This window comes from Dama dama, chromosome 4 (genome assembly GCF_033118175.1).
Source record: "Dama dama isolate Ldn47 chromosome 4, ASM3311817v1, whole genome shotgun sequence".
Taxonomy (NCBI): Eukaryota; Metazoa; Chordata; class Mammalia; order Artiodactyla; family Cervidae; genus Dama; species Dama dama.
In genome coordinates this window covers 59,094,754-59,156,874 of record NC_083684.1, presented here as the reverse complement: position 1 = coordinate 59,156,874, position 62,121 = coordinate 59,094,754, and the positions used below count along the sequence as shown (strand labels likewise).

The 62,121-nt window shown below is 49.5% G+C and overlaps 3 protein-coding genes across 5 annotated transcripts; 2 read left to right on the top strand and 1 right to left on the bottom strand.

Annotated features, from left to right (window-relative positions):
- Positions 1-9,397: 9,397 nt before the first annotated feature.
- On the top strand, positions 9,398-11,037 carry LOC133055122 (insulin growth factor-like family member 1). The gene is made up of 4 exons (XM_061140576.1): positions 9,398-9,431; positions 10,310-10,363; positions 10,489-10,741; positions 11,028-11,037. The coding sequence occupies exons 1-4, from the start codon at positions 9,398-9,400 to the stop codon at positions 11,035-11,037; spliced, it is 351 nt and encodes a 116-aa protein (XP_060996559.1).
- A 12,803-nt stretch (positions 11,038-23,840) lies between these two features.
- Positions 23,841-28,065, top strand: PGLYRP1 (peptidoglycan recognition protein 1). The gene is made up of 3 exons (XM_061139648.1): positions 23,841-24,217; positions 26,984-27,105; positions 27,796-28,065. Exons 1-3 carry the CDS (start codon positions 23,946-23,948, stop codon positions 27,975-27,977), a joined length of 576 nt encoding a protein of 191 aa, XP_060995631.1. The 5' UTR covers positions 23,841-23,945; the 3' UTR covers positions 27,978-28,065.
- A 580-nt stretch (positions 28,066-28,645) lies between these two features.
- CCDC61 (coiled-coil domain containing 61) lies at positions 28,646-46,941 on the bottom strand. 3 transcript variants are annotated; one of them, XM_061139646.1, is made up of 14 exons: positions 46,833-46,941; positions 38,943-39,101; positions 38,609-38,691; positions 35,623-35,780; positions 34,885-35,046; positions 31,915-32,125; positions 31,754-31,836; positions 30,874-31,043; positions 30,680-30,755; positions 30,236-30,375; positions 30,083-30,161; positions 29,853-29,907; positions 29,052-29,127; positions 28,648-28,937 (listed from the first exon to the last, which is right to left on the bottom strand). In XM_061139646.1, exons 2-14 carry the CDS (start codon positions 39,088-39,090, stop codon positions 28,840-28,842), a joined length of 1,539 nt encoding a protein of 512 aa, XP_060995629.1. In that variant the 5' UTR covers positions 39,091-39,101; positions 46,833-46,941; the 3' UTR covers positions 28,648-28,839. The 3 variants fall into 3 exon arrangements, with proteins under 3 accessions (XP_060995630.1, XP_060995629.1, XP_060995628.1); XM_061139645.1 differs by having other exon boundaries at positions 28,649-28,937; positions 29,052-29,130; XM_061139647.1 differs by lacking the exons at positions 38,609-38,691; positions 46,833-46,941 and having other exon boundaries at positions 28,646-28,937; positions 29,052-29,130; positions 38,943-39,061.
- Between the last annotated feature and the right edge of the window lie 15,180 nt (positions 46,942-62,121).

Sequence of the window (62,121 nt, the reverse complement as noted above, 5' to 3'; positions counted from 1 at the left end):
GCCTGAGTGCTGAAACTAGAGAGTAACCCCCGCTCGCCACAGCTAGAGAGGAGCCCATGCAGCAACGAAGAACCCAGCCCACCCAATAAATAAACAAAATTGTTATTTTTTTTAAAAACTGTCAGAGTCCAACAGGAGAAACTGAGTCCTCTCATGCAAGGTGTTGCCTATAAATGGTCTATTTGTAGTTCAAACCCAGGGCTCTCTGACTCCAAAGCCTCATCACTTTGGGGGCTGGTATCCTCCGTGTCTATGGAGCCCTGGTCGGGTCCCCCACAGCCTCCCTGAGGACAGCCTCTCAGACCCACCCCCACTGCCCTAATCTCCTCCCACTTGTCCACCCAGGAACTGACTCAGCCACCCGGAGAGGCCAGGCTCTGAACTCCGGATGGGGGCAGGACTGGCTCCTCACTTCCGAGAGATGCCAACTCCAAGCCCGCCCTGGGCAATTGGCTTCTCTTGGGAACTGGCCCATGTCCACACCAACCTCAACCCTCTTTCTGGTAGAAACTTGGCACCACACTGGGTGGCAAGCCTACCGGACTGGGTGCCAAACACCTGGGCTGAACGACGTGAGAGCTGAGCCCATTTTTTTTGAAAGACACAGTGGGACAGCAAGTCACCGGATCTTTGGAAAGCAGCAGGCAAGCCTGTGCCTGGAGTCTTCCCAATCTCTTGTGTATTTATTAATCTATGTGACTCACTGGGAAAAATAGATATTGCATCGTTATGTGAGTTACACACAGTCCAAAAATACGTGATTACCAAGTATTTGTGAAGATTCTCTGCCATGCACACTCTCCTGTCTTCCATGATTTTGTCTTCACTTTAAAAACTTTGAAAAGCTTTCCTGGTGGCCCAGTGAATAAGAATCTGCCTGCCAATGCAGAGGACACAAGTTCGATCCCTGGTCTGGGAAGATCCCACATATCATGGGACAATTAAGCCTGTTCGCCACAGTTACTGAACCTGAGCTCTAGAGCCCATGAGCCAAAACTACTGAGCCCAGGAATCAAAACTACTGAAGCTCAAACACCCTAGAGCCCGCACACTGCATCTACCGAAGCCCGTGGACCTACAGCCTGTGCTCCACAAGAGAAACCACTGCAATGAGATACCCACACGCTGCAAAGAAGAGTAGCCCCCACTCGCCACAACCAGAGAAAAAGCCCCCGCAGCAATGAAGCCCAGCACAAGCAAAATAATAAAATTTAAATCATCTTTTAAAAAGCCCTAAATGGAAGAGTTAAAACTAGAAAAGTTTTAGAAGAAACAACGGAGTAAATGTTCATGGCCTTGGATTTGAAAATTGCTTCTTAGACATGACACCAAAAGCAAGCAGGCAAAGGAAAAAAAAAGATACAGGCTATATTGGGCTTTTTAAAAAGTTTAAAGTTCTGTGTATCAAAGGATACTGTCGAGAAAGTGAAAATGCAATTCACAGAATAGGAGAAAATATTTGCAAATAGCAAATCTAATAAAGATCTGAAAGGTAGTCTCCAGAATATATACAGAATTGTAACTGAAAATCAAGGGCTTCTCTGGTGGCTCAGCGGTAAAGAATCCACCTGCCAATGCAGGAGACACAGGTTTGATCCCTAGTCTGGGAAGATCCCACCTGCCTTGGAGCAACTAAATCCGTGCACCACAACTATTGGACTTGTGCTCTAGAGCCCAGGAGCCACAACCGCTGAAGCCCAAGTGGCCTAAAGCCTGTGCTCTGCAACAAGAGAATCCACCGTGATGAGTGGCCCCTGCACTGCAACTAGAGAGTTAGTTCACCACAACTAGAGAAAAGCCCAAGCAGCAGTGAAGATCCAGCATGGCCAAAGATAAATACACTTAATTATCTAAAAAACGAAAAGTAAAAACATTTGAATGCCGATGTTGTCAGTCCAGGGAACACAAGGAACTGTCCACAACACCAGTGCTGACCAATCTCACAGTTCTGTTGCTGGAACGATACTTCCCCTGAGTAGCTTCACTTTACAGTGTGATTTAGATTCCCACCTGCTCATGCAGGGTGAAGTCTGGTGTGGTTTACCTCAATCTGAAACCCTTGATCTGTTTGGTTTCAGACGAAACTCATTCCCTTCTCACTGAGGCACAACAAGGCCTGATTCTCAAGTGTCTTTCTTGACAGCAAAGCCACAAAAAACTGAAAAGTGCTCAGGAGATGATGTCCAAGGTGTTATCAGGATGTCATGATGTTACAGACCTCATCCTCTGAATTGAGGGAAATCTCAGGAGGGTGGCATTTAAACTGAAATCTGGGGGGTAAATGGAAGGCACGTGAAGAGAGTGGGGAGAGGGTCTGGCCGAAACCATCATGTATGAACCACGGAACTTGGGGGTGTAGGGGACACACAAAAGGCGGGAAGAGAGTGGTGAGGCATACAACTGAGGACATAGCTGTTGAGCCATGGGAGACATCTGGGTTGTAATAACGCTGCCCTGGTGGCTCTGACGGTAAAGAATCTGCCTGTAATGCAGGAGACTGGGGCTTGATCCCTGGGTTGGGAAGATCCCCTGGAGGAGGAAATGGCAGCCCACTCCAGTATTCTTGCCTGGAGAATCCCATGGACAGAGAAGCCTGGAGGGTTACAGTCCATGGGGTCTCAAAGAGTCAAACATGACTGAGCACACACACACACACACACACACACACACACACACACACACGCAGAAGACAGAGCCATCCCAGACAGTGAGTTCTCACGGTGGGCACAGTAGGATGGGGTTCTCTGAGGAGGCTGGTGGTAGGATGGGACAGAAGTTTTTGCAAGGGCTTTTTCAGTACCTCAAGAAGGGGCCGAGGCAAGATGTGAACCCAGGGTTACCTTATCCCAAAGTCTCAGTGCTGTTGAGTTAATGGCTGTGGATTCCCAGAGTTGGGGAGATCCCCTGGAGGAGGGCATGGCAACCCACTCCAGTATTCTTGCCTGGAGAACCCCATGGACAGAGGAGCCTGGCGGGCTACAGTCCATGGGGTCACAAAGAATCGGACCCAACTAAGCAACTCACACACACACACACACACACACACACACACACACACACACACACACGGAGTTACAATAAGCCGAGGGCAATGGGGAACCATGAGGAATGTGTACGAAGGACACTTGGCACCATCGCCCTTCACTGAGGGCCTCCTTGTCTGCAGAGGCTGGAAAGCACCAGTCTGCCTTTCCCACAAGCCCTGGGGTTCCGGATGTATTTGAAGCCCTGTGCATCACAGTCATGGAGTCACCAGGTGTTTCCCCAGCAGCAACCGTGAGTTTAGGCAACAGCTCTGAGGTGCCAACAAGCCACTGAGCAGAAACGAGAGTATCTGGATCCTGGATCAATGCAAGGAGACACAGCCTAGAGCCTCTTGCTCCAGCCACTCTTAAGACACATAAGCTCTTAATCGACTATATCATTTGGAGGATCCAACCAGGGCTGGGTCAAGCCAGGTCATCCATTCTTTGGTCACCTGAAGTCACGTTGCAGGGAGCAGGGATCTGTTTGTGTGATCCCAGGGATAGGGTTGTGCAAAGGAGGGCACAGCCTCCCCATCAGTCAGCAGAGGAGGAACCTCGTGGTTCTGGGGAGCCCCAGCCCCTCCTCCTGCATACCTGACATTCCTTCCATACACTTGAAAGTCCACCTCATTCCTGCCTGTTTCCTGGGAGAGGCTCCCTAAGGCCAGATGGAAATAACACCCAGATACTGCCAGGAGGAAGACCTAGTCTATTTATTCCTGGGGCAGTGGGGAAGCCAGTAGGGAATTGGTGAGAGCAGGAACTGACAGCAAACCCCTGGCATCACACCCAAGGAGCCAGCTCTGCCAGCCCCAGCCAGGACACGTGGGAACGTTAACCTGGGTCTTCCCCAGGGTGGTGGTCTATGAGCAGAGGCTGCTTGTCCTTCCTAGATGGGCTGGGCCAGGGATGTCCAGAGGCCCCTGCACTGGGGTACAGGAGACCTGGGATCTAGTCCAGCCTGAGTCACTGACCAGCAGTGGGACCTTGGGTCAGCGTCTTGCTTGGATTCAAGAAACAGAATGAGAGAATGAAACAAATAGTTGTTTGAAGTCAGGATCTTACACTTGTTGCCAAGACAGCTAGAACTTTCTCTAGCCATAAGTAGAGGCAGGTCCCAACACCTAGCGATAGCTTCGGTCAACCCAAGCCAGATCCCCTCTCACAGATCTAGGCTCTGATGTGGAAGGTGACTTCCCATGTGTCTCAGTGGTAAAGAATTTTCTTGCTAATGTAGGAGATGTGGGTTTGATCCCTGGGTTGGGAAGATCCCCTGGAGGAGGAAATGGCAGCCCACTCCAGTATTCTTGCCTGGAGAATCCCATGGACAGAGAAGCCTGGAGGGTTACAGTCCATGGGGTCTCAAAGAGTCAAACATGACTGAGCACACACACACACACACACACACACACACACACACACACATGCAGAAGACAGAGCCATCCCAGACAGTGAGTTCTCACGGTGGGCACAGTAGGATGGGGTTCTCTGAGGAGGCTGGTGGTAGGATGGGACAGAAGTTTTTGCAAGGGCTTTTTCAGTACCTCAAGAAGGGGCCGAGGCAAGATGTGAACCCAGGGTTATCTTATCCCAAAGTCTCAGTGCTGTTGAGTTAATGGCTGTGGATTCCCAGAGTTGGGGAGATCCCCTGGAGGAGGGCATGGCAACCCACTCCAGTATTCTTGCCTGGAGAACCCCATGGACAGAGGAGCCTGGCGGGCTACAGTCCATGGGGTCACAAAGAATCGGACCCAACTAAGCAACTCACACACACACACACACACACACACACACACACACACACACACACACACGGAGTTACAATAAGCCGAGGGCAATGGGGAACCATGAGGAATGTGTACGAAGGACACTTGGCACCATCGCCCTTCACTGAGGGCCTCCTTGTCTGCAGAGGCTGGAAAGCACCAGTCTGCCTTTCCCACAAGCCCTGGGGTTCCGGATGTATTTGAAGCCCTGTGCATCACAGTCATGGAGTCACCAGGTGTTTCCCCAGCAGCAACCGTGAGTTTAGGCAACAGCTCTGAGGTGCCAACAAGCCACTGAGCAGAAACGAGAGTATCTGGATCCTGGATCAATGCAAGGAGACACAGCCTAGAGCCTCTTGCTCCAGCCACTCTTAAGACACATAAGCTCTTAATCGACTATATCATTTGGAGGATCCAACCAGGGCTGGGTCAAGCCAGGTCATCCATTCTTTGGTCACCTGAAGTCACGTTGCAGGGAGCAGGGATCTGTTTGTGTGATCCCAGGGATAGGGTTGTGCAAAGGAGGGCACAGCCTCCCCATCAGTCAGCAGAGGAGGAACCTCGTGGTTCTGGGGAGCCCCAGCCCCTCCTCCTGCATACCTGACATTCCTTCCATACACTTGAAAGTCCACCTCATTCCTGCCTGTTTCCTGGGAGAGGCTCCCTAAGGCCAGATGGAAATAACACCCAGATACTGCCAGGAGGAAGACCTAGTCTATTTATTCCTGGGGCAATGGGGAAGCCAGTAGGGAATTGGTGAGAGCAGGAACTGACAGCAAACCCCTGGCATCACACCCAAGGAGCCAGCTCTGCCAGCCCCAGCCAGGACACGTGGGAACGTTAACCTGGGTCTTCCCCAGGGTGGTGGTCTATGAGCAGAGGCTGCTTGTCCTTCCTAGATGGGCTGGGCCAGGGATGTCCAGAGGCCCCTGCACTGGGGTACAGGAGACCTGGGACCTAGTCCAGCCTGAGTCACTGACCAGCAGTGGGACCTTGGGTCAGCGTCTTGCTTGGATTCAAGAAACAGAATGAGAGAATGAAACAAATAGTTGTTTGAAGTCAGGATCTTACACTTGTTGCCAAGACAGCTAGAACTTTCTCTAGCCATAAGTAGAAGCAGGTCCCAACACCTAGCGATAGCTTCGGTCAACCCAAGCCAGATCCCCTCTCACAGATCTAGGCTCTGATGTGGAAGGTGACTTCCCATGTGTCTCAGTGGTAAAGAATTTTCTTGCTAATGTAGGAGATGTGGGTTTGATCCCTGGGTTGGGAAGATCCCCTGGAGGAGGAAATGGCAGCCCACTCCAGTATTCTTGCCTGGAGAATCCCATGGACAGAGAAGCCTGGAGGGTTACAGTCCATGGGGTCTCAAAGAGTCAAACATGACTGAGCACACACACACACACACACACACACACACACACACACACATGCAGAAGACAGAGCCATCCCAGACAGTGAGTTCTCACGGTGGGCACAGTAGAATGGGGTTCTCTGAGGAGGCTGGTGGTAGGATGGGACAGAAGTTTTTGCAAAGGCTTTTTCGGTACCTCAAGAAGGGGCTGAGACAAGATGTGAACCCAGGGTTATCTTATCCCAAAGTCTCCATGCTGCTGAGTTAATGGCTGTGGATTCCCAGGGTTGGGAAGATCCCCTGGAGGAGGGCATGGCAACCCACTCCAGTATTCTTGCCTGGAGAACCCCATGGACAGAGGAGCCTGGTGGGCTACAGTCCTTGTGACCGAGAAGAGTGGGACACGGCTGCAATGACTGAGCACGCATGCAAGTGTCTACAGATCTCAGAGCTGGCGCTGCTCCCCAGGCAGCACCCAGGCTCCCCACCTCTGTGCTGATCTCTTTTCACTCTCCTGCTCTTCAGTGACTCAGCTCCAGGCCCAGGAGTGAGGTCTGGGCTCGTCTCTCTTCAGAAACAGAACCCTAACCCTGCCCTAGAAAACATGTCTTCTGCTGCATCCTGGCTGCTATCCAGGCATCTACAGCACCCCAGAAACTCACAGAGGCAACTGTCCTCCTGGAGCGATTCCAGGAAGCGAATGGAATCAAGGTCATGAGCAATGTGCTGCTCCAAACTGTAGAACATGACTTGACAGCTAGCATTCGTCAAAGGAGGATCCACCCTTGCTTCAAGCCTCCTCCATTCATGACTTCGTTAACCAACACCCGCAACTCGGCCAGAAAACAACAAAACATTACATCATTACATGGGTTCCAACATTCCTGAAGGCGAGCTGCAGTACACAACATTTAATTGTGACATAATTAATAAGATTCTGTGCAATTAGCAGAGACGTGGATTGGTCTCAAGATCGTCATACAGATTGAAGTCAAAAGACAGAAACAAATATCGTGTATGGGTGGAATCTAGAAAAATGGTACAAGTGATCTTATTTGCAAAGGAGAAACAGAGACACAGACAGAGAACAATGCATGGATGCCCAAGGGGGAAGCAGGGGCGCGGGATGAATTGGGAGGTTGGGACTGACATATATACACTATTGATACTGTGTGTAAAATAGACAACTAATCAGAACCTACTGTATAGCACAGGAAACTCTGTGGTGACCTAAATGGGAAAGAAATAAAAAAAAGAGGGGATGTATGGAAACATACAGCTGATTCACTTTTCTGTACAGCAGAAACTAACATGATATTGTAAAGCAGCTATAGTATATACCTTTATATTATATAAAAGTCAATAATTTTTAAAAAAAGAACCTGGAAAAAAAATTCTTTGCAGCACACACTAATTCATTCCTTAATCTATATTTTCTTCAATTAAAAAGTGATATAGCTGATGACCAACTTGAGTGGTTGTCTAAGCTACTAAAATGTTGCAGTCCACAGTTGGGAACTACTCAGCGACTGCAGAAACCCCCCAAACTCCAAGGGGCGACGTGGGACGGGAGGGGAGCATGCTGCACCCTGCCCCCTTTTTTGTTGTTGTTCGGTCGCTCAGTTGTGTCCAAATCTTTAAGACCCCAAGGACTGCAGCGCCCCAGGCTTCCCTGTCCTTCACCATTTCCTGGAGCTTGCTCAAACTGATGTCCATCGAGTCGGTGATGCCATCCAACCATCTCATCCTCTGTTACCCACTTCTCCTCCCGCCTTCAATCTTTCCCAGCATCAGGGTCTTTTCCAATGAGTTGGCTCTTTGCATCAGGTAGCCTAAGTATTGGAGCTTCAGCCTCAGCATCAGTCCCTCCAATAAATATTCAGGGTTGATTTCCTTTAGGATGGACTGGTGTGATCTTGCTCTCCAAGGGACCCCCAAGAGTCTTCTCCAGCACCGCAGTTGGAGGGCATCAATGGGAAAAAGAAAACATTTAGGACTCTGGCCACTGCACATGTATTTCTGCTATAGCAGGATCTTCCCTGGGCTCCTAACTTAAGTCTCAACCTTCCTGTCCAACCTCCTCAGAGCAGACCTGCTGGGATATTCGTAGACACAGATCTGAATACTCTCCTTCCAAGCTCAGGGCATGGACACGGTGCCCAGTGCACTAAGGATAAAGTCCCGAGTCCTCGACGCTCACGAGGGTCTGACCCTGCCCCCCTCCCACTCGCTCCAGCTCCCTGGTCCACCTTCCACTCTCTCTGGGGCTCCGCCTTCCTAAAATACAGTTCAGCCTCATCCTTGAAATATTAGCTCACATGTCCCCTCTTCCAGGAATCCCTCCCTGAACACTCAAGGCATCTCACGACCTCCCACCCTAATCTGGGCTCCCAGAGCCACTGAGGTTTTACCCAAAGCTGACCTCTCTGAGTCATCATGGTCTTAAGACGGTCTGTAGCCCTCTACGATGCTACTGAGTAATCACTGCACCCGCAGCAACCTGTCTAACACAGGCCTTGCCACTCAGCTCATTCTCAGTGAATCCTTATTGCCAGGCTCTTAAATGTGTCTGTCATCTATTCTAGACTTAAAAAAAAAAGGGTTGGGCTTCCTTGATGGCTCAGTGACAAAGAGTCCTCCTGCCAATGCAGAAGTCATGGGTTCAATCCCTGATCCAAGAAGTTCCCACCTGCTGCAGAGCAACAAAGCCCGTTCATCACGGCTATTGAGACTGTGCTCTAGAGCCCGGCAGCCATAGCTACTGAGTCCACCTGCAGCAACTCCTGAAGCCTGAGTACCTGTGCTTGGCAAGAAGGGAAGCCACTGCAATGAGAAGCCTGCGCCCCGCAACTAGAGAGCAGCCCCTGCTCCCCTCAACTAGAGAAAAACCCACATGCAGCAACGAAGACCCAGCATCGCCAAAAATAAATAAATAAAATTATTAAAAAAAAAAAGTCCAGAAAGTAGACTTAGAGGATCTGATGGAAAAGCTGGCGGGTGGATTCATCCTGGGAGAGTGGGAAGGACCCCAAGGATCCCTGTTTACAAAAGAGGCTGCAGTGTGGGGGAGTGAGAGGGAGGCTCTGGTGGGGGGCGAGGAGGGGGTCCCATCGGTCTCCTCCTGGCTCTCAAAGGATTGACAAAATGTTCGACAGTGACGTGACCAAGCTCACATCTGAAACCTCTTGCTGCCCCAGGGACCCAGCGTGCCTCTGCAGGCCTGGCAGGAAGACAGGAGAGCTGATGACAGCATGCGCTTCTTTTTGGGGAAGGTGGAGGGGAGAGGTGCGGTATAAAACCACCTGCTGGGATCTGCCACACTTCCTTCCACTCCACCGCAGCCAACCCAGAGCCATGACTCCACGACGCTGCATCCTGGGTAAGAAGGACCAAATCCTGACTCTCTTCGAGCCCAAATCCAAAATCAGCCTCGATCCCATCCTCGCCTCAGTCCATTACTCCTCCTCCCTAGCCCCCGGCCAGACAAGTGACTCCATTATAGCGGTACCCCTTCCACATCCCCAAGGGCGTGCATGCCTGCTCAGTTGCTCAGTCATGTCCAGCTCTTTGGGACCCCATGGACTGTAGCCCTCCAGGCTCCTCTGTTCTTGGGATTCTCCAGGCAAGAATACAGGATTGGGCTGCCATTCCCTTCTTCAGGGGATCTTCCTGACCCAGGGATTGAGCCCGTGCTTCCTGCATTGGCAGGAGTGTTTATTAGCCCTGAACCACTTGAGAAGATCAAGAGCAGCCCCATCCATGTCCCTGATCAATTTCCAAACTCATGCCCAATGCCATACATTATGACAGGCTCCCACCCCAAATCCCAGCGTCTAAATTTTAATATTGGTCATGGATGCAACACGACACCAGTGTCAGCTCAGCTGCCTTTAGCGCCTGACCCCAGCTGAGCCTCCTGCTCTGAACTCTTCCCTCCCAGGGGAACACCACATCCCTCAGAACCCCAAACCCATTTCTCTGAGTCCTGCCTGCCTCCTCTCAACTTCCACAGACCCATAATCCCCAGACACCTAACACAGGTCTGCCTCTAACCTTTCCCCGAGCCTCAGTCAGGACAGACACCCCCTGGGACCTTCCCTCCTCCAGGCTGAGCTCCAGTGGCTGCCCCATCTGCCACACGTCATCCCTTTTTCCTCCCACAGCTGTCTTGGCTGCTGTCTGCATCCTTTTGCTCCCCTGCTCACACAGTGCCCCAGGTGAGCCCAGGAGGGACGTGGACGCTGGGGAGGTGGGGTGCCACTCCCAGAAGACCCCAGCCCAGGACTTGCCCATCCTGCTGCCGGGGCAACATCATCTCTGCTTTCTCCAGTGTCCCCCACAGGCCCTCAGCTGTTGCTGTGCCAGTCACACGAGCGATGTGGGAACCAGTTCTACGACCCCCGGCAGGACTGTTGCTATGACGATGCCGTGGTACCCTTGGGCAGGACCCAGAAGTGCGGAAACTGTACCTTTAGGGTCTGCTTCGAGCAGTGCTGCCCGTGGTTGGTCAACAGGCCCCAGGAGTCCTTCGTGGTGAAGGTGAAAGGTCACAGTTGTTACTCAGCCCCATCCTCGGATGATCGGGTTTGTAGCAGGTGAGGTTCTATGCCTTCCAAGGGAGGAGGGGGCGTGGAGGAGAGGGGCGGTCTGGAGACCCGTTCTATGATCCAACTCCCCCCCGCCCAGAAGGGGTCCTTCTGTCCCCGTCCCCCTGCTCTATTCCATCCACCTCTCCCTTCTCTGTTGCTTCTTTCTCCTTTTGTGTTTATATCTATTTCTTCCTCTTCGTTCGTTGGCTCGTGTCTCTTTTCCACTCCTTTGCCAGTAATCTGTCCATCCCTCCCCTTGTCCATCTCTCCCTTGCTGCCTCTCTCTCTCCAGTGTTGGCTGACAGACGATCACAGGTCGGTTGGATGCTGCGCCCTGAATGAGCCTGAAGAGGTGTGTTGTCCCCTTAGATCTGGGACACGGAGTGGGTTTTGGGGGGATAGGAGATACTCAGATTCAATCCCTCCCTCCTTATTCTGTCTCCTTTGTAACAGTCATCCTAAATCTGTCCTGCGTAGGGGGACTGGTCCCCTTTCTATGACCCTGGACATTCGTGAGAGGTTACTTCGTTGTTGGATGTCCCCAGGACCCTGACCTCTCACAATGACCCCTAAGACCAATACCGTGAGGGATGATCAATCCCCAGGCTGGCCCTGGGGACCCTTAATGAGATCCGTCATTCCCTTTGGCATTTTCTCCACCAGGAGCGCAATATAAATTCTGCAACCTTACATATTCTATCATGGCGGGACCTCGATGCAGACGGAGTCCTTTCTCCACTTCCAAAGGAGGCAAGATACACCCACTTTTCCACTTAAGAACAAACTTCAAGTTACCATGACCTGCTGGTTGCACTGAATAAAAATTCCATTTCAATCACAAGGCTCCGCTTTCTTGCACTGATCTCGACAGGGTGGGGGACGCGACTCACAGCGAGGGAGGGACGGGGTCTTCCGCGCGGAGCCCGAGTCTGGGCTGGTCTCTCCCTCCCAAACCCCCAACCAAGGAGGGAGGGTGGGTCGGCGCGCCCCCTGGCGGGCACTGGGCTCAGCGCGGGGGCGGGGCGCTTCTGAGGGGGGACCAGGAGGAAGGAAAAAAAGTCTCCCCTCTCTTGGAAATCCAAGCCTGGGGCTGGACTTTGCACCGGCCCGAAAATTGTAGTGTTGGGACTCTCACAAAGGAAGAATTTGCTGGTCTCCAAAAACGATTTCCTAGAAAGAAATCAAAATACGCGGCTTTACAAGATTCTGGAAACGGACATATCTGAACTTAGTAAGGCAGAGCAGAGGGAAAGGTCAGAGTGGTCAATTAGTAAGCCTTTCCTCCTCTGGAGTCAGCTCTGCTCAGAGAAGGGCCTGGAAGCTTCTGGAATGTTTGAACCTTTAACCAAAGGTCAGTTCAGCCCAGGCCCCTCTAAAGGCCACACCAGTGACACCGGCATTCCATGAGGGCTTAGAACAGAAAGTGGGGGAGAGGGCTATGATTGTCGGAGGCCCGTCTGGGGACACACCCAATTCAGGGACAAAAGGTATCACTCTATTCTGTGTAATTCTGATATAAAATTGTTTTATATCAATATAAACTTAACACATATGAAAAATAATTTCCATTTCTTTCACAACTCAAAAAGGGTCCAGGAAGGGATGGGACTGGCCCATGAAGTAAGTGCAAGGAGAGAGGAAGGAGTTTGGTTCCAGGGTGGGGAGGTGGGTCTGGACACCCTTTCAAGTCATTCTTCGCCAGAACATTCCAGAAGGGCGCTGGGTGCAGATGTGGCTGGGGCCTTCCCTGGTGGTCCAGTGGTGAAGACTCCACCATGTGTAAAGTCAATAGCTAGTGGGAACCTGGTGTAGAGCCCAGGGGGCTCAGCTCTGTGCTCTGTGATGACCCAGAGGGGTGGGACGGGGGGATGGAAGGGAGGTCCAAGAGAGAGGGGATGTGTGTACGCATAGAGCTGATCCACTTCGTTGTACAGCAGAAGCTAAATATTATATTTTACAATATTATATTGTAATATTGTAAAATAATATATCTACAATATTATAAAGCAGTTATACTCCAATATAAATAAATAAAATGAAGGGCGAAAAAAGAAAAACACTCCTCCATGCTTCCACTGCAGGGGGCACCGGTGCCATCCCTTGTCGGGGAATTAAGATACTGCACGCCACAAAAATTAATTAAGAAAATAAAAATAAAGAGAAGATAAGCTATGACCAAACTAGACAGCATATTAAAAAGTAGAGATATTACTTTGCCGACAAAGGTTCGTCTAGTCAAAGCTATGGTTTTTCCAATAGTCGTGTATGGATGTGAGAGTTGGACTATAAAGAAAGCTGAGTGCCGAGGAACTGATGCTTTTGAATTGTGGTGTTGGAGAAGACTCTTCAGAGTCTCTTGGACTGCAAGGAGACCCAACCAGCTCATCCTAAAGGGTATCAGACCTGGGTGTTCATCGGAAGGACTGATGCTGAAGCTGAAACTCCAATACTTTGGCCACCTGATGCAAAGAGCCGACTCATTGGAAAAGACCGTGATGATGGGAAAGATTGAAGGCAGGAAGAGAAGGGGATGACAGAGGAAGAGATGGTTGGATGGCATCACTGACTCAATGATGCCATGAGCTTGAGCAGACTCTGGGAGTTGGTGATGAACAGGGAAGCCTGGCATGCTGCAGTCCACGGGTCGCCAAGAGTTGGACACGACTGAGCAACTGAACTGAAAGAGAAGATCAGGAGGTGAGGCTGCAGATGAGGGAGAAGGAATGTGGGACAGGGCGTGGGGGTGGGGCACTCAGGATCTAGCCCTATGGGTGGGTCCCAGTCTTCATTCAAATCAAGGGCCAGGCAGCACAGGTTTGTAGGTGAGAGCCTATGAGAACTTCAGGTTGAAATCTACTGATTCTTATCTTGCCTCTAAGTGTCCCTCAACCTTTTCTCTTTCTTCTACCCTTTCCCTGTCCTTCCCAGTTGCCTCTTTTCTTAGTCTCTACCCTCAGGGTTCAGATCCACCCATCTTTCTCCTCACCATCAGACTTTGCTTGCTGTGATGTTGACACAGGGCTTCCCAGGTGGCTCAGGGGTGAAGAATCCTGCCGCCAATGCTGAGATGCAAGTGCAATCCCTGCATTTTGAAGGAATCAGGAAAATCCCCTGGAGAAGGAAGTGGCAACCCATGCCAGTATTCTTGCCTGGGCGATCCCAGGGACAGAGGAGCCTGGAGGGCCACAGTCCCTGGGGCTGCAAAGAATCGGACATGACTTAGTGACTGAACAAGGTTGGCACAGTCCCTTCTGGGTGAGATTCTAGAAGAGGGAGCTGGGTGGGGGGCACTGGCAGTAGATTCTCTTGCTTCTTTACTGGACGGGGGCGCTTTGAAAATTGCCTCAGGTTGGGATCGGAGGACTGTCCGCATCATTTCTGAGGTGCTGTGGGACCCTCTCCACAGACACCACCAGCTCAGCACAGTGACACGTGGCCCAGAATGAGAAAAGTTCTAGTGTCTATGTGACCTCCAGTCCTGGTATGGGACTTGAAGCAGCCTTGGGTGGCGCACTTCTGGGCCCACTGGGGCCTTGACTGAGATTGTGGCAAAGTCACCCCCTTGGAGAGCTTATGGAATGATGAACTCATTGTGTTTGAGAGAAGATTCCCATTTCTAGGAGATGGAGGTGACCATGGGAGAGATGGTGCAGGGCAAAAACTGACTATTCTCATCCTCCATTCTCTACCCAGTCACCATGATTGGGTCCTTCATGGGCTCCTCTCTCTAAACCTCTTAATGAAAAATGTCCATTGGTGTGGAAAGTGCTTTCCGATATACTAAGTATTTTATTAAAAATTCCACCTGTAGGGGCTTCCCTGGTGATCCGGTTGTTGAGTTCCTATGCAGGAGCCCCAGGTTGGATCCCTGATCAGGGAACTAGACCCCACATGCCGGAAGTAAAGATCCCAAGGGCTGCAACCAAGACCTGGTGCACCAAATACATAGATTTTTTTTAATTAAAGGAAAAAACAACAATAGCAAAAAAACCAAAAGCCTTTCCCTGCTCAAAGGAACAGAGCTCCTTGAAGAAATGACTGGTCTGGGAGCGGAGGCAGGGAAAGCACAGATAGGCCTGAAACATTTGGGGCCAGAAAGTGTGGACGGGAGTAGACAGAGAGTGACAGGGACCTGTCAAAAGGACCTTGTCCCACAGCTTCTCATCGCACATGACCCAAAGCTGCCCGCCAGTTGCTTACTCTTCACCTCCGCACCCCATCAGGAGATGCGCATGCGGCGGCATTGGCGGGCTGGGGCGGTCCTCGGTACCCATCTCAGCAGGCCAGCACCTCCATTGCGCGAAGGTGGCTCTCATGCCAACCCCTGACTCACACACTTAGACTGCTTGTTCCGCATTTCCAGAGGGGTCATTGTGTGGCCAGCCTCACCACTGACCTCACGCGTTCGCTTCATATACTTTGGTCCTGGTCCAGCGCTTGGAATCCCCCAACCCAGGTCCACTAGTACAACTCAGGCGGGGTGCACGGCGGGACGCTCTACCCCAGTCCCGATCGCATACCTGGTCGCTGTGGGGGCAGAGCAGGGAGAGAAAGCAGTTATATCACGGGAGAGACAGGCCCCCAGGAAAATCACAGAACAGGACTCCTTCGAGGCTAAGTGACCCACCTGATCCTAAGGGAGAAAACTCGCAGAGACGTGTGTGGACAAACAGAGTCGGCGCGCCCTCTGGCGGCGAAAGTGCGGATCTGCGGAGATCCGCGGGGATCCGCGGGGAAGGATGCTCCATCTACAAGGCCAAGAATAATCCCTAGGTCAGAGCTGACGGTGCTACACACCCAGGGCACCTGTTACCTGCCAGGCGCCACGCTAGCTGCATCATCCAAGTGAAATACAGTGTACCAGGCTTTTCAGAAGTAGTTATTCGTTTCCTTATTTACTGTATGTCTTTCCCACTAGAACGTGAGTGCTGGAAGTCCTGTTTTGCTCACAGCTGAATTCCTAGCACCTACAACAGGTAGGTGGGACACACAACACGTACTTAGTAAGCTATATGGACTGGAATTAACATCAATTTTGCCCTCAGATTTAGGCTTGAGTCTGTCTCCGCAGGGCAAGGCATCCCCAGGAGCTAAAATGTGCCCGAGTCCCCACTTCTGGACATGGTCTGGGACCTCGAGGCCCCCAGATTTGCTGAACAAGTAGCTCTTAGGCTTTTTCTGAAACTTGCACATGGGCCTGTTCCCTGAGTCGGTGATGTGAGGGGATCGGGAGTGTACCTCTAAACCTGAGGAAACTGCCCTATCTCTGGGGCTGTGGACAGAGCAGGGGCAAGCTGGTGGGGTGCACAGGTGGCCCCCAGGATGGGATGGGGAAAGGGCATTTGGAAAAGAAGAGGGGTGGTCTTCCAGTTAGGAGTGGAGGGGCCTCCACTGGAAGTCTCCATGTTCCTGGGTAGAATTCCAAGGTGTCAGGGAATTCTAAATTCAAATGGGATATTCCAGCCTCCAGTTCCTCTCCATTCCTGCAGGATGGGGAGCTGGGAGCACGTGTGAATGGAGGTTGCTTGAGTTAGCCCAGGTGAGGGGAGAAGACACCTACAGGGAGTCCTGGATGGGGAGGAGGGCGGTGTGAAAGGAGAGCAGTCCCCTCCCCAATAAAAAGGGACTAAAAAATGAGTGTTTATCACATGAGCATTGCAAATTACTAGAAGACTGACAGAGGGTACCCTCACGATCCAATAAATGTGGGAGAAAGCTGCCCCCCTTCCCCCACCCTATCTCCCCAGAGTGAACCAAGGACTTTGGCAGAAAAAGAAGTCCACTTTGAAATTACACCACCCAGAGTCGTTTGATAGGGACTGTCACTTTGCACGTATCTTTCTGTTTTCTTTTTTAGAGGTGTCTTTGTGAAGAGGGTAGATTATATTTTGTTTAGCAGCTGTTTGCTTGGTGTAAAACTTTTAAAAACTATTGGGACTTCCCTGGTGGTCCAGTGGTTAAGAATCTGCCTTCTAATGTAAGAGACGTGGATTCAATCTCTGGTCGGGGGACTAAGATCCCACATGCTGTGGGGCAACTAAACCCTGTACCACAGTGAAGATCCCATGGAAGACCCAACACAGCCAAATAAATCAACATATTTTTAAATATTTATTTATTTTGGCTGCACCAGGTCTTAGCTGTGGCACCTAAGATCTTCATTGCAGTACCCATGTGGGATCTAGTTCCCTGACCAAGGACGGAACCCGGACCCCCTGCATTGGGATCGTAGCGTCTTACCCACTGGACCACCAGGGAAGTTCTGGGTGTATAACCTTTAAATCTTTAGCAATAGGGTATGTAGGCCTCCATCTGTACTCTTGTTTATCAACCATCGTGTGAGAGGCAGCCCCAATGTTTACAACAGCCCTGTGAGGGAGGCACTGTTATGAAGTCCATTTCACAGATGGAGAAAGTGAGGGTGATATTCATGTGATATTCACATGCATTTATTACCAACTATGTGCTTAGAACTTAGGATATAATGGTGTGTGGGAGGGGGAGATGATAGCCCATTTTTTATCTTTAAATGGGGCAATTATACATCCTGTAATTTTGGGAACAATCTCGTGGTTGCCCATTGATGCAACATAAATATTAAGGGCTCCCTCATTCACTCTTAGGTGTCATGGTTTGGACAATAAATTATATGATGGCCCTTCTTAGAAACCTCACTGTATAGGAGAAACAAAGATTAAAGAATTAAACAGGGAGGTTTATAACTACAGTTGTGACAAATACAGAGATGGAAATAGCATGCGGAAAGTAAAATAGCAGGGTTTGTCTTAGTCCAAGATATCAGAAAGGTAGTGTCAGTCTGAGAAGGTGACTCTGAAGGACTAGTAAGTGACAATTAGGATGGAGCAGGTGAGCAGGGATATTCCACGCTTGGCAACGTCGAGGGAAATATAAAGATTCTGCTTTGTGTTTTAAACTTGTTCTTGCTAGAATCACCATTTAATTGGACTCCGATCATTGTTGCTATAACAAAAAAACAAGTAATTTTTTACTAACTGCAAGAAAATCTAGAGGGGGTTTATACCGGCTGAATTGAGTATTTTAAAAATCAAACAACAGCTAATGAGTTAAATATTTTAAAAATTCAGCTTCCTAAAACATAGCAAATAGATCTAATTTCATCCTATCAAAAAAGTATTCAAGTAGTACTATATATAAAATAGATAACCAACAAAGACCTAATGTGTTGCACAGGGAACTATAGTCAATATTTTGTAATAATTTATAAGGGAAAAGAATCTGAAAAAGAATATAAACACATATATATTTAAATATGTGTGTGACTGAACCACTTTGCCGTACACCTGAAACTAACACAATATTGTAAATCAACTATACTTCAATTGAAAACTTACATGGGACTTCCTGGTGATCCAGTGGCTAAGACTCTGAGCTCCCAATGCAGGGGATGGGGGTTCGATCCATGGTCAGGGAACTAGATCTCACATACTGCAACTAAGAGTTCACACCTGACGCAGCCAGATATTTAAATAAATAAATATTTTAAATTACATTAAAAATATTTAAAAGATTCAAGTAATACAGCCTCAAGGTTCAAGGAAATATAACAATTACCCATTGTTATGAATTGCTCTAAATGTTCACAGGGGCATGTCTTAATTTTAGGCTGACAAGATACAGAATAAATAAAATTCTAACAAGGGAAGTCTTCACCCCACCTAGCTAATGATTGCACCCTTAGTTTCGTTAAGGAATATGATGTGTAAACATTTCCGTCTTTTTACAAAAGGTTAGTTGAGTGTTTTGTAATATGAAAGTTAAAGTACAAGGTTGCCGGATTTCTTCAAGTTCCTCTTTGTACAGAGTCCCCCCGGGGGCAAGGTAGTCAAAGTTTCTTCACGGACAGCAAGAGGGCAGGGTGGCTGGGTGGCTCCGGAAGAAGGTCTTGGCCACGATCGAGGTGAGGCTGGGGTGGAAGCAACCCATTCTGTTGGCCATGGTGAGGAGCATGGGTCTCATCCTGAGTCATGAGAAACCACAGAAAAAAATATGACTGGCTTTTTGATTTGAGCCTGGGCCTCACAGGGGCCAGGGTGCAAGATGCAAGGTCATTGAGGAGGTAGGAGCAAAATCCAGGTGCGAGAAGATGGTAACTGAATCCAAGTGGAGAAGGCAGAAATAGACAGGAGTATCCTGATTTAGACGGTATTTAGGAGACGGACCTCCCTGGTGGTCCAGTTATTAAGAATCCGCCTGCCAATGCAGGGGACATGGATTTGATCCCTGGTCCTGGAAGACCCCATATACTGTGGAGCAACTAAGCCTGTGTGCCACAACTCCTGAGCCCGCACACTCTAGAGCTCACACTCTGCAACAGGAGAAGCCCCTGCTCACAGCAACTAGCAGAAGTCCCTGCCGAGCAATGAAGACCCAGCACAACCAAAAGAAAAAAAAGGGGGGGGTAGTATTTAGGAGATAGCAGCATCATGACTTGGGGATGGATCAAACAGGTATCCAGTCATTCAGTAACTATCTATTGAGCACCTGCTTGGTGCTGGGCATCATTTGGGGTGCTGATTTTTGGGGAGAGAGTAGGAGATGGTCAAGGATGGTACTCAGATTTATGGCTTTTGTAACTGGAAGATGATCGTATCATTCCCTCAGACAGGGAGTCCTGGAAGAGGGCCAATTCTGGAGGAGGAAATCATGACCCATTTTGGAAATCTGGCGTTTGAGGTGCCTCTGGAACACCCCAGTGGAGATGTCAAGTAGGCAGGTGGATACGCAGATCCAGAATTCAGCTGAGAGCTCAGACATAAAAATAGGAAAGTCATCTGCATTTTGGTGTGACTGAAGCTATTGTCTGGATAAGGTCACCTGGCAGAAAGAGTATAATGATCAAGAAGGGAAGAATGAAATAAATAAATAAAAATTAAAAAAAAAAAAAAAGAAGGGAAGAATGAGTCTGAAAGTGAGAACAAAAGGCCAGCCAGAGAAGTAGAAGGAAAATGAAGAAAGTCTTACGACACAAAAGCTAAAGGAAGTGAGCATTTTGAGGAGAAGGAAGTGTTCAGCTATGTCAAATGCTGTCCAGTTGCCCAAGGTTATTCAGCTAATATGTGGCAGGGCTGAAATGCAAAACTAGGCTCACACCATACGCAATTATAAATTCCAACCCAGGTAAAGATCTAAAAGCAAGACACACAGTAACGTTTTATTAAAAGAAGATGTTTTATAATCTTATTTGTGGAAAGATCTTCTTAAGGTTAAGACAGAAAACAAACTATTTTTTAAAAACTTTAATAGACTGGAGGAAAAGATTTGCAGTACATTTGAGAGACATAGGGTTAAATCCTCATATGCAAAAACCCAACAGGAAATGATTAAAGAAATAAACAAACAGTTCCCAGAAGATGGACACAAACATCTGTTAATATGTAAAAAGATAGTCACCTGTCTAAGGTTGAGGAAATGCAAGTAAGACAATAATGAGATACCATTCCTTGGACTGACCACATTGCTGGGGAAACTAAACACTAAAACTTTTTTTGGAATGCCATTAAGCAATATCTAATAAAATCTAAAATGTAGCTTTTTCCTGACCAGAATATTTGTGCATGGTGTCCTCATGGTATGAAAGTAACAGAGCTCTCCACTGTTCACACTATTAACTATCAATTCTATTCTATTCTATTAATTGTATTAACTCTATAAAGTGCATTTGTACCTTTTTCTATATGTACCTGATTCTTTAATGCTCTTAAAAAGAACTGAGACAAAATATACATACTCAACAACTCAACAATCTCAGTAATGGGGTTGTTTTCTTCACTTTGCAAATTGATAAGAAACAGGCAAACAATCCATTTTTTTTTTAAACTGGCAATGGAAAATTAAAGACAACTGACCAAAGACACATCCAAATGGGCAGCAAACAGAGAAATACAAAGTCCCTCGAGTGGTCATAAAATCACCAATTAATGTTCCAAAGAGATTTCACTTTATACCCATAAATTTAAGAAGTGATAACACCCACTTCTGGGGTGAGTGGGGGCTCTAATACATTAGTAGTAGAAATATGAACGGTTAACGGTCTTCTGGGGAAAACAATCTGGTAATATCTATTAAATATGTATACCCTTCGACCTAGCAAGTCTATATGTACAATTTATAAGCACGCCAATGTGTAAGGCTGCTATATCTTACAATGATGTTTTGTGCAGCACTGGGCAGGATGGTAAAGAGGGACTGAAAATCTTCAAAGAAGAAACGTCAGACTTCCCTGGTGGCCCAGTTGTTTAAGAATCTGCCTACCAGTGCAGGGGACATGGGTTGGATCCCTGATCCAGGAAGATCTCACGTGTCGAAGAGCAGCTAAGCCCGAGCACCACAACTACTGAGCCTGTGCTCTAGAGCCCATGAGCTGCAACTACTGAGCCTGCCTGCCTACAGCCCGCGCTCCGCAATAGGAGAAGCCGCTGCAGTGAGAAGCCCGTGTACTGCAACTAGAGAGCGGCCCCCGCTCACTAGAGAAAGTCTGAGCGCAGCAAGGAAGACCCAGCACAGACAAAAATAAAATTTAAAAAAGAAATATTATGTAGCTATCATGAAAGACAGATTAGAACTACGTAGATGTATTGCCCTGGAGAGATGCCTATGAAATATTAGGTGACAAAAGGCAAATCGATGCTATGCCAGCAAATTTGGAAAACTCAGCAGTGGCCACAGGACTGGAAAAGGTCCGTTTTCATTCCAATCCCAAAGAAAGGCAATGCCAAAGAATGCTCAAACTACCACACAATTGCACTCATCTCGCACGCTAGTAAAGTAATGCTTAAAATTCTCCAAGCCAGGCTTCAGCAATACATGAACCGTGAACTTCCAGATGTTCAAGCTGGTTTTAGAAAAGGCAGAGGAACCAGAGATCAAATTGCCAACATCCACTGGATCATCGAAAAAGCAAGAGAGTTCCAGAAGAACATCTATTTCTGCTTTGTTGACTATGCCAAAGCCTTTGACTGTGTGGATCACAAAAAACTGTGGAAAATTCTGAAAGAGATGGGCATACCAGACCACCTGACCTGCCTCTTGAGAAACCTGTATGCAGGTCACGAAGCAACAGTTAGAACTGGACATGGAACAACAGACTGGTTCCAAATAGGAAAAGGAGTACGTCAAGGCTGTATATTGTCACCCGACTTATTTAACTTATATGCAGAGTACAACATGAGAAACGCTGGGCTAGAAGAAGCACAAGCTGGAATCAAGATTGCCGGGAGAAATATCAATAACCTCAGATATGCAGATGATACCACCCTTATGGTTTTGATTTAATTTTATTTTAAAAAATGTGTCCATATATGTATGTTTGTAGGAAGCAGAATGTGGTTTAGAGCTTAATCTCTGGAGTCTGAAACTTGTGGCAACATCCAGTCATCACCATCTTCTCCCTGAATGTAATAACCCTTTTGTGTCTCAGCTTCCTTGATTATAGAAAAGGCAGGTTAATAATATCTGCCTCACACACCTTGCTGGGAGCACGAACTGAGATAATTCATGAACTTGCTTGAGGATGCCTGGTGAGTCATTCAGCAATATCACAGGTATAAACATGATCTACATGAGCATGGAGAACATGGTGGAAGAAAATATACCACACTGTTCTCACTGGTGACCTCGGGTGGGCGGGGCTGGACAGAGGGGGGCACAGCTGATTAACATTTGTGTCAATTCAACTTGTTACAGCTAGCATACATTATTTTTAATTTTTTTCATGTATTTATTTTTGGTTGCACTGGGTCTTTTTGCTGCGAGCTGACTTTCTCCAGTTACAGCCAGCAGGGGCTACTCTCTAGTTTCGGTGCACAGGTTTCTCACTGTGATGGTTTCTCTTGTTGCAAAGCCCGGGCTCTTGGCATGCGGGCTTCAGTAGTCGTGGCACATGGGCTTTAGAGTGTGGGCTCAGTAGTTGTGGTTTGTGGGCTTAGCTGCCCCTCGGCATGTGGAATCCGCCTGCACCAGGCATCAAACCCGTGTCATCTGCATTGGCAGCTGGCCTCTCGACCATAGGACCACCAGGGAAGTCCTTTGAAAATTTTTCATTAGAGCATGGTTGATCTACAATGTTATGTTAGCTTCTGCTATACATTAAAGTGAAGCATATGTTACTTTTGTAAAAAAAAAATCCTTAAAAAAAAAAAAAATCTACCAAAGTAGAAGGGAAAGCAAACTCCCTGAATGCAGCAAGTGCCTCTAGGAGGTCATGGGAAAGGAGGCCTGGGCAGGGCAGAGTCCCCGGGGAAGTCTTCTGCCCCATTTGTGATCCCAAGCCGCTGAGTGGTGCTAGGTAATGGCTGTTCCTCTCTGGACCTCAGGATCCCTCCTGTGGAGGATGGAGCTTAGGGCATCTGACCAAGGGCAGATCTGAGGTCGAATCCTGGTGAAGCTTATGGGGCACTCGGAGTCACACATCTTCTAAGCGATCATCCCATGAATTAGAGACTTTATAGTATCAGGCCCATTTTGCAGGTGGAGAAAACTGAGTCACAGAAAGGTTAAAGTCACTTGTGCAAGCTCACACACTGGAATGTCACCAGCTTCAAACACAAACAGCCTGGCTCTGAATGGGGGTTCTGGACCACCAGGCTCTCCTACCTCCCATGTATCAGCAAGGTGATCAGCCCGCTTCTGGCCTCAGTTGACTCAACTGTGAAATGGGCTTTCCATGATGCACCTCTTCCGTTTGCTGCAAGGGTTAAATGACATCGGGCTTAGGCCCAGGAGAAGTGTTTTCAAAAATGGGCCCCTGTGTTTCTTCAGTTCCTTGCAGGAAGAAGGGAGAAGAGGCCTCAGGGCCTCCCGGTTTTCTCTCCTCCTGGTTTTAAGTTCCTGGTGAGTTGTCCAATGCCCCACCGAGGGCAGAGACAAAGCAGGGGAGAGATCCAGACACTGAGTCTTCCAGAAACCACGGTTTCGCCCAGGGGCTTGTGTGCCTCTCCCCACCCCCGACTCCCAGCTGGATGAACAGGCTCCCCTCTCCCCACCTCGCCCAGACCTGACCATACCACATCCTGTTGGGGCCCCGCCAGAGAAGGAAGAGGAGTCCCTCCCAGGCGTGAGGCAAGACCTTTCCCGCATGGCTCCCTCCAACCCACTGCCCCCACCGCGTCCCCACAGATAAAGGCCCAGGGCCGGCTGCGCGCCCTAGGCATCTCCGTGCGTCCTGCCTGCCATGTCTCGCCGCCGCGCGCTGCTCGCCTGGGCCCTCCTCGCCCTCCTGGGCCTCGGGGCGGCTCAAAAAGACTGCGGCCCCATCGTGTCCCGCCGAGAGTGGAAGGCCCAGGCGTCCAGGTGCAGCCAGAGGCTAAGACAGCCCGTACGCTACGTCGTGGTGTCGCACACGGCGGGCAGCGTCTGCAACACTCCGGCCTCGTGCCAGCAGCAGGCCCGAAACGTGCAGTACTACCACGCGCAGCAGCTGGGCTGGTGCGACGTGGGCTACAAGTGAGTGCGCAGGGGAGGCAGGGGCTGGAGCCGCGGATGTAGGGAGAGAAGCGCGCGGGGGCGACGGGAGACCGCGGGGACCCGATTCTAGAGGCGCCTGCAGGATGCCGGCAGCGTCTTTGTTTCTCCCCCAGGGCGCCGCTTAGGGCTGGGCGCGTGCAGGCACCGCGGACCTGCAAGGGGGAGGGGAAGGGGCTGCGGTCCTAACTCTGACCCCAGAGGAAGGGAGAGATTTTGCAGGTACAGGAACAAGTCCTGTGCACTGGATTCACCTGGTAAAGTCTAGTGCCTGGTGAGGCCGGGGTTGGGGTTATGTCCCAGCTCCCTTTACCCCTGGTTGAGCCCTGGGGCAGGCATGCCCCTCTCTCAGCTTCAGGGTCCTCTCCCTCCTCTGCAAAGTCGACGGGGTCGTGGGCCACTCCATTGCTGAGCCAGCCAATACGCCTTAGAACACTGCCTGGCGTGCACTGGGAGCCCCCAGATGCATGGTCTGTTACTATGTGCCAGGATGTGTGCCAGGGGCTAGCATGGGGACCCAGCCGTGGACACAGAATCTAGCCCAGAGGGATATAAAGACCAGCAGGCAGCAACAGGTGAGAAACAAGCGAAGTCCATGAGATGAATTTAGACGGTGATGGAAGCGCTGGATAAAGGGAACAGAGGGATTGACGAGAGAGCCGTGGGCCGCAGGGCAGTGAACTGGGGGTACTGCAGAGGTAAAGGCCAGGAGGCCGAGGGAAGGGGTCAGGCCTGGGGGACAGAGAACAGGGTGGCTGGAGCTAGCTGGAAAGTGATATCAAGTGAGGAGGAAGAGGTCGGCAGGGGCCAGATGGCACAGGGTCTCGTGGGTTACAGGGAGGACCTCAGTTCTACTCTCAGACAGCAGCCGTGAGAGGGATGCCAGCCGGCTTGGGGTCCAAGAAACTCCCACTGGCTGTGGTGTGGAGAACAGATGGCAGGGGCTGACGGCAGAAACAGGGGCCGGGATTGGTTAGATCTGCCTCTGGGGCCCACGCCCGCCAGCTCCCTCTCCAGGGGACCAGGCTGGGGTCCCACACACAGATTTGTACTCTAATTGATTCTCGGGCCTCCGTAAGCACCAGAATCGCCTCACTGGGAATGCAGACTCCCAGGCTCCATCCTGAGAGATGCTTCAATAGGGCTGGGGTGAGGCCAGGAAATCTGAGGACCTCACTCGGAGAAACTGAGAAGCCTCCAAGAGTATCTCCAGCTCTTCTGGCTCCAGATATTACAATCCAAAGGTCTCAACTTCAAAATTTTGTTTCCAGGAATTGGGCAGTCCAATTCTAAGTGTTTCCCTGAAGGAGTGAAGTCCAGAGAGTTTGGCTTCGGGGCCTCTGGTCTAAATCACTTTAGAGGAAACCTGACTGAAGTTTGTTCCTCCAATTTTAGGCTGCAGAGTCTGATCCCAATGTTTTGAATCTCCCTTCCTTGTCACATCTTGCTCGGAGCCTCAGTTTCTTCACCTGTAAAATGGGGCTCCTGACCACCCAACCTGGTGGTGGTGTTTGACGTTTAAATGAGACGCGTCCATTTAACAAAGATACAGAGAGTACCAGTTGCTTGTGCTAGGGGCAGAGGCTGTGGCAGGGCCATGCCCAGCCCAGTCCTGGTGGTCAGCGTCACTGTGGTATTTCTAGTCTCTTCAGTCTGTATTCTGAGAACCTGGTATCCCAAGTGGTGATGTCAGCACCCAATATTAGGAGTTGCCATGTTCTGTGCATTCTTGACCACCTCATGAGCCAGAGGGCTGAGGGGGCCAATCTCAAGTCTCCAAAAAGCCAATCTTCTGGTTAATTCCCATGTGCTCAGATGCTCAGTCATGTCCGACTCTGCGACCCCATAACTGTAGCCAGGCTCCTCTGTCCATGGGATTCTCCAGGCAAGAATACTGGAGTGGGTTGTCACACCCTCCTCCAGGGTGTCTACCCAACCCAGGGATCGAACCTGGGTCTCTTAGATCTCCTGCATTGGCAGGTGGGTTCTCTACCCCAGAGTCACCTGGGAAGCCCAGCCACCTGGGCTTAATTCCAACGTGCCCAATCAAACTCGCTCAATCAAGACATGCTGAATGAGTACGTCTGAAGGATCTGCTTCTAGGATTGGAAGCCTCAAGGAGACAGGTGCTGGGGCTCCGGGGTTTGTGTCTGGTTGCCATGCCAACCCTCGAGTCCCTGATCCTGTCAATCAAGTGCATCTCAGCAGGGAAGAGGAAGCAGGAAGCAGGCTGGGAGCTTCTCAGTAGAGAGTCCTGAGAACTCACTAGTCTCCAGGACAGGACCTTGGGTAAATACTCTAAGTCAGCTTCCTCAGCTTAAAGTGGAGAGGACGGCAGTGTCTGCCTCAGAGGATTACACGTGAGGAGTCAACGAATCAAGCGCTCAACCAATCCTCCAGGGAGGCAGGAGAGAGAGCAAGGATTCAGACCATGTGGACGGGAGTCACAGAGACCTGGGTGAAAATCCAGCTGTGTGACCTCGGGCAGGTGTTGCCACCTCTCTGAGTAGCTATGGGATGGGGGCAGTGGCAGCTCATGGAGTTAGGGATGCAAAAAGCTGCACCTAGAACTGTGCTTGCCAAATAGCAAGGGCCAGGGTCACTGTTTTTATTGTGGAAGATTAGGGGATAAGGAGCAGGGTTGCTGGGGAAATTGTGAGTGGCAGGGGCAGGGACAGGGGTGGGGTGAGCAGAGGAGGGAGAAGGAGTCCTCCCCCAGGAAGCCCTCCATCACTCTCCCACCCACAGTTTCCTGATCGGAGAAGATGGGCTCGTGTATGAGGGCCGGGGCTGGAACACCATAGGTGCCCACTCTGGGGCCACGTGGAACCCCATATCCATCGGCATCTCCTTCATGGGCAACTACATGGGTAAGTGTCCAGCCGTCAGCGAGGGGGCTGACATGGGTCCTGGGGGATGGCACTTCGTGGTGCATCGTGTCTGGGAGCCTCTGTCACCTACAAGCTCTGTGACCTCAGGCGCGATTCTGTTTCTCTGAGCCTCGTTTCCTCTTTTGGATCAAGTCCATTTCCAACCACATGGTTTCAGTGATGACGAGTTCATCTCTATAAAAGTTCTTAGGTCAGTCCATGAGCTGGAGGATTAGGCTTAACCTGAGAAGTGCTTGGAGTGGACTGCCATTTCCTCCTCCAGGGGAATCTTCCTGGCCCAGGGATCAAACCCAGGTCTCCTGCATTGCGGGTAGATTCCTTACCGTCTGAGCTACCAGGGAAGCCCCAGAAGTGCTTGATAAGTGGCAGCTATAGCTGTGGATCGGATGGGAAGGTCTGGGGGCAGAGGAGGGTGAATAAATGATCATCTTGATGGCCGACACTTGCGGAGGGCTGGCTCTACACACAGTCACTCATCTTGCCGTCCCCCAGCCCTGTGGGCAGGTGCTGTCATTCTCCCCTTTCACAGATGAGAAAACTGAGGCACAGAGCAGTGGCAGGCCAGGTTCTGGGCCCAAGTGGGCCAGCTCCGAGTGGAACATCACAGCACTACCCACACTCCCTCAGTCCTCGGAGGAAGCCCCAGCCTAACTCCTGCCTCTCCCCCAGATCGGGCGCCCCCGGCCCGTGCTCTCAAGGCGGCCCGGAGTCTGCTGGCTTGCGGCGCGGCTCGGGGACACCTGACTCCTAACTACGAGATCAAAGGACACCGGGATGTGCAGCAGACGCTCTCTCCAGGGGACAAGCTCTATGAAATCATCCAGCAGTGGCCACATTACCGCGGCGTGTGAGGTCCTGCCCGTCTTCTCACACCCCACCCATCCCATCAGAAACCCCACTGCCTCCCCCTGCCCCAATAAAGGCGAAGCTCAAACTATATTCCTGTGTCCTGCCATACACCTCTTCTCTCTCCCTCCCACAGACCTCAGCCTCACACCACCCCTCCCCCACCACCTCCCAGAGCCCTGACCTTTGCTGGTGCTCAGAACCCAGAGGTCCCGACCCTGAACCGAGACCCCAGAGATCCCAGCTCGGAAGCAACATCACAGCTCAGAACCCGGAGGTCTCAGGTCAGAGCGCCAGGAATTAGCACCAAGTCCGCTGAGACGTCACCACCAGCAGCTCAGGGGTCCTCACCTCCCGGACAGTGAGCCATGCTACAAGACACCCCCTCTCTACCTCACCACCAAAGACATCCAGGGCAGCATCTCTGCTTGGATCGCTGTGGGGATGAGCTACTCACTCCCAACCCTCGGATACCCCCCTTTCATTGCTTTAGAAAGTGCGAGAGTCTTTCCTGAGCCTGTACCCCCATCTGCCTCCCAGTCATAGCCAGAAATACACACAGGAACCAGTTTATACACCCTGCCATTCCAGTCACCAGATCATTTCTCCCCACTCCACCCTGACCCTTCAGTCATAAACTGAGGGATCCCAAAGGCAAATATGTTTATTTACAAAACTCACTTACCCTCCCTCCCAGCATGCCATGCCCACGGGAGGGGGTGGGGTGGGGCCTCACACGCCTGAGACCCCTAAGAGCACCAGGAGGGGCGGGGCCTGGGCGGGGGCGGGGCCAGGACACACCGGCCCCGCCCCCACGCCGAATCCAGCGGTGGGTGGGGTTGGAGGTGCAGTAGTCTGCATCCGAGGTCACGACCGCGTGTCCAGTCGGTTCATGTATTCCTGCAAGGCTTTCAGGCGGGCATCTATTTCGGCCATGTCAGCCGCCTGGTGGTCTGAGCTGTACTCTGTGAGAGCAGGCGTGGGTGTGGGGGTCTGTAAGGGGCCCCAAATCCTGCCCTCGGTACCATCCCAGCGGGCTCTGGGACAGGAGAGGGGGAGGTGTGGAGTCCCAGGCTCACCTTTGATGGGAACCCAGCCCCCCGAACTGGCCAGGCGTCTCTGATGGCGACCACGTTCAAGGGGGGTGGACTTCTGCTGCTGGGGATGGCAGGAAAGGGGGTCAGGCACCCTCTATTCCCTCACCCCCCAAACCCCACCAGAAATCCTGAACTAAAGGACCTCACAAAAATAAGGGGTGACATCTGCTAAGCACTTATGCAAAACAAGCTCCTTGTATCTTCACCAGAACCTTCTGAGGTGAATACTATTCCCATTCCCATTTAGCTGATAAACTATTGATAGCTACAGAAGCTAAGTAACTCCCTCAATCACACACGTTATAGCAAGCAGAGGCAGGTTTTAAGACCTGGAAATTTAAAAAAAAAAAAAAACCTGGCAATTTGAGGCCAGAGCCTTGCTGTTAATCCGCATCCCCTGCGACTCAGTGGTATAGAACCTGCTGGCCAATGGAGGAGGTGCGGGTTCCATCCCTGAGTCGGGAAGATCCCCCTGGAGAAGGAAATGGCAACCCACTCCAGTATTCTTGCCTGGGAAATCCCACGGACCGGGGAGCCTGGCGGGCTACAATCCATGGGGTCGCAAAGAGTCGGACACGACTTAGTGACTAAACAACAGACAGCCTCCACCGCACCGTCATTCTCCCCTCCAACCCAAAGGTCTCAAAACTCTGCCTCCAGAGGAAATCCGAACCGCCCTTTACAACCCGGCCCCCTAGAATGGAATCATGGGAGAAAAACAGCGGAGCTTCTGGTGGTTTAATGCTGCCCCTCCTTCTCCAAAGCCCGAGGAAAGACACTCACTGTATTGAACCCACTCCACGTGGTGGGGCTGGGCGGCTTCCCGCGGCGGTGAACGCTGAGAGGAGGGGGTTATCAGAACCAATGCGAAAAGTCTGGGGCACCTCCCATCTCGCACTGTTCCAAGCTTTCAAGGCTCCAGCCTCCATCACCCAATCTCCCCTCAAAAGAGTGTTTCGAATCTCCCCAGACATCCGTTTGGAGGCGGTCCTTTCCCCCAGCCCAAGTTTTACCCTCGAGGGAGGGACTCGGAGAAATCCTCTAACTCGCTGCAGGAGCTGGCGGACGAGTAGCGGCTGCGGAAACTGTCCACTAGGGGGAGACGGAGAGTGTGAGCCTCGCGCACTGGCCACAGTCCTGCCCAGCCCTCCCGCCAGCCCAGTTACCCGAGGAGCTGCGGTTTCGGGAGCGGTTAGCCGCGTCTCCTCGACCGGTCACCGCTGCCGGCGGCCGAGTCTGGCGAGACCAGGAGACGGATGGGCCGTCCCCACTTCCTCCGCTGCCCAATCGGTTCCGCTGCTGCTGCCTGGGGAACGACAAATGAGGCGTCCACCTGTGCGCCCAGTCCCGGGAAGGGCGTGGCTGCGCCCCTGCGGGTCACAGCTAAACAGGCGGAAACCATGCGGAGACACAGACCAGGGAGGGGTGTGAGAGACACGCCAGGGCGAGAGGGGAGTCTGGCGATCAGGAGAGGAGATGGAGGTCGGGCGGGAAGCAGGAGCAGGCGGACAGGTGATGGAGATGGGAGAAGGGGTTGGATGAAGGCCTGCTTCAGAGCGGCAGGGAAAGGGGCAGGGCTACGGGCAGGTGAGGAGGAAACATGCTCTAACTTCATCTTGATCTCTCTCTGCTTCTTCTCCTTGGCTTTCACAAAGGCTGTTGGGTCGAAACGGGGCACGCGACCACCTAGGACCGGGTGGGGGTGGGGTGTGGAGAGAAGAGGAGGTTGGGGTCACCAGATCACGCCCCCACAGTTCTAGTCCCACCCACCTCCTCCCACGGGCAGGGCAGGGCCGTCACGGACCTGTTGGCGAGGGCGAGGGGCGGGCAGGGCGACCTCGACCCCGGCCCCCGCGGCCGCTCTCCCGGGATGAAGAGCGGGCGGCGCCACGGCCACGCGACGTGGAGCGCTCCCGGGACGTGGAAGCCCTATCTTCCCGCGCCGAGGACGGCACCACCGGCAGGGTCCGTCTCCTGGGAGCACAGACGCAACCCACTGTAAGTTTCCCACCGGCGACAACACTCTTCCCGGACTGCACCATCTTCGAACCTTCAGTCCCAACCCCCCCCCCCCCCCCCACGGCGCCCCGGCAGTCAACTCTTAACATTCACATTCTTACACACGGTCCTCACAGACCTCTTTCCCCCGGGCTTCACCGCTCAGAACCCCCCAACCAACCCCCTAAAAAAAACCATCTGTCAGTTCCCTACATTCTAACACATCCTCTCAGAAGACCCTTGTCCCAGAGGTCTCCCAAGCTCCCTGGAAATCATCCCCAATTTTTCAACACGCACCCCAATACATGCCAGCAAAAATCACCGGGATCTCTATCTGCTTAGCCACGCCCTCTTGCTCAACTAACCTTCAGGCTCCGCCCCTCTTCGGTCCCTAGCTCCAGGTCCGGCCTCCCAAATGCCGCCTCAGACCTGCCCATCTCTCTACAGACCCCGCCCATTGTCTTCAACTACGGACTTCTTCCCTAAGCCGCTGGCAGTCCATTAGGTCCCTCCCATCCCTCCATTCCCGCCCACCCTCAGGCCCCACCGGTCCTCTCCATCCTACCTGGGACCCGCCCCGTCGCTAAGGCCCCGCCCAGCCACCTGGGCTCCGCCCCGCCCATCTCGCCCCGGAGCCCACCCGCAGGTTCGCAGCGCCGAGGCCCCGCCCCGGGCGCGCCCCTCACCCCCTCTTGTACTGGGCCAGCTCGGTGTTCAGCGCCTTCAGCCGGGCACGCAGGCTCCGCTCCGACGCCTTCACCTCTTCGAGCTGCCAGGAGGGAAGAGGGGCGTGGAGGTCCAGACTGAAGCCAAAGTCCGGGCCCCGCCGGCCGCCCCGCCCCCTCACCTCCTTGGCCAGGCGGCGGCAATCCTGGCTTCGGCGGCCGGACCCGCGGTGCCCGAGGCCGCGCTCCTGCCGCAACTCCAGTTCCAGGCCGCGCACGAGCCCGCGTAGCGACTCGACCTCCTGGCGCGCCGCCCGCCCGGCCAGCGCCTCTTCGCGCGACCTGCCCAGCTGGGCCTCCAGGTCGCGTTTCTCAGACGCCAAGCGCGACACCCTGGGAGGAGGAGGTAGAAGGCGAATGCCGGGGCCGGGTGAGGGCCAAGGTCCCATACTCTGCCCTCCACCCGGGTGGGCACGCACCGCTTGTTGATCGGTAATTAGAGAAATGCAAATAAAAACCACCAAGAGATGCTGGGTTGACAGGACCTTTTTAAGACAAGGATCCAGCTCTCAACGTCCACACCCACCAGTCCCAACATCACCTGACACTAGGCAGATACACAGGACCGCGGAGGAAGGCGCCCCAGAAACCTGAATCTGATTAACCTATCGGCTTAACAACCACTTCACGGGAAATACAGGGGACTACATGAATCACAGTGATAAAGCCAACAAGACCCCTGGTGGTCCAGTGGTTAAGACTTCGCCCTTGCTTCCACTACAGAGGGGAAGGGGTTCGATCCCTGGTTGGGGAACTAAGATCCCACAAGCCATGTGGCAAAAAAAAGAAAATCCAGAATGTGGCAAACTGTATAAATAAACTGGCTTCTTCCACAAAGCAGCAGCATGAAAAAAGGAGGTAGAGGGGACTATAATAAATTAAGAGACTTAAGAAACATATCAACAAACTGTAATGTGGGGCCGTATCTGAATACTTATTCACACAAGCAAATTACAAAAAGACATTTGTATACCCTGGCATTAAGGTATTTTTGTTAGCTTTGTTGGATGTCATAACAGTGCTTATGTTTGTTTGCTTTTATCAAAAATAACCTTATATGTTAAAAGATACATATTGAAGTGTTTACAGAGGAGATCCAATATCTGGGATTTGCTTCTCAGAGGACAGGAAAGGGTGTAGATCAAATAAGATGGGCAAAATCTGTTAGATAACCATTGAAGCTCGGGCACAAGTACCTGTGTGTTATACTACTACTTCTGTGCATGCTTGGGATTTTTCCTAATTAAACGTTTTTTAAAACCCTGTGGCTCCCCCACACTCTCCAAGGAGCTTCTTCATTTGGTCCCTTCCAGCTGACTTCCCCGCTCCCCTCCTCTCCTCCCACCTCCCTCTCCCACGATGCTCTTTGCAAATGCAGTTCCCTCCTCCTGAACCATCTCTCCTCCTCCTGGCAGGAATGACTCCACTCATCCTCCAAACATCAAGTCCCCAGTGAAGCCTGCCTGGCCCCCCACCCCAGCCAGGGGTGAGGTCAGGTCCCTCAAGTCTCTGCCCACCTCCCGGCTCTCTGTACACTTCCTTCCCAGCACCAATCACTGATCAGCATGATTATCTGTTTTCTGTCTATCCTTCCCCCAGCTCTCTGGTCAAGCCCAGTGTCGGGATCCAGGTTTTGTGGCAAGGCTGACTGTGCTCAACTCTATTCCAGCTCCTACAAGCTGTGTGACCTGGCGCAGCTTCACTTCACATCTCTGTGAAGCTGGATTATAATAATAACACCTACCGATAAGGTTGTAGGAATCTATAAAGAGTGCTTAGACCGTGTCCAGCACTGAGTGATGGCTCAATAAACATCACGTAGGGCTGGGAAGTGTACATGGCACACCATAGGAACTCATTAAATGTTGGATGGGTGAATGAATGAATCTTGGCATCTTTCCAAACTCCCTAACTTCAAGTTGGGAAGAGGACGGTAAGAATTGTCTGGCTATGGCGCTCAGGGCAGAGGGCGCCGTCTTGTGGCCATCCTGGGAAACACATGCACAGGGTTCTCCAGCCCAAAGGGCTCCCACCGCTGAAAGGGGAGAGGTCTAGTCCTTCCTGAGCGCTCAGTCCTGCCACCAGTGCACAGTGGCTGAGGAAGGGAAAGGGGCTTGAGCTGATTGCTTGGATTCTAGGTCGAGGCTGGCCATATTACTTCACTGTGTATGGGGCAAATTCTCTAACCTCTCTGGGCCTGTTTTCTATAAAATGATAGTAGTGCCTACTTTGGGAGGATTAAACGAGTTAAATCATTACGGTACTGAACAGAGTCCCTGGCACACAGTTAAATGCTCAATAAACATTAGCTACTGGTATTATTATTAATACTAAAGATAGTATTAGCCCTCCCCAATGTGTAGGACCCCACCAGATGGAGACCAAGTCTGAAGCATAGAGCAGGCACTCAGTAAATATGCTAGGAGCCTGTGCTTTTCTCACTTCACTCTTTCAGTCCCCTTGTTTTCAAAACATTCTCACCGAGCACAGAGCCTTCACACATGCTTTCCCTCTGCCTAGAACACTCTTCCCCACCCCAAGAACCTACCAGGTTCCTGTTACAGCCTCCCAAAGCAGAGGCTCCCTTTCCTGTCTCACCCCATCTCTATTTGCAATATACTCAGGTGGGTATGTGATCAACGTCTCTGCCCCCTGGGCAAGCACTACCCCATGGGCAGGGAAAGGTCAGCAAAAAAGAGGCGCTTGGTGAAGGTGGATTCAACTGAATAGAGCCCTGCCTCACACTCTGCCTTTGCACCTGCCTTGCCCTTTGCCTGGGACACCCCACCCTCACCAGGCAGTCAGGTCCCCCTCTGCACTCCGCCATCCATGGTGAATCTTCTCTGACTGCAGACATTGTCTCCCCCACTGGACTGGGAGCCCCAGGAGGACAGAACCAGGACTGTCTCAGTCATTGCTGTGTTCCCAGCACCATTAACACATGGCGGGCACAAAGGACGGGCACAGAATAAATATTTGGGGAATGATGGAGGGCCATCTTTCCAACACTGCTAAGCACTGGGTCCTCCGGTGCATGATGGGATGTGTCCCCTCCCCCAGCCCCAGCTGCCCACCCCACCCCCAAGACTCACTGTTCCCGCAGGTGCCAGATCTCAGTTTCCCGGCTGTCCCGAGTGTCCTGGACATCCAGCCCTCGAAGGCGGCTTAGCTCCTCCTTTAGTGAGCGAATGATGCCCTGCAGGACCACAGGGTCCGGCTTGCCCTGGTACGGGAGGGGCAGCGGGTAGTGAATCCTGAGAAGGATTAGAATCATGGCATCTCAGAGGCCAAGAATCCACCTGGGAAAGGACAGGTGACCATTTCTGGCCAAACACTACTACATGAAATTGGTTGAGAGTCTTCTGGGAACACTTTTGTTTTCCTGATGAAAACAGTAGATACAATTAGCAAGCACAGTTCTGTTTCATTCCCTTCTGCTTTGATACAGATGCAATGTCTGGAGGTCCGGCAGCTATTTTGTGACCAGAAAGAGATTAAGAATGAGGTCAAAAAGCCAATACGTCAAAGATGACAAAAGAAAAACAAAAAGAGAAGGAGCCTGAGTCCCTAATGAAGCTGTTAAGTAGCAGCCACCTACCTAGACATCTTGTTATGTGATAAACTATTGTTTAAGGCCCTGGAAACGGTTATCCTGATACTTGCAGCCAAACACAATACTAAATTACATAAACCTCAACACTGAAGATTCCAAAGGCAAGGCTTAAGCAATATCCCCACCTTGCCTTGGGTACCAGGGGTTCCTAAGTCCGAGCCACATCCTCTTCCACCTGACCACCAGCTATCAGCCTGGTGGGTACCCTTGTACCCACCTGTCAAACTCCACAGAGTAGATGAGGATCAGGTAGCGCTTGGAGTTGAGCTGGGCAGACCTTGAGGCCAAGGGGCCTGGGCGGCCCCCCATCTTTCGGTTCCGCAGGGACTCCAGATCTGTGTAGGTCAGCAGGTCAAGGGTGACCGACTCACTGCTCTGTTGGAGAGAATGGAGGAGTTGCCAAAAGACTCAACATGGCCACTCCCAGAGCACACAACCACACACACACCTGGGCCATGCCCTGATCATTTGTTGGGCTAGATGGGCTTGCCTACCCTGAGGCTATGGGCCCCTGTGGTGCAGGATATTATGAGAGGGACAAACTGGAAAGGACCTCAACTCTCAGCTACAGGAGACAGCTTAGTGCTGTGACTTCCAAGTGTTGTCTACACACCCCTGGGGGTCCCCGAGACCCTTTTAGGGGAGTACATGCAGTCAAAACAACTTGAGGAATAATACTAAGATGTCATCTGCCTTGTCTTGCTGTGCTGACTTGTGTACTGATGGTACAAAAGTCATGGTGGGTAAAACTGCTGGTGCCCATTAGCAGAATTCAAGCCAGGGGCATCGAATGTACTAGCAACTGTTGTATATTCCACTCCTGCCGTACAGTCTCCACTGGGGGAGGGGGGGTGGGGGCGGGGAGGCAGAGAGAAACACACAAAGTAATAGATAAAAACAGAAAATGGAACCTAGGAATGTCCCTGATGAACCTGCAAAACTTATTAATTTTTTTGAATCTTGACCCTTGAGTACACAGATGTTTACTACTGTGTGTGACAAAATAGAAAGTCCACATTTGGCTGCATATCAAAGTATGACACTTTCTAAGAAAAGCACTTGTAGGACTGAACTTGGAGCTAAATTAGCCACTTTTTCATGGAACACTATTTTTACTTGAAAAGGTACTGACAGGCAAAACTATGGTTATTTAGTCTTTGATGTTTGGCAAGCATTTTCTCAAAAATGAACAAAGTGAGCCTGTCACTTGAAGAAAAACAGCTAACAGTATTTGTTGGCAACGATAAAATTCAACCTTTAAAGTGAAAATTCAAATTTTAGAAAACTTGTGCCTGCCACTGCGGGCTTAACAGCTTCTCAATGTTGAAAGATTTTCCTGGCCAGATCAGTGAGGATATTAACAAATGTGACTTCCTGATACTGTATAATGAAATGTGTCAACCTCTGAAAGATCTGCACAATTCCATGAAGTAATATTTCCCAAATGACCAACTCCTAATGTTACAAGTGATATTACCAACCCAGAATGTTACAAATAGGTAAAAAGATCTTGCAAAGTACAAGATATGCCAATAGATTTTAATATGACAGAATAGGAAAAATTCATTGATATGGTCTCAGATTCCACATTGCAAGAAACCTTTCAGAAACTATGACGTATCCGATTTTAATGTGTGAGCAAAATTATCTGAAAAAACTATTAAAGGACTCCCTTTGCCAGCTACATATCCTTCTAAGAAGGATTTTTTTTCCCCTGCATGTATGGCAACCAGGACATATCACAACAGACTGAAGAAGCACATGAGAACCTAGCAGTTATCTATTAAGCCAGACATTAAAGAGATTTGCGATAATGTTTTTTTAAAAAAACGACATTTCTTTCTAAATAATTTTGGTTTTGAGACTACTATTCATAGAAATATTACTTAGGTCAATAACTGCTTTGTTATTGTTGTTTTTAAATGAGTTCATAAATATCTTTATATTTTTCTCAGTTTTAATTTATAACATGGCAAACAAATACTGCTAGATGAAACAGGCATAAACAAAAGCTCTTTGGTATCCTTGGTAATTTTTAAGCATATAAAAGGGTCCTGAGACCAAAAAGTTTGAGAACCTCTGGGTTAAATAAATCATGATGCATGGGTACACTTGAATGCTAAGCAACCACTAACAAAGATGACAAACTCAAAAGTTACAATAATAATAAAAATAGACAACACCTGTTTAGTGCTTATTGTGAGTCAGGCACTATTCTAAGCTTTTTACATATAACTCATTTAACCCGCATAACACTATGAAAAGGCGACTATCATTCCCACATTACGGATAGGGAGCCTAAGACATGGAGGGGAAGTAATTGGCCCCAGGCACCCAAGCAGTAAGTGGTAGTGATGAGTCTGACTTTAGCATCCATAATCTTGGCCACTATGCTATGCTGCCTATAGACACCAAAATGTTAACAGTCTAAGGCGGGGGATAGAAAGGGAATTAAGACTCTCACTTTATAAGTCACACACATTAATATCATCACAATTTTATGAGTGTAACTTTATCCATAATCAGAGAAATAATGCAGTTCACAGTTTTCAAATGATGTCTGAATAGTATCTACGTTCCAACCTGCTTCTTTTATTCCTATTAATACTTTCAACTACTTGACATTTTTTTTTTTCAATCGTCTGTCTAGCGGGAGCATTAGAATGTCAGGTTCGTGAGGGCAGATTTTGTGTCTTTTGTTCAGTGTTGTATTCCCAGTGCCTGGCACACAGATTCCCAGTAGATAAAATGATTAGCTACATCCACTGATATGACTAAATTTTTATGAAATACTGTTGGATCTTTGTAAAAGGTTACAGAATACCTTGGGAAATTTATCAACTCTGTAAAATTAGAGATCTACAAATATACATACCACACATGTTCACAAGTGAATAGAGAAATGGAGAGATGGCTGGAGTGATTTTCATCAAAATACTAACAAAATATTACCAGGAGTGAGCATGAGGAATGCAGGGATTTTTACTTTCTTTACATTTCTCTGTGACTTGAATTTTCTCCATGAGAATCACTGTCATCACAATTACAATGAGAATAAGCCATGTACATTTGGGAAAGAAGAAAAGACAGCCCTCCATTTCCTCAATGAAAGAAAAGTAGAAGGTCTTACATACATCAGACGGGCATCTACCCTCCCAGGGACCCAGAGGACAGAAACCTCCTCCCCCAACTCTGGCCCCTACCTGGGTGAGGGCCGACTCCAGCATGTTACAGAAGATGCTGAACTGTTTGAAGTTCCCTGTCTTGTGAGTCAAATCTTCGATGACTAGGTAGAGAGAAAAGTCCTTCCTGAGGTCTGATCACTTGCCCAGCCCAAGGGCAATGCACCCAAGCTTTCCACCTTTCTCCAACACCAGTGCCTCTGGCCCGAGGGATGAGTCCTGGACACCCTCCCCACCTTAGAGAGCTCTGGTCAGGCAGAAGGGGCAGGTGGGCACAATCCTGACTGGCCTCATCTTCTGGGAGACACTGATTCTGGGAAAGGACAGGCGAGCCCACCCAGGCAGGCATACTCACAGCTGGCATCGAACTCGCCCCGCCACTGGTCGGCCGTCATCCGGTCCTCCACCTCCAGCTCTAGCACCTGCCCGGACACCGTCACCCGCACGGCGTGCTCCACACCCCGGAAGACGTAGTCTACCTGCAGGCCAGCTGGCTGGTCCATGGCCAGTGTCGCTGGAGAGGCGGATGAGACAGAGACCCAGAGGGGCTGAGAGCCCAGGCTCAGGAGCTGGAAGGCCAGAATCCTGGTCCCACCAGGCACCACCTTAGGAAAGAGACTCTGCCTCTCTGCTTCGTTTCCTCATCTGAAAAATGGGTACAGAAACAGCACCTACCTCATAGAGCTGGCATGAGGATGACATGGAACAATACACATAAAGGCCCTGGGAACTGTGTTCTGCACGTTATTATGCCTAATATATGCTGATTAATAGAATATATGATTTCCAATAAGAGAATCATGATTAATACTATTATTATTAATCCTTATATGCATTATATATTTATTACTTATTCATTTATTCAAACATTTGCAAAGAAAGGTCAAGCGGGAAAGAGAGATGGAGCATTGAGATCAGGCTGGGCAGGGATTTTAAATAGGGGGTCAAGGACAGGCCTTCTGTGGAGGTGACATTTGGGCAGAGAACTGAAGGAGGTCAGGGAACAAACCATGTGGCTACCCCTAAGCAGAGTGGCCCAAGTCAAGAGAAGAGCCAGTGCATGGTTAACAGATTCTCCATGAGACACCTGAAGCATTTACACTGAATTAATAATTGATCTTCTTCATTAGTCCATTGCGAGTATAAGTACTTTCTCTTAGCCAACAGGACTACTACTCACCGTTAGTGCTAGAGGAGCTGGAGGAGGGGGCCAGGCCTCCATCCTCAGCCTGAGTTCTAGGGAACCATTCAGAATGCCAGCCCTGGGCTGCCTGGGTTCATAACCAGGTTCAGCTCTGGGCATGTACATGCGCGAGAAACTTAACCTCTCCTGGAGCCAGATTCCTTATCTTTAAAGCACATGCCCTGACATACAGAGTGAAGTAAGTCAGAAAAAGAAAAACAAATATCGTATATTAACGCACATATATGGCATCTAGAAAAACGGTACGGATTTGGAACCATTTGGTACGGAATGGAACCTACCTGCAGGGCAGGAATAGAGACGCAGATGTAGGAAATGGTCTTAAGGACACAGGCAGGGGGAAGGAGAGAGTGGGACGAATTGAGAGAGTACCACTGACATATATACACTCTAACTCGTAAAACAGATATAGCACGGGGAGCTCAGCTTGGCTTTGTGATGACCTAGAGGGGTGGGGTGGAGGGTGGGTGGGAGGGATGCACAAGATGAGGGGGATATATGTACATTTATAGCTGATTCACATTGTACAGCCGAAACTAACACAACATTGTAAAGCAATTGTACTCCAGTTTAAAAATAAAAAAATAAAGCACATGCTATCCTGGGTGCTGAGGATATGATGAGAAACCAGATTCTATCCCTACCCTCAAAAGGGTGGCAATAGTTAGAGACCTAAAAATTTCAAGAGGAGAAAGAGGATGCTAGGGGGGTGGGGGTTGCTCTTTTAGCTAAGGTGGCCAAGGAAGGGCCACCCCCTCCTCACTGAGCAGAGGCCTGGAGGGAAGAGGGGAGACAGGTGAATATCTGGGGAACAGGCTCCAAGTAGAGGGAACAGCCAGGCAAAGGCTCCAAGGTGGGATGTTCCTAGTTCGTTCTGAAAACAGCAAGGAGGTCAGCGTGAGGAAAGGAGAGGGGAAAGTGAGATCAGAGATGTAACGGGCCAGATGATGTTCCTGCAGGCCTTTGTAAGCCCATAGGAGGATAACAGCATTCATCTCCTTGGATTGGCATAAAGATTAAATGAATTAATCATGTTAAAATCCTCAGCAAAATTGAGCCATGCGTGACACACACCAAGCATTCAATATGTATCGGCATCATCATCACTTTTTTTTTATTGAAATGTAATTGATGGACATTATGTTAGTTTCACAGTGACTTGACATCCGTACACATGATGGAATGATCACCACGATAAATCTAGGAACCATCTGTCCCCATACAAAGTTACTTCAATATTATTGACCATACTATGTGGCTTGCTTTATAACTGGAGGTTTGTACCTCTTAATTCTCTTCATCTTTTTCATCCCCACACCTGACCATCATTATTCTTGTTATTACTACTTTGTTTTGTTTCTGAGCTTGAGAGGGACTAGAAAGACAAGGCAAGCCCATTCTCTCCCAAGTGTACAGATGGAGAAACTGTGGCTCCTCAAGAAAAAGAGCGCCATCCAGAGTCCCACAGGTGCTCCAAAGACAAAGCCACCAACGGCTGCCCCCCACTCAGATCACTGGGACCCCTCCTGTGCTTAACTTCCTTCTCCTCCCATCACCTCCTTTGGTTCTCACACTTTCCCCAGTTTAGTCCTTCCTGAAGTCTGATATTAGAAAATTTAATATTTTGAGAAAAAGACAAGCCCTGGGAATTCGCTGCTGGTCCAGTGGCTAGGACTCCTTGCTTTCACTGCAGAGGGCCTGGGTTCAATCCCTGGTTGGGGAACTAAGATCCTGCAAGCCACGCACAGTGCAGTCAAAAAATAAATCAATAAAATTAAGTGCCACTATTAAAAAAAAAAAATGAGCCCTAAATCTCTTAGGTCAGTGATTTTTAATCTTTTTAGAGTCCTAGAGCCTTTGCAAATCTAATGAGATCTCTGAAGTCTCCCCAGATAAATGAATAGATCCAAAACCTTTGCCAAGCAATTTCAGGGCCTGCCAGAATACCACTTCTGAAGCCCATCCACAGACCCCCTTTCTCAAAGACCCAAGGACAATTGCCTGAGCCCCAGACATCTTGCGAGGCTTCTCTGACCCTAGGTCCAGGCTAACTTTATTTGGGGAAGGCGTCTCTGGTGCTTTGGAGGCGCTGATGAAATCTGGAGACCACTTTCCCTCGGAAAATTCACACTCTCACAACTGTACTTTCATTTTCCGGAGTTTCAGAAGTGGGGCTTAATAATTACTGACCTACTGGCAAATAAACAGCTACACATTCAACATACCCTCATTCCCTGGCCCTCAATACGGGTGCCAGGCAGCGCTAGCCCCGCCCCACCGGGTGCTCTAAACCCCGCCCACCCACTCTGCCCCGCCCACGCCGCAAGCCAATCAGCGGCCGCGCAGTCCGGGTTACCAAGGAGTCAAAGACAGCTGCGGAACACCTGACAAGCCACGCAGCCTAACCGGCCCTAATTCACCATCCTACTCATCGTACCTAATCCGGGAGACAGAGGAGGAAGAGGGCCTGCCCCACCCCATCCCGGCTGCTAACCCGGCTCCGCCCTCCTCCTTACCCACTCCCGCACATAAGCCCCCCATTCATAGCCCTTCAGTTGATAACAGGGACTTTCTCATCCAATTGTGCTGATGACACACCCGCCCACCTCAGTCCCCAGATATTAAGCCGCTGAATATTTTGCCCGAATTCAACCCTCTTCTTACACCTGCCTCCCTCACCTGCACAAACTTTATCCGCTCCCCTCCCTCCATTCCCTTCTAGACAGAATAACCTCCACACTCCCCAGCCAGTTCGACTCTCCCCTCCTGACCCCAGCTCTCCAACACTCATTCCCTATATTCTGGCCACGACCCCCTCTCCCAGTCCCCCATGTTCTACTGGGGCTCCCCCTACATTCTACTTGAATTTTGTCCCCCCTATGCTGTTCCGCCTGGATTCCGTCCGCATATCGGCCCAAGGTTCTACTCCACACACAGCCCATTTTTCAGCCTGTATTCCATAACCCTCGTATTTCATCTGGATTCCGTCCCCTCTCAAATTCTATGTAAACTCCCTCTCTCTCCCGCCCCCCACATTTTCCATTTCTCTTCCCTTGATCACCACGCCCGGACCCTGCGATCCTCCAGACCCTGAGCCCCTCCTCCCTCCTTCACGCCCGACCCCACCCCCACTGTCCTTCTACCTGCATCCCCCATCCTTGCTCTGTGACTCCAAGCAGTGAGTGCTCTGTGACCGCCGACCAGTGGCCCATGCTAGTTGCTGGTTTTGTTCCAGTACCAAGTCTCTCCTAGATCCTCTCCGCCTCAGCTTCCTGACACGTTCCCCCTCCCCAACCCAGCCCGGATGCCTTGCCTTAGAGGCGCCGCCCCCCCCCACCCCCACCCCCGTCAATCCGTGACGTCAGAACCTCCACTTCGTGCTCTAAGTGTGGACTCTCCAGCGCCCCACTCTGGTCCACACACCTAACCCCATTTCCCTGGCCTCATGACATCATGGTTTTAGGGCACGAGGGCATGCGCGCACACACACACTCATTTTCCAACTCCCAGCCCTCTCATCTTTCACTAAAGTGACCCACCTGTGCATTTTCAATGTTACATTACCACCCCAGCTCCTCTTCCCAAACTCTGCTCCCTGGATATTTCAGATTTCACAGCCATCACCCCAGGACCGACCAGAGCTGACAATCCTCTACGCTGGGCTCCCCCAAAACAAATCCACATCACCACCTCCCACACCAGACATGGGTAAATCCCCACCCCTGATGGTTGTTTCCCCACTATCTGCCACCCCCAAACAGTCCAGCCAGTCATGACCTAGTGCACACATGCACACACATGCACACATGCGCGCACGCACACACACGGCCTGGCCTAAGTAACTCCTCCTAGCCCCATTCCAAGCTCATGGCCCCTGCCCCCCACCATCACATGGGTGAATTAGGGCTGAACAGATCCCCCTCTCCCTTAGCCCTGCACTCCAAAATACAGACCAAAGCCTTCCACATTATCCCCTTGGAATGTACAGACCCCAAAACCCTTTAAGACACCCCACCATGCAGACATCCATAGCGCACACTGAGGCCCATCACCACTCTCCGGGATATCAGACTCTACCTCCCCTACCACCTCTCAAACGAGTTTGGCCTGAGATAAGCACCATGCCCACGAACAACCAATGAGTCACTGTTAGTTCCGCTCTCTGGTAGGTACTGTAACCATCCCCCCTTTTACGGAAGATGAAATTGAGACTTGCCTGGAATCCTGCAGTGAGGGTCTGGCACATTCACTCTCTACTCATTCCTCAGTGGCCCTTCCCTGACTACCTTCCAGTTCCTCCCCTAACCCTCTGCTCCTTTTCCTTCCAGAACAAATCAAAATGGGGCCTCACACCTTAAGCACGGTACGTGATGTAAGTTGGGGACTCCAGGGTTCAGATCCTAACCTGCAATGTGACCCCGGGCAAGGCATTTAGCCTCTCCCAACCTCTCCCCATTGGTAAAGCAGGGATGAGAAGAACTCCTGCCTCACATAGGATTATTGTGGGAACTGAATTAGTCAGTATATATAAGGTGCTTCAAATAGTGCCTGGCACTCGGTCAGCTGTAACCATCTGTGCAACTAGCTGATAATAAGTTGGCAAGCCAGAGGCCCACGAAGGCACAGCCATTTTGATCATTCTTGTATCTTCAGCTCCCCAGGCCTGGCACAGATCAGCAGCTGCTTGTGAATTCATGCTCGATACCAGGAGACAGGGTTCAAGGCACTGGAGATACAGGCAAGGTCTTCTCCTCTCAGCTCACCCCTCTGTCACCTTCCAGGTCTCAGCTCCAGTGTCCCCTCCTGCAGGAAGCCCTCCCTGACTCGCAAGCTGAGTAAAGGACTGCCTCAACCACTTCAGGGTTCCCAACACCAGCCAGCACCAGGCCAACTACAAAAGGGGAGCTGAATGATGAAGAGTTCCACCCCGAGCTCTGAACTGACCTGTTTCTCAAAGTAAGGGCTGCAAACCTTCAGCTTCAACACGGGAGCTGGTGACAAGGCAGTATCCTGGGCCTGGTCCCAAAGCTAGAGGCAGAATCTCTGGAGGTGGGCCCAGGAGTCTGCATTTCCCACAAGCTTCCCCAGCACAAACTAGAGCTGAGATGATCTGCCCCTGGCCACCATATTCTGCCCAGTTTATGACCCCATCTAGACCCCAACACACAACCCAATACCCTCCCAAAGCTTAACAATCCTGCCCTATATCACAGGGAGACCTCTCAAGAAATGTAACGGTGAAACAGTACAAGTAACACCTTTAAGCACTATGCCTATTTCCAGTTGCTGAGTTATATCCACTGGGTTACTTCGACGGCCCTCACTTGGAGCCCACACTCTAGTGAGGGACGTCAAAGTAGCCCAGTGGATATAAACAAACACTAATCTACATCAGGTAGTGGTAAGTGTTATGAAAAAAAATAAAGCCAGAGGGTGACAGGAGCTATTTTGGTTTGGGTTGTCAGTGAGAGCCTGGAGGAATTCAATGCAGACAGACGGGACCGCAAGTACGTTTCCCAAGTGGAGATTTTATTGCTATGTTTGAGGGACAGCAAAGGGGTTGGGGCAACTGAAGCAGGATGAACAAGTGGGATTGGTGGGATTTGAGAGCACGGAGGAGGGGGAGCTGAATCAGGTGGGGCCTCGTAGGCTTGGCGAAGACCTTTACTGCATGAGATGGGAGCCATGGGAGGGTTATGAACGGGGGAGCAACATGATCTGACTTTTGAACTAACTTGACCGTGGGGTCAAGGGTAGAGGTAGGGAAGTCAGTGAGAAGGCCACTGCAACAAACCAGGTAAGAACAGGTGATGGCTTTGGCCAGAATGTAGCCAAGGAGGTGGTGAGATATGACTGGATTCTGGATGTGGTGTTTTTCTTTTTTTCAAGCTATGCTGTGTGACATGTGGGATTTTAGTTTCCCAACCAGGGATCGAACCCGCACCCACTACATTGGAAGCGCAGAGTCTTATAACACTGAACCACCAGGGAAGTCCCATGTGTTCTGAAGGTTGATCCATGAGATTTGCTGACTGACGGACAGTACATGGGTGAGAGAACAGGAAGGAGTGAAGGCCGACTCCAAGGTTTCTGTCCTGAGTACCTGGAAGGATGGAACTGTCATCAACTAGGTTTGGAGGCTGAAGGGGAAAACTCCAAGTTGAGTTTGGGACACGTTTTTGACGTCTGTGGGTCAGCTGGACTTCCAAGTAGAGAAGAGCCAGCCACGGCACACATGAGCCTTCAGTTCAGGGTAGAGACTCCAAATGGAGATGTATGCACTTAGAAACATCACTACACAGAGAGTATATGAAACCAAGAGACGGGGTGAGGCCGCCAGGTGAATGGTATAGCCAAAGAGGAGACAAGGTCATTCTACTGCTGAGGAAGCTGAGGCACAGAGGGTTAAACAACTCACCCAGTGGCAGGGCCAACGTTCAAACTCAAGCAACCCATGCCAGAGCCCACACTCTTAACCACCCCTGGCGTTATTAAGAAGTCTGAGTTAATTCACATGCAACATTTGGTAGGTGCCTGGCACACAGTTAGCCCTCAGTAAACGTTACGTGTATCACAAGCCTTCACAAGTCGTCAAAACACACCCTCAGCCCTGGAGTCTTCAACTCATTCCTTCCAACAATATTGTTCTTCACCTGCCCTGCATCCAAATCAAAGCTTGTTAACTGATGGCAGGGACCTCCACCACTCCACATCGCAATGTAATAACCCCCTGTCTTAAAACCTCCCATTAAATTGCAAGTCTGACCTACAAGGGCATTTCTACGTTTCACCATCTGCTGTATCCTACTTTACACACTTTCCCCTTTCAAGAGCCTCATGCGAAACAGAAAACACCCCCCGACTCACTTACTACCCTGTCTTACAACCTCTCACGAAAGCTCCTACCCGTGTTAAAGGCAACCCCTACCGATTCTCACACTACCAGGTCAGATGCCTGCTCAGCCCATTCTCCCCGAGCACCCCCTCCCCCCCAGGATCGCTAGCCCGACCCGCGAACCCACAGCCCTAGCAGTCTCTCACCTTCTCCAGGGACACCCCTCCTCGCGAGCGGTTCAACTGCCGAAGCTCCAGCCCCGCCCCAGGATCCGGCCTTCTCGCTGCTGATTGGTTCTGGCTTACTCGCAGCCAAGTTCTCATTAGTCAAAATAGACGCCCGTCACTTCAGCCCCTCCAGAGCTTGCAATTGGTCAACTCGGAAGAGACGTTCCGAAATGGGTCGGGTCGTCAGTCCCCTCTCCAATCATTATTGGCTGGAAACTACTGCCAATCATAGAAAGAAGGTTGTTCCTCGGACAGGAGGAAATCCCGGAAGTACCTCTTTGACTCCGCCCACAACGCCATGCGGCAGAGCAGGCCACGCCCATGTGGGCGGGGCGGGAAAAAGTGTCAGACGCGCATGCGCAGAGGGAGGTCTGCGCCGCGGGTTAAGATGCTACGGAAATGTTCTTAGCATGAACACTGGTTGAGATTTATCGTCGGTCGGTGTGTTCCAAGCCTGCACTTAGCAGTTTGCAGGCCTTGGCTTATTTAAAGTTAGCAAAAACCCTGCACTGTGGGAGCTATTATAATTCCCATTTTGTCACTAAGGAAATAGGCTCAGAGAGGTACAGCCACTGGCCCGGGATCACACAGCTTGAAAACTACCCCTGTTTTGGTTTAAGAGTTATCAACAGGATGGATATAGCTTACAGAATTTGATAGGGGAGTAAGGGAGGGGAGCGTTCTTTAAGAAAAGGAATACAAAATCACTAACACAAAATTAAGTATGGATATGAAATTTTACTTAGAATGTGAAATAATAACATATTACATATTTTAAAGAGCTGGCAAATACCACAAACATTGCAAATCCCAGGAGATAATGTAATGTTTTTTATTAATTTACTGCCTGACACACCTCTGTGGTTATGTTTCCTACTTTTTTGGCTGCATGTCCTTATTTCATAATATCCTTACCTCATAATAGGATTTCCCTGGTGGCTCAGACAGTAAAGCATCTGTCTACAATGCGGGAGACCTGGGTTCGATCCCTGGGTCGGGAAGATTCCCTGAAGAAGGAAATGGCAACCCACTCCAGTACTCTTGCCTAGAAAATCCCGTGGATGGAGGAACCTGGTGTCCATGGGGTCCCAAAGAGTCAGACATGACTGAGCAACTTCACTTTACCTCATAATATCCTCATCTACAGAGACAGAAAAGTAAATTATCTTTCCTCTAGCATACTTGATGGAACTTTTTTTAAGTCATTATCATTTAGAAAAATTTCACAAGACAGACAGTACTGGTGATGTCATCTAAGTATTTTGGAAATTTGGGGAAAGTTTCATGAAATTTGTGGTTCAGAGGGTAAAGTGCCTGTCTACAATTCGGGAGACCTGGGTTCTGTCCCTGGGTCGGGAAGATCCCCTGGAGAAGGAAATAGCAACCCACTCTGGTACTCTTGCCTAAAAAATCCCATGGATGGAGAAGCCTGGTAGGCTACAGTCCATGGGGTCGCAAAGAGTCGGATACAACTGAGCTGACTTCACTTTCAATTCATCTTAGCTACACATTTTGGAAAATGTTTCTACATGCTAACTTCTGGCTCAGTCCTTTTAATTCCTGATTCACTTTCATTATGCAGGTGCTTCTGGAGTAGATCACTTGAGGACCATTCATACAACAACAAACTGGCCTTGTACCTAGTGAGTTAGCACCTTGGACTATAGGATCATTCTGGAAGCCATTCCAGACACCAGGACTACTGGTTAGGTAATTCAAGTATAGCTCAAAGTGTCTATGAACTATGGGTTTCCCAGGTGGCGCTAGTGGTTAAAGAGCCTGTCTGCTAATGCAGGAGACGTAAGAGATACAGGTTCAATCCCTGGGTCAGGGATTCTCGTTTGGAGAATTCTGTGGACGGAGGAGCCTGGCAGGCTACAGCCCATAGGGCAGCAAAGAGCCAGATTTGACTGAAGTGACTTAGCATGCATGCACATCTATGAACCATATCAAAATATCCCACAGAACCCAACCTAAAAGTACCTTCAACTCACCTTCCCCTCACCTAGATCCCATCAGTAACCAAGGTGACTCCAACACCATGCCTGGTAGAGAGAAATGCCACACAGGGACACAGAACAGGGAGAAGTCAGTTGTCTTAACCAGTTGCATTTTTTAAAATTTATTTATTTATTTATTTTGGCTGCCCCAGGTCTTAGTTACAGCATGCAGGATCTTTAGTTGTGGCACAAGTAATAGTCATTGTACCATTTGGGATCTAGTTCCCTGACCAGGGATCAAACCCGGGCATCGAGAGCATGAAATCTTAACCACTGGACCACCAGTTGTTGTTTAGTCTTTGAGTCATGTCTGCCTCTTTGCAGCTCCATGGACTGTAGTCCTCTGTCCAGGCTCCTCTGCCCACGGGATTTCCCAGGAAAGAATACTGGAGTGGGTCGCCATTTCCTTCTCCAGGGGATCTTCCCTACCCAGGGATTAAACCCATGTCTCCTGCATTGGCAGGCAGGTTCTTTACCACTGAGCCAACAGGGAAGCCCCTGGACTATCAGCAAAGTCTCTTAACCAACTGCACTTTAAATATCTTCCTTTTGCAAATTTTTCAAAAACGTCAGACCACAGGGACACCTTACTGGAGCCATGGAAAGGCCTATACAAGCCAGGGGCTCTGAAGCTTATGTGAGCTTTATGATAAATCCACTCTTAATACCAGTCATCATGCATCTATTGAATTGAATATTCACTGTGTGCCAGAGGCTAGTGCCAGAAATCCTGCCCTGAAGCATCATAGCTAGTCTTGACACAGCCACCAACTGCTTGTGAGGGCCCCTTCCCTTGCTGGGTATGAGTTTTCCCAACTGTAGACTGAGTATTGCTAAAAAAATAACATTTGGGGTTATTATGATGCCCAGACATAAAGTTCTGTTAAGTTAAAGTTCTGTTAAGTTCAGTCCAGTTAAGAACTTGGGAGTGTTGCAGTCAGAAAGACCTGGATTAGAATCCCAAAGTGTATGAAGAAAAGAGAAAAATCTCAAGACTTCATCTTACCATCTTGGGACTACCCATAAGCCATGCGTCCTTCCTGAGCTTCATTGGCTTCATCTATAATGGAGTTCAATGCATTCACTCATTCATTCATTCGTCAGCCATTTACTGAGCACCTGCTATGTTTAGGGCACTTTTCTATAATCCAGGCACTATGCGCTGAGAGTAGGAACCTCAGTGAACAGACAGAAAAAGCCTATGCCCTAGTGAAAAGAAAACATATAAATAAAATATAATAAATATTTACATAAATATATTTATAAAATATAAATAGGGACTTTCCCAGTGGTCCACTGGTTAAGACTTCGCCTTCCAATGCAGGGGGTGTTGGTTTGATTACTAGTCAGTGAACTAAGATCTCACATGCCACAGGTGGCCAAAAGTTAAATAATAAATAAATAATATTTTTAAAAACTTGCAAAGAAAAAAAGAGAAAGAGGTGTCTGTCTCTTTAAAAAAATACAAATAAATAAATGTTAGGTGGTGAAAAGTGCTATGGAGAAAAACAAAAAGCAGAGTAAAGTGGACAGATCAGAGAAGTTATCTCCGAGAAGCTGGTTGAGACCAGAGACCCGAAGTAAGTGTAGGAGCCACGCTTGTGGTCTAGAGGTAGAGCATTCCAGGAAAAAGAACAGTGAGTGCAAAGGCCCTGAGGTTGAGAGCATGCCTGATGCATTTAAAGAACAGTGAAGAGGTCAATACTGAGTGAGTGGGAATGTAGTAGATGATGTCTGGGAGAGAGCCAGAAGCCAAGTGGTGTAGGGTCTTAAAAGTCATTGTGAGGTCTTTGGGTTTGGCTCTGAGTGAGAAGGGACCTGTTGAAGGTAGAGGGCAGCAGGGGCATAATTTTACTCACATTTTGAGTGGTCTCACTGTGTTAAGAATAGGCTGTTAAGGGACTTGCCTAATGGTCCAGTGACTGAGACTCTGTGCTCCTGCTCCCAATGCAGGGGACCCGGGTTCGATCCCTGGTCAGGGGAGCTAGATCCCACATGCCACAGCTAAGAGTTCTCATGGTGCAACTAAAAAAAGAAGTCCTGTGTTCCACAACTAAGACTTGGCACAGCCAAATAAATAAGTAAATATTTAAAAGAGAGAGAATAGTCTGTTAAAATAATTCCAATGAGATAAAATGGTACAACCTGTGGAAAACATGTTGGTGGTTCTACATAAAGTTAAGCATAGAATTCTCAGGTGACCCAATAATTCCACTCCTAGGTATATATACACAAGAGAGTTGAAAACTTGTGTTTAGATACTTGACATGAAACTTCATAGCAGTATCATTCATGATAACGAAAAGGTGGCAACAATCCAAATGTGTATCAATAGATGAAAAGGTACATAAAACGTGGTCTGTCCATACAGTGGAATATTATTCAGCAGTGAAAAGGAATGGGGTATGGATCCGTGCTACAAACATGGATGAACCCTGAAAACATTGTGCTGAGTGAAAGAAGTCAGACACAAAGGGTCACATATTGCATGGTTCCATTCACATGAAGTATCCAGAACAGGCATATCCATAGAGACAGAAAGCAGATTAGTGGAGACAGGGACTGGAGCTGGGGCTTGGGGGTGGGAATGGGGAATCACTTTAATGGGTGTGAAGTCTCTTTGAAGGATGATGAAAATGTTTTGGAACTAAATAGAGATGATGCTTTCATGACACTGTGAATGTATGAAAATCCTCTTGTCTGTGCCTTTTAAAGTAGTTAATGGTATGTGGCTTTCATCTCAATAAAACAATTTTTAACAATTTTTCAGCAAAAGATTACAAAAAAAATCATTCACATGAGAGGTGACTTTTCCGAAGGTGGTAGCAGTGGAGGTGGAAAGATGTGGTTAGAATCTGCATCTATTCTAAAGGTAGAGCTGACAGAATTTGCTGATGGATTGGGTGTTGGGAGAGAGATAAAGAGGAGTCAGAAATGATTGCAAGGTTTTTGAGTGGAGAAGCTGCCAAGATGAAGTTCCCATTTATTGAGATTAGATGAATAACAGGTGGGGGAGGCAGGGGGCGAGTGGGGATCGGGAGTTTGGCTTTAGATGTGTTGAGGTACCTAACAGATTTCCAAGTGAAAGTGTTGAGAGGGTAGCTGAATAGATGAGTCTGAATTTCAAGGATGAGGCCTAACCTAAATAGATAGATAAAATAGAATAGATAAACAGGATAGATACAGATAGATAGTTGATAAGATGATCAATAGATAGTATAGGTAGATAGTTGATAGATGAATGATCAATAGCTAGATAAATAGGATAAATATTAGACAGAAATATAGATATATGAAAGATAGACAGTTGATAAATAGATAATCAATAGATAGATGGATGGATGAATGAATTCGGGAAGCCATTCCCAAAGGAGTAAGTGGAAAGAAAAAAAAAGAACAGAACCAAGGACTGAGCTCCCAAGACCCTCCAATGTTTAAAGACCCCAAAGATGAGGAAGAAATAACAGAGGAGTCTGAAAAGGAGCAGCCACTGAGCTAGGAGTGAATTCATGAGAGTGGGGTATCTTAGAAGTCAAGGGAAGAAAATAAACCTAGGAAGAGGGTGTGACTGTCCACAAGAAGGCTCAAGTAATATGCAGGCAGGTCACTAAACTATTGTGTTGAATCACAGAGAGGTTCCTGGTAACCTCAAGAGTTGACCTGGCCAAGTGGTGGAGCCAGACTCTAACTAGAATGAGTCAAGGGTTGGAGAAAAGGAATTGGAGACATTGGTACAGATAACTTTTTTGGAGGGTTTTTTTGTAAAAGGCAGCAGACCATTGGAGCTGTAGCTTGATGGGGTTTAAAAAGCTTGTCTGTGTTAGAGTGTGTTTTTATGCCAATGAGATGATCTGGAAGAGAAGGGAAAATTGATGATGCAGGAGAGGAAAGAATTGCTTGATTTACAGCCCTGAGTAGCAAGAGGGGATGGGATGTAGTGCACACGTGAAGTGGTCTTGGCAAGGAGGGTTTCCCAGCCTTAGCGGGAGGGAAGGCAAAGAACAGGGTCCCTGGTGCTGGTAGCTGCAACACAGTTGCTGGGAATATGCAGAAATTCTTTTCTGATGGATTTAAAACAGGAACAGGGTCAAGGGTGAGAGTGATGCCAGGGAGGAAATGGTTGAGGTTGAAGGAGGGAGGAGAACATATGAAATATGCTTCCAGGATTGTGGGAGAGTGAATGGACATGAGCAGGGCTTCCAGGGAGGAAATTACAGTAAATCCAGATTCACTGAAGTGTGTGTTTTTGTCCAGCCCTGTTCAGCAGGTGCAAATACACGGCAGATGAGAACGAGAGTTAGGTGAGAATTGCCTGCCGATCTCATTCACATAAAAGCTGGGGACAAGAGCTGGTACCTGGTGAGTGCTGGAAAGGAAGGCGTCTGTGATCATTGCAAGTGCTTTGATTTTGGAAAACTGAGGGACTGTGGAAAGAACAGGGATCAGGATTTTGTCCAACTTTACCCCTTTACAAACAGGGAACAGAGGTCCATGTGAGTCTCTTTCAAGTTTCACACACTCTAACATTATTTTTTTTTTATGCGAGATGCTATTATTACTATACTTGTAAAATGTCCCAAAAGCTGAATCTATTATCCAATTTGCCAAGGCAATTAGCAAACATCCCCCAACCCCCTCTGGATTGTTCTGTGTGATTATTACAGCTGTGATAATTCAGAGCCTTCATTAAGCCCTAGGTGTCTTTTCTGCATCAGCTCATTCAGAGGCAGTGAGGTGGTGAATGAGCGTGTCTGCCTGGGTCTGAATTCAGCTCTGCTCCTTCTAGTCAATTTCTCTGTGTGTCAGTTTTCTCATCTGTAAAATGAGAGTGATACCAGGAGCATGCGTCTTGTAGTGTTTTTGTGAGGAATACATGAGTTACTACAGGTAAAATCCTTAGCACAGTGCTATGTAGTTAACACGTAATATAGAGTGGCTATTATCATCACACTCAATTCTCTTAATGATATAGAAAGGAGGTGCTATTCTTATTCTTTTTGGCCATGCCGCGTGGTATGTGGGATCTCAGTTCCCTCACCAGGGATCAAACCTGCACAACCTGCATTGGAAGCTCAGAGTCTTAGCCCGTGGACCACCAGGGAAGTCCCAGGAGGTACTATTATGCTGCTTTGTTTACTGTGACAGTGGCTAAAACCTTAAAGTGTTAATACTCAAAGACACACACACACACATACACACATGTAAGTTTGTAGTTATTCTAGGTAGAGATGAAAACTAAAGCAACCCAGAGAAGCTTAACTGATCTACATAAGAAAGTACATAAAGCAATACTTTCAAATTCATTGGATTGAAAATATGTCAGTCTAAGAACACCAAGTTCTGGAGAAGTATGTGGAAGAACAGGTCATTGGCACTGAAATATTAATAGGTGTATCCTTTCTACAGAATGATCTGGCAATACTTTGAGAAATTGAACCTGAGAATGCCAGACAATCTGATTTCCCTACTGTCCAAATGAGGTGGGTATGAGCATGAGCCTTGAGTGGAGTTTAGGTAGCAAAGAGTTGGAAAGAATTTCATGTCCATCATTAAGTCTCAAGAGTGTTAGTCGTTCAGTCGTGTCTGACTTTTTGCGACCCGTTGGACTAAAGCCTGCTAGGCTCCTCTGTCCATGCGATTTTCCAGGCAAGAATACTGGAGCAGGTTGCCATTTCCTTCTCCAGGGGATCTTCCCAACACAGGGATCGAAGCCAGGTCTCCCACATTGCAGGCAGATTCTTTACCATCTGAGCCACCAAGGAAGTCTCAAGCAGTGGAGTGTAAATAATTTATAATTCAATAAAATAATTTTTTTAAGTAGAATATAAAATATATCCTGGGACAGCCCATAAAAAGCGGTAGAAGCTGACATTCATGCCATTCCTAGTAATGCTTTAAGTTGTTAGCTTGCAACAATCTAATGAGAAAGGTACCATGATTTGTGCATAGGCGCTCAGTCATGTCTGACTCTTTGCAACCCCATGGACTGTAGCCTGCCAGGCTCCTCTGTCCATGGGGATTCTCCAGGCAAGAATACTGGAGTGGATTGCCATGCCCTCCTCCAGGGGATCTTCCCAACCCAGGGATCAAACCCAGGTCTCCCGTATTGCAGATGGATTCTTTACTTCTGAGCCACCAAGGAAGCCCACCACGATTTAACAACCCCCATTTTACAGGTAGAGAAACCAAAGCACACACAGGTTCAGTAACGTGCCCCAGGTCATTCAGCTAGTGGACTCCTGGGCTGGGACTTGAAACCAGACAGCCCCTTCAGAGTCTGTAAGACTCATTCCTTGGACTTCTTTGGTGGTCCAGTGATTAAGATTCCATGCTTCCAGTGCAGGGGGGTGTGGGTTCCATCCCCGGTGAGGGACCTAATATCCCACATGCCGCACAGCCAAAAAAAATTTTTTTAATTAAAAAAAAAAAGACTCACTCCTCAGGAGCTGGAAATAAGCACAGCCACACTGAGAACTCTCAGAAAAGAAAGATAATGAGGTTCATCACTCAGTGATATTTTGCAAATTTAAAACACAGACAACAAAACTGACCTTAAGGATACACAGGGATCTTTGTAAAAGAATAGAAGAAATATTGGAGGCCAAAAATTAAGCACACTAGAGTGGGTGCTTACAGGAGGAGGAAGACCAAGGAGGGGAAATGACTAAAATTAAATCCCACCAAAGATGATTGTGCAGAAATCAGCATCAGTCTTTGCACTCGTGGTTCTAAGCTCGAGAAGCGTAGATGTTCCCAGGGAGGGGAGAGATGATGGAAGGGGTGGGAGTGTACCTAGAAAATTTGACTGAGAAGAGAAGGACTCGTGAGGAAGAGAGGTAGTATAGTAAAGTGAAGTGGTGGTTGGGGGTGGGGAGTGACTTCAGCAGCCAGGCTGCCAGGGGTCCATTCCCACCTCTGCGGCAAGTGACTTCACTTCTCGATGCCAGGGTTTCCCTATCCACAGCAGGTGGAGAAATGGCACAAAAAGCTTCGCCTCCCTCCACCAAGCTTAAGGTTAGAATTCTATATTACTCCTCAGTGTTCTTACAGAGACCCCAGTTTTATTTCTCTTGCATACAACACAGTGTGTGATCTGATTTGCCTTTAATTTTAGGTGCGCAGCACATGGCATCTTAGTTCCCAGGCCAGGGATCGAACCTGCACCTCCTAAAGTGGACGCTCGGAGTCTTAACCACCGATCCCCAGGGAAGTCCCTGACTTGCCTTTTTAAAGGTTGGCTCCAGCTGCTGTCAAAAGGAGAGGCGAGGATGGGCAGAAATGAGGAGCTCGGGACAGGGGCTCCTGGTGAGAACCCAGACAGGGGCATGGACCTTGGTCGTGTTGATAGAGGCAGGGAGACGGAGGTCAGATTTGAAATCTAAAGGTGCCACAGTCAAGGTTTGCTGACAGATTGGATGTGGGTGTGAGGGAAGGAGGGGACGTCAAGGGCGAATGCAAGGTTTTTGGCCCGAGAGACTGGGAGAGTTTGGAATTTATCCCAGAGGCAGTAGGAAGTCCCAGGAAGATATTGAGGCTGGGGTGGAGGGGGAGGGAGAGATGTGGTCAGAAGGTGTGATCACCAGAGAGGCACCCAGGATGGGGAACACAGGTGGGGATGGACTCTAGCCCTGGCTCAGCCTACAACTCACCGTGGGCTCCCAGCAAGATAAAGCTGTTCTCCAGATCTTCACTTCCTCATCCTACACACACACACACACACACACACACACACACACACACACACAGAGCTATGAGGAATAAAAGACCTCCAAGTCTCTCTTAGCACAAGAATTTTTGCTCTAAGATTCTCTGACTCAGGTAAACACAACATCCCATGAGGTCAGACCTCCTCTCTTCATCCTGCCTCCCAAAGCCCATCCTTGCCCCATTGGACAGGACACAGACCCTCCCTGGTCTGGGAACCGGGCAGATAATGTCAGTGACAATGGCAGGCCATGTTTGTGGTGCTTTGCCAACGGCTGTCCACACTCTATCACACTGAGACCAGACAGGAGCCCTGAGAGGTGGGTGCTTTATTATCACTCCCATCTGTAAAGCAGGAAACGGAGGCTCTGGAGAGGTGCAATGATCAGTCACAAGTCACACAGGAGAACCGGGACTCCAGTGATGTCTCCCCAGCTGCGTTGCTATCTACTGCCCTGGTCCAGCCATCTGCACCTTTCACCTGGATGCTCACTATCATCTCCTCCCTGGGCTCCTTAACTTCTACCCCAGCCCCCCACATAGTGTTCTTCATGTACAGCCAGAAAGAGCTTGTGATAAAACCTAACTCAGGCACTTCCCTGGGGGTTCAGTGGCTAAGACTCCGTGCTTCCAATGCAAGAGGCCCGGGTTTGATCCCTGGTCGGGGAACTAGATCCCACAAGCTGCAATTGAGTTCACATGCTGCAGTTAAGACCCAGCACAGCCAAATAAATAATTTTTAAAAAAGAAAGAAAAAGAAAGTCATTGCTAGTATTAAATTTTTAAAAAAACCCGTAAATTGACTCAAATCCTTCCTCCAAATCCTCCCACAGTGCCCATCTCACTCAAAGTCAAAGCCAAGTCTTTACAATGACCCTCAAGGCAGACACAGTGTGTTCCCTTTCTAACTCCTCTCTGCCTTGACCCCTCCTGCTCTCCCCTCCGCAACTCTTCTCTAGCTTCCTTGGGAGCCTCCTTCTTCCTCCAACAGGCCAGGTGCACTCCAGCCTCAGGGCCTTTGCACCCTCTCTTCCTCCAGAGACCCACATGGCTCACTGCCTCACCTCCTTCCTCGTCTGTTCAGAGGTCACCTCCTTGGCGAGGTCTTCCTTGTCCCTCACTTTATTTAAAATTGTAGAGACTTCCCTGGTAGTCTCAGGGTTAGGACTCTACACTTTCACTGACAAGGGTCCAGGTTCAATCCCTGGTCAGAGAACTAAGATCCCACAAGCTGCTTGGCTCATTCAAAAGAAAAAACAAAATTTCAGCCTCCCTCCAATCCCCTGCACCTCAATCCCTCATCCCTCCTTGGTGTTGTTTTTCTCCGTGGCACTTACCAACAGACTATATGTTACTTCTTTTGCTTTTTATCCTCTACCTCCCTGGAACATGAGCTCCTGAGGTCAGGAATGGCTGTCTGTTTTGTTCACTGCCCCATCTCCAGTGCCTAAGACAATGTCCAACATGTAGTAAACCCTCAAAAATTTCTTCATTGGATGGACTGAGGATTTGCCTTTAGGTTTGATGCTCATAACCACAATACACTGTGTTCAATCCCCCACATTAACTATTCTATGTGCCCGACAGTGCTCCCGGTGTGGCCAAGAGTCCAAGACCAAAACAGGTAAAATCACTTGGCAAGGGTCCGTGCAAAGAGATCACACCCCTCCACCTCTCCTGCCCCTACTGGCATTCAGGCAAAAACCCCCTCCTCTCTAGGGTCTGTTTGGCTCAAACAGACCCCAGGCCGGCCCCTTCCCCTCCATTGCCCTTCTCATTCCCATGTCACTCCCCTGCTTAAAATCCTCCAACGACTCCAGGATTCCACCTTGTAACCTCCCCACCAGAGTTTTTCATACAGTGAGCGGACCGTGGAGTCAACCAGCATTTTTCAGCAGTCTAGAGTGGATCAGAGGCTGGGCACATAGTATAGACATAGTATGGATGAAGGTACTACAGAGAAGTATGATTTCAAGAAACTTTTGTCTCAGTGTTTTATGCATTGGAATCATGATGGCAATGTGTTTCTTACTGTGGGTCAAAATATTTTGCCAAACCCTGCACTACACAGATTGCCGCTCGTAAATCCCATGCACAGACTGGATGCATGATGTTAATATCGGCTTAGATTTCTCTCTTTGCTGGGACCCATGCCAAGTGATTTTACCTGCTTTCGTCTTCAACTCTGAGCCACACTGGGAGCACTGTTAAGACTCCAGTTGACCGACGGTGAGACTGAGGCTTATACTGGAGAACACTCAAGTCTGAGGTCCCCAGGCTGGGAAGAAGGAGAGCAGGGCTCGGGTCCTAGCCAACCTCCCTCTTGAGCCTGCCCACTTGCCCTCTTGCCCTGCCCCTCCCAGTCTCTTCCCCGCTGACCTGAAGAACAACTCATCTCCAGAGCCTGTCAAATTCTTCAACACTCCATCCAGCCATACTATTTGAACCCCCATTTTACAGGTTGGAAAACTGAGGCTAGAAAGCATTTCCAAGAATCCACTCTTTTCGAGTCAGGAGAGATAAATGGCTAAGGAAGCATCTTTGACTGCCTTCAAATTACCTGCTTCAAAAGTTTGTAGCTGTGGGATGCCAGGCAAGCTCACTGAGCCTCGATTTCCTTTTCTGCAAAATAGGAATGATGATAATACCTACCCATGAAGCCATGCTTAAGACTTAAATACGTTGGGATTTGTGCAAAGTTCTTAGATCAGTGGCCACACACCTTGATTGGGAATCTTCCCAACTGCCCTGTGTAATTGGACTGATATTTGCCCCCCCAACTTTGTCACAGAGAAGAGGAGGTTCTTGCCTGAGTTAGCACAGCTAGGAAGTGGGAGAGTCAGAATGTGGATGCAAATTTGCCTGGGCTTTTAACCACTAAGTCAGAATAGTCCTTCAAAAAAAAAAAGAATAGTCCTTCAGAATGTGAGCATCAGCAGCAAGAACATTTTCCAAATTAAGGAACAGGAGACTCAGAGAGGGTAAGGACATGCCCAAGCCACACAGCAGGTAAATGGCAGAGCCAGGTTTCAAAGCCAGACTTGTGTGTGTCCAGCCCAGATTGATCTTTGTCCCATGAGCCCTTCCATAAAGCTCTGATGGGGCAGGAGGACAAAGCTAGTTGAGATCTGCCCTTGCCTGCAGCTCTGTCCAGGGGTCTTATAGCCCTCCTTCTACAGCCTAGGGTGAGTGCTTCCCTAAAGGGTCTAAGGTGAGGTCACTGGGGTGGCACGGATGACGGCAGAGGGTGCAACAACCCCCTCCACCGGCCTCTGATTGGGGCCCTGCAATCCCCCAGGATTTGGTGCTTGGAAAGCTGACGTTAGGTTGCTATGGCGATGGGTTTGGGGCGGTTGCCATAGCAGCAGAACTAGCCTGGGTTTAAAAATATCTAGGAGGAGGTTTGTGTTTGTGTGTGAGTGTGAGTGCGTGACCGACCGTGCTGTTGTGTGTGTCCAAACGGGAGGGCTTGTGGGGGGGTGTGGTGTGGAGCTGGGACTGCAGGCATGACTTAGGGTGGGGGCTGAGCAGCACACAGAACTGTGTGTGTTACGAGTGTCGCTGAGTAGCCTGTGAGGTCCTGTGCATTTTGTGCTTTAGTCTACATGGACTATGTATCTAAATGTGCATGATTCCCCAATTAGTGTGGAAGACATAATTGAGTCTGTTTGTCAGTCTGTATATCACATGTCACTAGCATGTATGCCTTATGTAACATAGGCTGTGTATGTCTTGTGGTTTTGATCATATCCTTGTAACTTCTCAGTGTGTGTGTGGCCAAGTGTGGAGTTGTTTTGGCTCTGGAGTTGTTTTGGCTCTGAACAGGGGCACCTGGGACACACTCAGATATTAGATATGTATCTTTTGTGCATGAGAGCCTGTGGTGTGGCTTTGGGTCCACATGAGTGAATGCCCATTATGTATGATGGGCATCTGTGTGTCAGTGTGTGTGTGTGTGTGCCTATCTTCTGTGAGTCTTCATATATCAGAGTGTGCCTGTGTCAAACTGTTGAGTGTGCACCTGTGTGTCTGCAGGGGGCCCCTGTGTGACTCTGTGTTGTGGGGAACTTCACATCTGATTCCATGGATGCTGGGGTATATATACCTGTGTGATGTGAGTATATGTGGCCTGATGGGTCGAAGGTGTGGATTTCTGCCTGACCCCAGTATCTCCCTGCATCCCGCTGCCTCTTCCCTGTCTCCATGGCAACCAGTTCCTCAGCTCCCTCCAAGAAGATGGAAGGGGAGGATCCAGACTGCAGTGGACCACGACCCCCTCCCATCCCCCTTGGCTCTGGGGACAATGCAGGGGGAGGGGACAGATGGGCGGCCACCCCATCCACCCCAGGCCATCTGCTACCCTCCCCATCCCATCCTGGGGACCTGGGAGCGTGGCAAAGGAGGGACAGGAGTGGGATGGAGCGGAAGAAGGGGGGCCCCCAGCTGCCACAGTTACCCCCATTCAAGCCCTCTCTGAGCCAAATCTTGCCTCTGGCTGACCTAGGAAGGAAAAAGAATCCTTGAAGACCAGAAATCCAGGGAGAAGAAAATTCATGTATCAGACAAAATCAAATATTAGCAATGATTCATTCTCAGGAAGTGGCCCCTACTTACAGTGACTTTGGGTTCTGAAATTAAGCTTGTCCTGTGCTTTAATCCTAGTTTTCCCTCTATCTACCTGTGTGTCCTTGGACAAGACACCCTCCACGTTCCTGGGCCTCCATCTTGTCATCTGAAAATCAGGTTTTCTTAATGCCATGTATAGTAATACTTACTCTTTCAGGACCAAAACTGTTTCATTCCCTGTTGTATCCCAGTGTTTGGGACAGTGCCTGGCATTTGGAAGGTTTGTTAAATGCTATCGATTGGACTGATTGTCAGTTGGGTGCTAGGATCAGCGCTCCATGTTTTAAGTCAGGTGCCCATTGACTCAATTCCCTGAGCCCTTGAAGTAACTTTGTTGATTCTTCAAGTGAGAGATGAAAGATTTGAGGAACAATTTCACAGCTGTCAGGGGTGGGAGACATGTGAAGCAAGCTTTCTTATCGCGACCAAGTGATATCCGGTGACTGAGGCTCAGTTTCTTCATCAGTAAAATGGAGATAACAGGAATACCTCACAGAGTTGGTTGCTGTAAGGTCAAATGTTTGTGACGTGCTTACTAAGAACCAGACCTGGCACATGGTAAGTGCTCAATAAACGCTCATTACGGCGAGGGGTGGGGAACGTGTGGAGGAGCTCAGGGTCCTTATTGTAGCCTGGTCCCTCTTGTGCCTGCGGGGAGGGGCGTGGTCAACCCAGGGGGCGTGGTCCAGGCTTCGAGGGCAGACCAATGGGGCGCCGAAGGGCGTGGCCCTGACCTGCCTGGGCGTGACCTTGCGCGGGTGGGAGGGGCCAGGCCGCTGTGGGAGTCTCCGGGAAGAAGATGCTCGGGCCAGCAACCACCGCCAGCCCAGCCGCCGCTGCCGCCCGCGCTCACCACCCCCCGGGTCCCCACTAGCGGCCGCCTCCGCCTCCTACCTCCGGCCCCATTCCTCCGGCCCCCCGCCCCGGGAAGGGTCTGG

What these genes read in the sequence shown, in the direction of transcription:
- LOC133055122 (XM_061140576.1), top strand. Translation starts at nt 9,398, where the DNA reads ATGCGCTTCTTTTTGGGGAAGGTGGAGGGGAGAG. An exon ending in GGGGAAGGTGGAGGGGAGAG is followed by an intron (nt 9,432 to 10,309) that starts GTGCGGTATAAA and finishes TTCCTCCCACAG; the next exon opens with CTGTCTTGGCTGCTGTCTGC. An exon ending in CTGCTCACACAGTGCCCCAG is followed by an intron (nt 10,364 to 10,488) that starts GTGAGCCCAGGA and finishes TGTCCCCCACAG; the next exon opens with GCCCTCAGCTGTTGCTGTGC.
- PGLYRP1 (XM_061139648.1), top strand. Translation starts at nt 23,946, where the DNA reads ATGTCTCGCCGCCGCGCGCTGCTCGCCTGGGCCCTCCTCGCCCTCCTG. An exon ending in TGGTGCGACGTGGGCTACAA is followed by an intron (nt 24,218 to 26,983) that starts GTGAGTGCGCAG and finishes TCCCACCCACAG; the next exon opens with TTTCCTGATCGGAGAAGATG. An exon ending in CTTCATGGGCAACTACATGG is followed by an intron (nt 27,106 to 27,795) that starts GTAAGTGTCCAG and finishes CCTCTCCCCCAG; the next exon opens with ATCGGGCGCCCCCGGCCCGT.
- CCDC61 (XM_061139645.1), bottom strand. Translation starts at nt 39,090, where the DNA reads ATGGACCAGCCAGCTGGCCTGCAGGTAGACTACGTCTTCCGGGGTGTG. An exon ending in CTGGCCCAGTACAAGAGGGG is followed by an intron (nt 31,044 to 31,753) that starts GTGAGGGGCGCG and finishes CTGTGCTCCCAG; the next exon opens with GAGACGGACCCTGCCGGTGG. An exon ending in CAGAGAGAGATCAAGATGAA is followed by an intron (nt 30,376 to 30,679) that starts GTTAGAGCATGT and finishes GTCGTTCCCCAG; the next exon opens with GCAGCAGCAGCGGAACCGAT.